The sequence below is a fragment of the Pipistrellus kuhlii genome, unplaced genomic scaffold (assembly GCF_014108245.1).
Source record: "Pipistrellus kuhlii isolate mPipKuh1 unplaced genomic scaffold, mPipKuh1.p scaffold_m20_p_14, whole genome shotgun sequence".
Classification (NCBI taxonomy): Eukaryota; Metazoa; Chordata; class Mammalia; order Chiroptera; family Vespertilionidae; genus Pipistrellus; species Pipistrellus kuhlii.
This window is the reverse complement of record NW_023425449.1, coordinates 4,133,792-4,205,880: the sequence shown is the minus strand read 5'-3', so window position 1 is coordinate 4,205,880 and position 72,089 is coordinate 4,133,792. Positions and strand designations below refer to the sequence as shown.

Genomic DNA, 72,089 nt, shown 5'->3' with positions numbered 1-72,089 from the left:
TCCACATACACCAGCCCAGAGTGTAGGACATCTGGGATTCAGGAAGTTTTGCTTTGGTTCAATGGATTTTATCATCATTGCATATTGGAAATCTGCTTCTTCTGTAACCTCCCTTCTCTCGATTCCTCTGCAGCTCCATTTGGGAGTGAATGGGCTCATGAAGGATTCCTTCTCCTTCGACACATATGTAAAAAGAGGAGATCCTCATGATATTTAGGCCTTAAAGGAATAGTACTATGTTCTTTCCCAGAATTTTGATTCCTATAAAGTTCTAGCAGAGAATCACAAAATGGAACATAAAAACTTCCTTTGTGGCTCTTGGAACCTATGTTCTTAGAAGATGTAGTCTGTAGCTCACTACAAAGGTATTTCCAAATGCATGATTCTAAGTAAAGGATCCTAGTGATGCTTTTGGATAAGCAGAAGTGCTCACAATACACTCAGCAGGATCTGTGCTGTACAGCCTCCTGATAGCTCTATGGGTGTAGACCGTGTTTCCCCAGTTACACCTTTAAAGACTTCAACAATGGACTGTGTTTAGACCAAAAGAAACCCTGCCACTCTGTGAGACTACGAAAAGCTCAGAAAATAGGCTCAGAGTGCTCTTAGGCACCATTCCCCAATGTGTGTTGAACCCCGTAAGTGGCTCCTTAAAGAAAGGATTCCACTGGTAGAATGTTTGGAACATCATCCTAGCATAGGTTCTTCCTGGATTATATAAAATCTCATCCTTGGCTCTAAGAAAACCTTAGTTAACTTTTATTCTGTGCTTTCCAAACTTCTTTGAACATAGAATTCTTGGGTTGTTAGGGGGTTCTTTCTGCAAAAGGAGTGTGTTTTATTGAACATCAGTTTGGCAAAGTATAATTAGTGCCTCACTTGGAAAGACTTGGGTTCAAATCCTGGCTCTGTAAGTCTCTAGGTTCCTCTCCTAGCCATGCAGAGTTATCTGAGCTTTGGGAGTCATTTTAACCTCCAAAGCTCACGGAAATAATAATGCATGCCTCAGCAATCAAGGCAAGGCCGCCTGAGATAACACTAGTGAAATGTCACACATAGTGCTTTGCACAGAGTAAAAGCCTACAAATATTAACTAAATCTGAACCTGAATCATTGCACTGAAGGAATGAAAATAAAAACAAACATAGGTACATTCCATAATGATGCAGACTCTAATGATAAGCTTTGTGAAACATCACACACACACACACACACACACACACACACACACACACCAAGATCACGTACCACTGTACACTTTGTAACAGGTGGATGCAGTAGAAATGCTTAAGTAACTTGGCACATGTCCTTGAACGCTTTCAGTCTTAATTGTAAAGCTAGATTAGTAAGGTAGATTGAAAGCCAGACATTTGCATTGAACTTCCTTCAGGAAAAGCATCCCGGAACTGGAGTGCTGGGAAAGCTAGTCAAATACTTCCCTGGGAGATGCAAATCATTTTCTAAATGCTGAATAGCAACATCCTGACACTCCATTACAACACTAATGCCGGGTCTGGTCATACAGCCAGCATTTAGTTTGTGTTGTGTGCTGCAGAGAAAAACACATTTTGCTAAGAAAGCACTTGTGGCCTGACAGGTTCAAGCTGAAAAGGAAGTCTGACTTCCAGATCTCTTTCACTTTTAAAATAAGTGAATACACTATTTTATTTTTTGATCAGGAAGAAATGAATTTTTCCACTGACTTCTAAACAGATTCTCCTTGTACTAGGGAAGTCCAAGTCAGCCCTGTATTTGAAAATTAGCATACATTTATCAGACTTTCGACCAGAGTGGAAATCCCTAACTTCTCTTTCAGCTGCACAGCACAATTCTGTCTTTGAAAAAATGTGAACCAGCTTTCTGGGAAGGGTTATCTTGTCCTTGCCTGAAACTGGAACACATTAGTCACCAGCAGACCTTATTAAAATCTAGCAAAGCAGTGGGTAAAAGAAAATCTCTCACCGGTCCACTTCATTTGACTAGAAATTGTCAGTTGGCTTCCTGAGAACGGTCTGAATCAAGAGGAAGAGAGGCTGGATTCGGTGGGTGAGAAACTTAACTGGGTAACAACTTACGCCTTCGGGCATTTCCAATAAAAAGGGGGTGACATTTTCTCCAGACAGGTCTGGAGTCTGGAGGAGATGACTCAGATTCACAAACTATCTCAGACACTTTACTTCAAGGCCGTAAATGTGAAATGTGAGAGGTGGTGGGGTCCTTCCAATCAGCCAAGCGCCATGTTAGGTCCATGAAACGCAGCTGGGCGTGAAGCTGAACTGCAGATGCTGTCTGAAGCCATCTGGGATGAAAATCTGTCCAGTCGGATGCAAAATCTAAGCTCTTAAAATAGGGGTTCATGAACTGGCTTTAGGGACAAATGATCTTGACCTGAAACTTCACTGAGAAATGTTGCTCAAGTCTCCCACTTAGCCAAATTATAAACGATGACCTCAGAGTCTGAGGAAAGAGCAAGAGGGTGCGGAGACTAATATTTATTTAGTAGTCTCTTTGTTCCTCAGAGGCTCTGTGCTAGTTAATTTGCATATATGTTCTCATTAGTCTATTACAGCATCTCCGGTAGGCATCATCACTGCTCTGTTACAGAGACATACATAGACAGAATCAACAGCTTGCTTAAGCTCACACAGGGAAAAATCCAGTCAGGCCTTCTGTTTGTAAAACCAGGGCTTTCTCCTCCTCTCAGGGATCTATCTCCACCATGTGCTTTACAGATCAGAGGTCTGGGGGCTATTCAAGTGGATGGATTTCTTGTCAATTTCCTTGAGTTACTTCAGCCTGAGGATCTTTGTTCTCTTAAGTTAAAGAAAATCTAGCACGATTAAATGACAGGAATGGTGCTAGAAACATTACATATATGATTTTTCATGTCTGTAAAGAGCCTAGGACAAGTTCTACCTCTCCTTTCACAGGTGGGAAAACCGGCTCCCTCCCAGCACCGTCTGCCCAGCATCAGGCAGTTCAGAACTGGTAGGACCAGGATCAGAACTCTACCACTTGGCTCCCTCAGCCATTCTGCTGAGGTTCAATACGCACGCACACTCTATGCATCTGTTTTCATACAATCCTCTGGCCTTGTTCATTCTGTTCAAAATGCAGCCATTCCGTCCCTGAAACTAAGACTGAACTTCATGTTTCCTTGTCCACACAGGTGCTGTGATTATCTGCTTCCCAAATGATGAGGTTTGATTCTGGGAATGCAGTGGCTTTGCAGTTCAGTGATTCATTTTTGGCTGATGGACTGTCATTAAGAAGTCAAAGCTAGTGGCCTGCAATTTATGTATTTTTATTGGCAGATAAATTATCAAAAATTTTCCAAACTGCTTGCCATAAAAGGAAGAGGCCAATGGGCAGTACGGGGTGACTAGGTTGCACATTCTGATACACCATACATTCACCACCAATGTGATCACCCCCACAGGAATGGAGTGTGAGTAGACAATCACCACAGGAAGAAGGAGCGTGGCTTTAGACTTTCCTTTTTTAAGAAAACAAAACATATATTTTTACTGATTTCAGAGAGGAAAGGTGGGGGAAAGAGAGAAACATCGATGAGAAAGAGTCATTAATTGCTCACCCCACACTAGGGATCAAGCCTGCAACCTAGGTATATGCCCTGACAAGGAATCGAACTATAACCTCCTGGTTCATAAATTGACCACTGAGCCACGCCAACTGGGCTAAGACTTTCCTTTCACAACAGGAAGTTTTATCAACATAACTATCATAAAACATATCTAGGCTTTATGATAAAGCATATCAATTTCAATTTTAAAGAATACACTCACTCATATACTTTACTGCATTTGTCATCATTCTCAGATATGATCAATAACAACTAAAGTGTTACTATAATTTTGTGAAAATATATCAACTTAATTCATTTGGAGACAGTAGACACACTGTAGTTGTCCCTAGCATTTGAATAAGAGCAAGGAAGGCTTACTGTTTCTTCTAGAAGAGATGTTACCACTCATCTTCCACCAAAGACCAAAAAGAAAATACAGTAGTACATTTGTATCTTTATACGGATAGTAAAACCTGTGTCTTAGTCAAACAAAGAGAGATTTTCAATACTTTAATAGAACAGAGAGAATATACTCATTCCAAAATGAGTCTAGCTAACAGAAGTTCTATTAGGTGTTTCTTATAGTTCAATTTTAAGTATTTTATCTTTTAACTAGAGGCCCAGTGCACAAAATTCCTGCACGGGTAGAAGTCCCTAGGCTTGGCCTGTGATCAGGGCCAATCATGACCTTCCACCCTGCCCCCTGGTGGTCAGTGCATGTCATATCAAGTGATAGAACTCCTGGTCTCCCAGTTTAACTCCCAGGGGAACTTTGCATAATAGCCTTATATATATATAGATATCTGAGTTTGCCTCCAAGAAAAAGTCTGTAGCTTTTCTAAGTCATTTTCTCTTCTCAAAGAATCTGAATGACTTTCTCAAAATGGCCACAGTGCTTTTATCCACATTTCCCTTCGTGGCCAGGAAAGATACCACAGCTCTGACCTGGGCAAGACACTCATGAGACAGGGCTAAGTGTGACAGGGCAGGGCTGGCCACTGGTTATGAGGTACATAGTTGAGGAGAAGCCAGAATTTGTTTGAGGTGAATGTAGGCCCAGATGGAGATCTGGGTCTTGGAAAGAGGACTGGATTCTAGGTTGGAGGTCTGGGTCCTGGCATGGAGGTCTGTGAACTACAGGGAGTCTGGGCCCTGCGATGGAGGTCTGGGCCCTATAATGGACGTGTGGGCCCCTAGATGGAGGTCTGGATTTTGGAAAGGATATCTGGGTCTCAGAATGGGGTTTGGGCCCTGGATGTGGAGTTTGTAAAAGTCTGTTCTAAGTGTATAGTCCTGAAGAAAGAAAAATACACATTGAAGGAAATGTTATAAGGTCTCTGCAAGGCTTGGGACTCAGAGCTTGGACAGACTCCTTGAGCAATGATAAGTAGCAGAATTGGAGTCATTCCAGCGAATCTAACATACTTGAAAAAGTCTTGTTGGTAGAATAACAGCTTGTTTAGACATTACAAAATCTCAACACTTCCAAAATACAATTAAACAGAAATGAGATGACATTTTATGCTAATATAAGCTGCTACTCTTAGTACTTGACTCTTTACCGAGCAATTTTCTGTTTAATCAGAATGCTCTTCCCTCCACTCACCCCCCACCCTCCAGCCCCTGCCCCATGTTTTCATGATAGAATGTGTGGTCTTTCCCTCCACACAGGAGCTCACTGCACCCTCTGGGCCTTCCCATAATGCTGACTCAAAGAGCTCAGAAGTGAAAAGGGTTATTAGTCAATGCTTATGTGGCATCATAAACATAATACAGAGTGTGGGGAGTTTTGTTTCTTAAATATAACAGTTTATTTTGCTGAAATTATTATAACTTTTCATCTCTTTCATTGTGTTCCAAAACCTGAGCAATTCTTTTAATTAACATAATTGTTTTTGTTGTTCAATTACATGTATGTGTTTCATAAGTAACATGGTCATTTTCTCTGCACTTGGATAGATGGAAGCTCCAAATAGGCAGGAATGAGTGTGCAGCTGATTCTAATGTACTTCTCTGCCTGCAGCATTGTGTGGAAATAGCTCGCTGGTTCAGCCTAAGAGAACACAAATATTCCTCAGAAAAATGAAATCCATAGAACAGAGTTGAACACCCTGGCAGCTCACAGTTTAGTGCCTTCCCAAAGACCTCATGCTTTTAATTCTTGTACAAGAACTTTGAAGATTCAGAAAAAGAATGATCAGGCTTAAGTTTCTTACTGAGATGAGATGGAGCATTTGAAATTGGGATCAAAATCCATTTTTCGAAATTCCTGGCTAGGTGAACATGGACAAGTCACATTACCTCTCTGCATCTTCATTTCCTAACTAATCAATTAGGGACACCAATCCCCTCTTTGTGCTCTCTCACAATATGGTTCCCCTCTATCAACTAAAATAGTATAAGGTATATTGGAAAGTACAAATCAAATATAAGGAATGCTTATTATATTTTCTCCTCTTGCTATTTTGTCAAAAATTATTAAATCCATTGGTCTTCAAGTAGCCAAAAGTAGTTGGTGGGTGAGTATCAGGTCTGCTTCCTACAGCTATGCAGATGGTACACTGCACAACTAAGACCATTAGGATAGGTGGAGAGGGCTGCAAATACAACCTTACGTCTCCTGACAAACCCATGGGGCTGTGTTACTGATTTATCTTTATTAATTAACATAAAATAACTATGTTAAGAGAGGTCTCGATGGTACAAGAGAAATCAGGGCTTTCTGGAATCAGTCCTGTATATCAAATTAAATATATTTATAATAGCACCTAATTACACACATCAAAAAGTAAAGGAATTAGAATTGGGAAACTTGGATTCTAGTCCTGGCTTTGCTGGAAATCAATAATTTTAAGCACTTTAAAGCTACTTTGGGCTTCTGATGACTCATTTGTACAGCGACAAGATAACCTTCCATTTAATCTGGACAGTTAAAGTAAATGCAAATATATTTCTTCAGTATTCTGAAAATGTAGACATGTTCATTATTCAATGAATGGTCTACCTCTTATTCAATTATTTCCATTATTTAAAAATTCCCGACAATCTGTAATTGGTCCCTACGAATAATATGCTCAAAATTTTAAATCCAGAAAGTTCATGTAGTCAGCCACTCCCTAGTACAAATGAGGTCTGGTGCTCTTCACCCATGGCCAGAGACCCACACCTACTCTCTAGCTTCCTTATTCATCATGTTTGGTCTTCAAATTCCCTTACTAATTTCACACACACACACACACACACACACACACACACATTACTTGCTGGATATTATGTAAAAGATAATTGATTTAATTACTTTAGCCTAAACAAACATTATGCAACGGGATTAGCCCCTGGCACTTCCAGAGTCTGAAGTACTAAGGCACCCAATTTAAGTTGCACCTTCAATAGTAGGTTCAGAGAACTGTGCAGAGTGTGGGGGAAGGGGCCTGATGGAGCATCTGTCCCAGTGTCTTTGTTCTGTAGAGAAGGTACTGAAGCTCTAAGCAAAGCAGGGACTGGCTATAGAATAGTATAGGTCACTCCGACCTAAGAGGCAGCATCCCTCTCTGGAACCAATGACATCATAGTTTGGCTTTGCCAATTACATCTCCTGCCATTCTCCTTCTTACTCACTAAACTCCTGGACCTCCCAGGGTTGCAACTAGTGTCTCTGGGAAAATTAGGAAAAGGCAACTGGGTGACCATACACCGGGGCACCCAGCCTTGTGAGAGACCCTAAGCTGGCATGCCCGCATTTCCTCATCTATGCCAAACTTGTTTCCAGCTCAGGGCTCTTGTACCATTTCCTCTTCTTAAAGTGTCTGCTTCCATATATTCCCCTGGACGTTTCCTCTTCTTCCTTCAAGTGTTCCTTTTCTGAGAAGCCAATGCCTGCCATTACGTCTGAAATCCTTGGCCCTGCTATTATCCTCTGTATTGTGACTGTGATTGAATTTTTTCATAGACCGTATGAGTCTTCAATATTACTAGTATATGGGCATTATTTTCTTTTACACTTGATAATTATATTTTCTTCTGTACTTAAAAAACACTTCCAAGAAAATAAGAACTTTTTTTCTTATATTTTTTACTTTATCACCAGTGCCTAGAGGAGAGTCTGGATATAAGAAGTCTTAATAGAAATGAACAAATGAGTTCATGAATGAGCTATTCTTAGTTTTCTCTGGGGATTTTCCTTTGCTCTCTTTTAGCAATGAGCTCATTGATTTGGGTGCTTCTAAGAAAATGGATTAGCATAATTCACCCTCAGTTTGACACATGTTAAATGTCAACTCCCTCTTTTTCTCTTAAACCTAAATCGTACTTTTTTAACTCTCATTTACAAGGCAGTACAGTACATGTAGTAGTAGACTCCACGGGATTTCTTGGAATATAACAGTAGGTTCAGAGGTCAACATGCTATTTGTACATTATATCTGTTTCAAACTGGATGACTTTGAAAAGAATCCTCACCTTGTTTTCATTAAGTATTTTAGTTGTTGATACTTGGTTCACATTATTCTGCTGACAAAGATGCTCTGAAGGTAGAATTGTGCTTTTTTATGTCCAAGAAGGTCTTAGCAAATGGTGTCATGCTAATTACATTGTCTGCTTTAATCCCAAAATATTGATGGTTCGTGGGCTAAGGCTCCCAGTGGAAAAATACTGGCAGGACTTCTTACCTATTAGGACACTTTTCTTTAGATCGGCCTTTATTTTCTAATCTTCTTTCTTTAGTCACTTCATTTAAGGGGTTATTATTCATACCAAGAACACTTTCCCCCCTGTGGCAGAGAAGAGTCTAAAGATTGCAGCTGATGCAAAGGCAAATTCAGAAGCAATCCAAGCCACTGTCCTGTGCAGAGCCAAATCCATCAAACAGAGGAGATGAAACAGAATGGCATACTCTTTAATTAGTTCTACCCACAAAGCGTGGTTTTCAAGAAGGAGGGAATACTTGGGTCCATACAAGTTTCTTCTTGTCCCTCAGGGATTTCCTGTAGCTTTGAGAGAAAATTTGTTTGCAGATGATGCTTTTCCTTATTTTAATTTGGTGTAAGTTTTACAATAGGTGCGTGTACATGGTTTTCAAAGATCCCACTTAGCCATTCACAGGCTGGACTGCAAGATCCTCAGAAGGGGAAAAAATGTATTCTTAATCAGTATTCAGAATTTACATACCACTTAGAGTAGATTTTGGCACACAGTAGAGGATTTCTAAGAGTTTGTGAATGAATGAATAAAAAATGAGCAAGTAAAGGAGATCAGTAAATTCACTCTTCCTCCCTAATTACCTATATTAAGAAATGAATAAAATAATTCCATTGGTATAGTTGTTTGGATTTCTCCCAGCCCCTTGTCTCAATCTGAAACAAGCTCAGAATCAATCGAGGTCTCTGGGTAACAGCATCAACCTGTCTATCCCTCTCCCATCTCTTCCTTACCAGTGTGACTTATATACTTCATTAATAGATTTTAGCACCATAGTAAATCTCTATGCCTCAGTTTCCCTCCCTATAGTGTGGAAGCAGATTCTATTTGGTGGTGAAACAGTAGATTATTGTGTTGAAATATGATGCAGACATATTCACTTGAACACCCATTCCATTTTCAATGGATTATAAATGCTAAGAAAAAATTGGTAAGAAGAGTTAGACCTACTATTTTTTGAGCATCTTTCTTGCGCCAGGGCCAAATATTTGGTATTAGCTGACTATTGTAAAAATGTGAAAACCTACCCAAACAAAATACTTAGGAACAACAAGCATTCATTTTCATAGTTTGTCATGTAATTTGACTACCATTTGGCTGATCTAGGCTGGGCTTGGCAAAGTGACCCCATTTTGGGCTGTGGATCTGCTGGGCTTGGCCCTGAAGCTGAACTTAGTATATATATCTTGTTTTCTGTGTGTTTATTCTGGGTCTGGGGTAAAGGAGATAGGGTACCTGAAACAACCCACCTCCAACAGGGAAATGCGACTCCATACTGTAATTCTCTGTAGTGTTCCCTGTTATTCTCCATCATAACCTCTCTGCAATTACAAAGCAGTCATCTGTTTACCTGAACTTTTGAAGGACAATAGGTCTTAATCATACCTTGAAAGTGGCTAACACACAAAAGGCTCTCAATAAATGATTAAGTGAGCAGATGCCTAAGTGAATATAATCTGCATAAAATCTATAGCAATACATTCTTAGGGTTGTGCTAAAATGATTAGTGGCTGAGTCACAATTTGTAATTAGGACAAGCTTGGCCTGCTTGGGCAGTTGCAAGTCTTTGAAGTTGACACCAGGGGGTACAAATGACAAGTGGTCCTTTTCTGTCAGCTTTAGTGCCATACACTGGGCAGAATGGACCACTGATCTGAGCCGGTATGTTTTCTTCTTGTATTCATTCATGAGAAGATGATTAAGTAACTGAGAGATTGTAACAAATGTCCAAGCATGGCTTTGAGCTCTTTAAAGCATTGCATTTGAAATTATTAGGAAAAAATTATCTATTATCTTCAAGCTATTAAACAAGAAACTATTCCAGTGACTCACCCAATTACTCCCTGGAGAGCAGTTCAAACTGACTCCATAAAGGCAAGCAGGAGGCATGCATGGGGAGTCTTCAGATCAGAGTACCCAGAGCTGGCTTTCAAAATCTCAGCCTCAGTGGGGGAAGCGGTGTTTAGAAAGGGTCTCAGAAGTTGTGAAGACTGAGGGTTTACTCTTTCCTACAACTTTTAGAAGTGGATAATGCTGGGCACATCATTTAAGTTCTTTAAATATCTATTTTCTCATTTGCAAAAGGGAGATAATATCTATGCATTTGGATGACTGAAGATAAAATGGAACAGGCACGTACAGAACCTGGTGATCTTTTCTTGTTTTTCTAAAATGTAAAACCATTTTCTTTTTAAATTTTAAAATTAGCTTTTTTTAAATGGAATATGGATGGAACTATCTTTCTCTTCATCTGAATTTTCTTTTGCTATTATTTCGGTTTGCTATAGAAGTATAACATCACGTTAGCATATTTAATACACCTGTTATTGGTATGATATGGGTAAGAGGCATTAAATTGTTTATTAGGTGATGTGAATTCCAATTCATTTATGTCCAGTTTTGATGGCTCAGATATGCAGTTCTAAGCCTCAGGTTCCTCACATGAGATTACATTTTTTAGTTTATTGAAGGTGTGAGAGTCTATAAATTATCTTCCTATCTACCTACTTATCACTACTTACTTTTTATTTATCCATCCATCTATCCACAATTCCATCAAAATCACCTTTCATGCCATCACAAAATGACTTGATCATTCATATTAACTTGAGGTTACAGGTACACAACTAAAATTAACAAAAACATTAAAACTGATTGCAATGAAGATAAGCACTGCTTTAGTGGATGAGAGACAACTACCTTTTGGTATACTAAGGTACATCATTTGACCAAACAAAATTGAATTGGCGGCAAAGGCATGCAAAACATGCATTGAGCTAACCCAAAAGATGAAAATTCAAATTAAGTAAATAAGTTGAAAGGTTATTACTATTAATACTCTAATCAGACAGAACAAGAGCATTTTAAATAACAAGCTCTTTTGACATATTCAAATGGGATTCACTTTATGAAAATCTCATCTACATAAAGGATTTTGTCAAGAACACCTTCGACATTTGGATTAAGCCAATGTGGTTTTTTACTAATTCCGTTAATATGAGCCTCTATTTAGATCTTTGTTAATTCTACTCAGCCATCCCTCTTCAATTCAATCATCATCCAATCTGCTGATTTTTAAAGGTATAAATTTGATTGTAAAATCCCATTAAATATTTTTTCATTTCCCTTAGACTAAAGAACCAACCTTCCAGCAAAGGATACATCACTGTTCTGGCCCCATTTATTGCCATTTCCCACAAGACTAATTCCTCCACTAACACAGTGGTGAACTGAGCTTGTGCTGTTCCCTGAGCTTCCTTATGCTTCTGTGCCTTTCTGTAAGCTCTTGGTTCGGTAGGAAACAGGTTTTCCCATTGACACAGTTAAATCCTATTTGATCAGTTGCTCAAATGTTCCTCCTCCAAGAGGCCACCTCTGGCCCCTCATGCATACCCTTATGAGTCTCTTTTAATGCTTCCTTTCCTTGCTTCAAAGGCGCCTTTGCTCACCTTGTTTGATGGCTAGCACACCACACTGTAATTATCTGGACAAACGTTTCCACCTTCCCCAGGACACGGTGAACAGCTGAGTGCAAAGGTCCATGAGCCTAGCACAGTGCCCGGTGTGTGTTACTACTTGGTAAATGTTCCGTGAATGAACAAAGTGAATTAACTTTCTCAAGCAGTGGTAATGTGGCTGCCACATACAAATTTTCTAATGAAACAAAAATTTTACCTCTCAGGATGATCTAAGTGTTTTGTTTTCCTGTCATAATTATGTCAGGGATCAAAGGATAGCAATTTTTCCTCTTCATATTGAAAAGAGCTTTGTTTTTACTGTGTTGTGTGTGTGTTTTTTCCCCCACTATAAGTCAGCAAGATCAAAATCTCCTCCTAATTATCTCCTCTACCTGCAGAAATACCTGCTGCTGGGAAGGTGACAGTTGCCCCAACAATTATGCTCATGGCAACGGCGCACATTCTCATGAGTGGGGTGGACTTCAAAGGGCCAATGCCAACTGGTGATGCACATCGTAGTTCAATTAGAGCATAATTAAGGTGGCATGCTATATTCTGACTTCTGCTGTGTCAACTCCAATCGTGCATGCTGCCACCTTTATGGCGGCTCAAAATTACACAGGGGATGGCAGGACATCACTCTTTAACTCCTCCAGTGCCCATCCACATGAACATGGCATGAGGCAGTTGGTGGGGCCAGATTTAGATCACCATCTGGGTAATGAGCACTGCTCTGTGCCTGGCCCAGAGAAAGTCTCATGCACACAATTTCACTGATTCATGTTTCAGAGGGGTTGGCCAACGCTAAGTAAGTTTCTATGACATGCCTCAAACCATGAGACTTGTTCCTCACTGAGTTTATATTGTTGAGTGAATTCCCTAACCTCTGAAATTCAGTCTTTTCTTCTGAAAGTAAATTAATGTCTTCATCCCTGATCAGTGTGGTTTGTTATCAAACATGTATGTCATGTATGTGTCTATCTATCTATCTATCTGTCTATCTATCTATCTATATCAATATCTACATCTATATCTAGCTATCTATGTATATGTACTAGTATATAAGTAGCTCAAGTAAAGTGATCAACATAATAGGTGCTCAGTAATTTTTTTGGAATCGTTGCCATTTTGTTTTCAATTTCCAACACCTCCAAGAAGGTGAGTCATCCAGCTTTCCAGTGTTTTTATGCCTATTAACACATTCAACTTCAAGAACTCTTCCCACATTCTAAGGAGTGAGTGGAAACACAACCAATATTTGGTAAGTCCTGAGTGGACCAAGGTTTTGTCACCCCAGAATATGACTTTGGGCATATTGATTTAAGCTGGTTATTACAAAACAAAAGCCTTAGAAAGAACCTTTGGCCCTCCCACCTTCCCTGCCTAATGGAATTCAGATAGAGGAACCTGCTTCAGAAAGGAATTCTTAGCATATTCACACTATATTATTCCCCTTAGCCTATTTGAATTAAGTGTGACAGATGGGAGGATACAAGGAAACAGCTGTGTGCTACATTTCCCTCTGTGTCCCATTGTTTTGGGGTTCCCAAGCAAGAATTGGTTTATCACATGTTGGCTCTTCCTCATCTATTGTAAATTACCTGCTTTCCCTTTGAAATCCCAGGCCCCGGAACCTCTTCTCCTTAGTCCAAAATGACATGTAAAACTCAACTGTCCAAAGTGTCTTTGGGTCTCATATCTTACGTCACTATCGAATGTACAAATGTAATAAATGAATTTGCTCCTGTTCACCTGTCCCATGCTAATCTGGTTACTAGCTAGAAGAACTTAGAAGGTGGGAGGAAAGTTGTTTGAGAAAAGTGTCCTCAAAGTGCATTAGGTGACTGAAAAAGACCACATGGTGACTTGGTTCCTCTGTGATGTCTTATTCTCACAGCAGTAGCAGCAGGGTGATGGACTTGAATGGGTGTTTGGAGGAGGGGTGGGTCTATCTGGAGCAGCTGATTTTCTGGTCCCCCAGTGGTGGCTGGTAAAAGGCCCCACGCTGGCTTATCATGGTTAAGAACACAGAATCAGGAATTGAAAAGATATGAATTTATTTTCATGCTCTGTCATTGAATAGTTGCATACATTTAATTGAACATGAATCTGAGCCTTAATTCTATCATCTATAAAATGGGAATGACAATAATACTTGCCACATAGAGCCATTGAAAGGATTGAATGAAATGATTCATACAAAACTCTTGGCATTATGTTTGTAGCATCCTTAGAATATAATAAATGTATACTGTTATGACTGTTGTTATCATTTTTACTATTACAACTCTAACTTCCTATCCTTTGCCTCCTCTAATTTCATCTCTTCTCACACATACTCACTGTCACTCAATCATCCTCAAGCTCATCTCAGATTTTTAATGATTCATATATATATATATATATATATATATGTATATATATATATATATATATATATATATATATATATATATATATATATTGATTTCAGAGAGGAAGGGAGAGGAGATAGAAGCATCAATAATGAGAAAAAATCATTGATTAGCTGCCTACTGCACACCCTCTATTGGGATGAAGCCTGCAACTGAGCATGTATCCTTGACCGGAATCGAACTCCAGGCCCTTCAGTCCCCAGGCCTAGGCTCTACCCACTGAGCCTAATGCATTTCCATAGAGTGGAACAAGTGAGTGAAAGTACAGGCTGTATGCAAATTACCTTAGGAATTCATTCTATCCTCACCACCACATTGCTTCACCTTTGCATTTCAATCAAAATCACATTTCAAAGGCCCAAGCTCTGCCAGATCATTGGCCTGTTAATAGCAACAGTGAACACTCTGAGCCCTTTTACACACAAGGGTTCCTAGTTATCACCATAAACCGGGTAGACTAAGTGTTATCAGTGAGCAGTATCAGACCTCCAGCATCATCAGCATAAAACGAGGTAGAATTGGATGGGAGTGTGGTGTGTATGTGAGTCTATCACTTCCAGTCTGAAAGTGAATCAAGGATGCCAGAGTGGTTCCTAGAGCCAGGCTTGAGTGAAACTGTATGTCAACAGACTCACAGCATAGAATTCTGTTAGCGTTTCAGCTATAAGGCAAGATGTAGTGGAATATGAATGTACTTCAATCTTGATATGCAAATTTAAATGCAGTTAGAGCCCTGACCTGGTAGCTCAGTTATTTAGTGTCATCCATCTCTGAGCAGAACACATACAAGAATTAACCAATGAACACATAAAATAAATGGAACAAAAAATTGATTTCTCTCTCTCAAGATTATAAAAAGTTAAATAAACAGGGAGCAGAAGACCAGGTAAGGGAGGATAAAAGAGAAATAAGGAGAAAGTAAGAGAGAAGAAGCAGGCAAATACTTAGATGGTTGTTGTGCAAATATGTGGTACAACAAGGCAATTTTCTAAGTATTAGCTATCTGCTAAGAACTTTCATTTCCTCCTGATGTCTCTTATACCCTTTCAGAAAAAAATATTTTTAAAGAATTCCACCACTCAATATGTTCTCATAAATGGTATTAAAATTCAGAGAAAAAGATTATCAGTTTTTAAAGAGTTATAGTAGCCAATTAGAAATTTAAATAGTTGGAAAGTTTTCAAATATTCCAAATTTACTGTAAAAACCTCATTTTCTGGAAATAAGTGATCCCATGGAGCCAAATCATGCTAATAATTTTGTATTCAGTCCCTTACATGCTAAAGATTGTGTTTTACTATTGGGTGTATTATTTCCCCTAATATATCTTGCCTACTCTCTGGCCTTATGCAGCTATAATGTAAACACCATCAAGTAAATTAAATCTTCCCTTGGTTTGTGAGCATGGTTCATCATCACCATCAATTAAACCAAACAGTGACTTAAGGGTCAACATAGGTCACTTATTTGTCCTACAATGGCTAACCCCAGACTGCTGTGTGTTAAGAATTTCTCTCTCTCTTTTTAAATGAATTTCTGTTCCACTCCTCTCTTCAATTACACATTGCTTTCGACAATGCATCCACCTAGAAAAGAGCCTTCTACTAGCAAAAAATAACAAAACTATCAAGCCTTAATTTCTTTTCTTATAAAACAACTGTGGTGACTATCTATAATAATATAATAATAATAATATCTATTATTAGATATTCCATGCCAAGTATGTGCTAGGACGTGGAGATACAGACATGATAAACTCCAGTAGCTTGTGGGCTAATGAAAGGAACAGGCAGCTATAAAGTTAGCCACAATGTAATAAGAACAAAGTATTCTGACAAAGGATCTCAAACTCAGATTCTAGCAGAGGCTGACAAGAGAAGATGGATTAGAGAGGCTCGTAGGCTACAAATGAATAGAGGGAACAGCCCAATGGTCATTTAAGCTGGTTCTCGGTAACAGTCCATTTTAGTCCTGAAATGGGGAGTAACAGGTGGAGAAAGGGGTGATTGCATTATATAGGCTCAATGCCATCTGACATACTATAAATATTATCCACGTGAGTGTCTGGTGGTCCTCTCCTTCTTCCAGGGTGAGGAACTGGGAACACTCAATACATAACTGTTGAATACATTTTCAAAACCTCAGAGAAAGACAGCATTTCATACATAATGTGGATATAAAAATGTACGGTGTGGCAGGTATAAGTGTTTGACCTTGCTTCCTTCCTCACTTTTTCTTTTTATTTCTTCAACAAATAAGTACTAAGAGACTATTATGCACCAGACACCATATTAGACATAAAAAATACAGCAGTGAACCAGCAAAAACCCTGTTTTCACGGTCCTCACATTCTACGCAGTAACACAAGGGCAATAAACAAAAAAGTACATTCATAATGAGTACATATTCTTAAGTGTATATTAATTTTCATACTTATTTGTTAGCATCTATACATGTCTAAGGATATATGTTTATAAATATATATGCTTATATATATATAAGGGCATATGCACTGAGTGGCCAGATTATTATGCTCTCTGAATGCATAATAATCTGGTCACTCAGTGTATATTCTATATAATAAAAGGCTAATATGCAAATTGTCCCCTCAACCAGCAGGCAGGTGGCCAACTGCCCATGTCCCCTCCTCTTGGCCAGGCTGGCCGGACCCCATCCATGCACGGATTCATGCACTGGGCCTCTAAAACACACACACACACACACACACACACACACACACACACACTGAGTGGCCAGATTATTATGCATTCAGAGATCATAATAATCTGGCCCCTCAGTGTATATAAACATAAATGCATTCATTCATTAATCCAATAATTATTTTTGAACCCTATTTTCAATCTCATTGTAGGAAAAGGAAATGTGGAGGTGAAGAGATCATTTAAGAGAAAGTAACCCAAGTTGGAATCCATAATGTCTATAAAGTGATGAAAAATCTACATGAAGAAAAAGATTTGGGATTGAAAATAAATATAAAATCACAACTGTAACTGTATGCTACTAAGAGAGCTATGAGCTGTCGAGAGAACATGAATGCATTCATTCATTCATTCATTCATTCATTTATTCATTAATGTGCTGAGCTCTGCTGTGTATTGTGTACTCTCTTCTATGCAAGAGGGATGTAGCAGTGAGCAAATTAGCCAAAGCTTCCTGCCATCATGGAGATGACATTCTCATGGGAGGAGATAAGTAATAAACAAGATAATTAACTGATAAGTAATTAATTGGTAAGCAGGGAAAGACACATGAGTATAAAAAAGGCCATGGCTTTAGATAAGATTGCCTGGAAGAAGACTCATTGGGAAGGTGACATTTGAATATGGACATGAAAGAAGAGATCTATTCAACATTTCGGCCTCCTCCATCTAAAAAATGAGCACAATATTGTACAGAAACCAGGGATAGTGTGATGATTAAATGAGATCGCATAAATGAAAGCTTCTGAGGTAGCACCTAGAGCTCAGAAAACGTGGTTCCTAACTGGCCGAATCTATTCCTGGTTTCAATGAGGTCCTCAATCTGGTGCCCATGTGTGTACACTTTCCCTGGAATGTTCCACCCAGCTTTTAAAACAAATAAATCAACCTCCACCACTCCCCCTTAATGTGTTAAGTAATATTTGCTTGCAACTAATATATTTTACACATAGATGTGCTTCTATTCATTCACCTCTGCTAGCTTCGTAGTCCTCAAGAAGCAACATAGTTTTGATTTGCTTGTTCGAGACCTTGCTTAAGCTGGATAGACAGGTAGCCAGAGTGAAATGTGGTGGCAGTTCCAGGCCAGCATGGAAAACATTCTGGACAAATTTCCCCGTGTGGGTTCCAGGAGTGTCGGTAGCTGGGAACAGTGGATTGGGCAGCACATGTGCTTGTGGGGTGACCTTGGTAGGACACATAACCTTCTCAGATCCCAGGTTTCTCACTCATAAAACAAAGGAAGTGCCACCCTTCTCTGACCCCTTAGCGGTGTTGGGAGGGGGAAATAAGTTAATGTTTGGAAAGGTCTGTGTGAACCCTTTGAGCCAGGACATTATCAAAGTACAAAGTAAATTACAGGAACTGTTTGCTATCCCATTAGTAACTCAAATAGTAAAAAGGTTCCTCCTGTCAAATCTTTGTAAGTCAAGTTTGTAACACACACTTGCTTTTTCGCCAGGACAAAAAGTGAGTTGGAAACTCTTTATCCTCAGTTTCAGTTTTGAAACATCCCATAATGGAAATTCTTATGGGCACTGGCAGGTTCCTTTCTATAAGAACACCTTGCCCAACCCCCTCAGCAAGCCCCAGGAGCCTGGAAACAAGATAAAGTTTGGAGCTTGGTAAGTAGACCCAAGGCTTCAGGATTTTTTTTTTTTACAACTTTAGCCAAGAAATATAGCATTCCTGACACTGTTTCTGGATATATACAATGAGATCACCATCACCATCATCGTCATCATACCTTCATGGTTATGTTTCCTTAATATAATTAAATAACGACTATAGTTCTTACTATGTTAAGCATTCAATTTATGCTATTTCTTTAAATGCTCACAAAACCTTACTAAGTATGGTTTATTATTATCCTTAATATTCATATGCAAAAATGAAGCTGTGAAGGTTAACTTACCCATAGCTAAAAAGCTCAAAGGCAGGAAGGATGGAATTCCCCACAGAACTGCCTGATTATGGGCTGGAATGTTGAACCTTAGCCTTCTGTGCTCTATTCATCTTCCTATACACTTGAACATGGCATCAAATAGGTCAGCACTCCCCACTTTTCATTTGCAGAGTGAAAATGCTCGCTGATTTCCAAGGCATTACTTAAATGACTAGAAGCCCAATGCATGAAATTTATGCAAGTGGCTCAGGCCTCGCAGCCCTGGCCAGCCCTCACAGCCCCTCAAAGCCCTGGTCAGTCCTTGCAGCCTCCTACAGCCCTCATAGTCTGGAAGGTCATCTGGAAGGACATCCAGAAGGTTGTTCGGCTGTTCGGTCTAATTAGCGTATTAGCTATTTATTATATTGGATAGTACTCAATTCAGACTCACATTTCCATAGACCAAATGTGCCTTCAGCCCTTTGTGCAGGACAGAAAACATTGAGACATCTAACATATCTACTTACTTATCACTAGGACTCAACAATAATAAATCCTTTCTAGCTAAACTGAAAAGAGTGAGGGTTAGCACATAGCTACTTCAGGCTGATACTTGGATCTTCAAAGGTTCATTCACTCTCTTTTCAACCTATTAGCCAATAGTGTTAAACCAAATTACAACTGTCATAATCTGCAATTTATTCCCCAGTGTCATTTTACATTAGTAAGGAATAGAAGTTTGGGCACTGCACAGTGGGAGGAGTGTTGGTAAAAGGCCGGTCAAAGTACAAACAGCAGTAGCTCCTGATAGACCATGTTCATGAAACTTCAAACGTCTTTTAGACACTCACCCTCATTTAGCACAGAGGTGTATCTGACACCCTAAACTACACAACAATATTTTGTAAGTTGGTTGGAATGAAAATCTAGTATGTCTACCTTCTTTAGTTGCTTAGCAGAAAATGCCAAAATTGATCACATATTTTTGAGAGAAAGGGAGAGGCTCTTATTTGAACCTGGAATTGCAGTGGATTACTTAATATTTTTCTCAACATTTATAAGACAATTGCTGAATCATAAACCTTGTTAATGTTCCCTCTAAGGACTGTGTGTTTTATTGGGCACAGGACAAGAGGAATATGAAGTGGAAACTCTAAACACCCAGATCATTAGAAATTGTAGACCCCTTAGCAGTCATGTTGCTCTTTTAATTTCAAAGCTTCTTTCAAAAATGATATACAAGCTGTGCCCGGGATAATGAAGGTAGATTCAAACCCAGTGAAAAGTAATTTTCAGTTGGCTGCAGGGCCATCTCAAATACATAAAATGGGGTAAGGGCTTTTCAGCAAATAGAACACTGCTTGATCAAACACTGACCAACTTTCCTATCCAGTCACTCAACACTTCTCTTTAAGTCTATCCTCTAGTTTTGCTGAATTGCTTGGGACACTGGCATGTATGCAGCAGGCTGCTCATGTCTCCATTTATTAGTCCACCCTGTTCTTCTGTCTAAAAGGTGCTTCTCTACTTTGTTATGTGGTGAATCGTACTCATCTTTCAAGATAAATCTTCCCTTCCATCCCTGTGGAATCACAGACCGGGAATGATTAACTGCCCAAATTATCTAGACCTCCATTGCTGTCAAAATAGGTGGTCACTTCTCTTAGAGCCTGTATTCTAATTGAGTATTTTTCTCTTTTGCTCTACCTACTTTGATCCATCATCAAAACTGGCATAGCATTTTAGGTTGTAGATTCCCCAAAACATGCACTTTTTCCTGTGACTAGTGCAGAAATAAAGGCCAGCATTTAATAAACAAATCAATCATTTTTATTTATCTGTTTCCCTTCCCTTCCTTTCCCTTCCATTTTAACTAAATTTAGGCATAATCCTTGATATCTCCTCTATCTCTTGCAGTCATATTATCAGAAAATCTAAAATCATATATTATCAGCCTCTGACCTGACAACACATGCTTCATCTATACACCATCTCCACCAGCAAACACCTGTTGTACCATCCTCCCCTCAGCAGATGTGATCCCTGCAGTCTAGTCTCCTTGTTCATTCTTATGTAACAGGACCTTTACATTGTTTCCTCTTCAGACCTCACAGAGAGATGTCCTAGACTACTCTATTTCCTGCAGCACACTTCCTCATACGCATGATCATATCATCATTTCCTTCAGACAGTTTATCAAAATATTAGATTATCTGCTTGTATACTAGTCTGTTGTTTATCCTCCCTTATTTTGAGGACAGAGACCTTGCATGCTTTACTCGCTTTTCTTCTTTCTTCTGTTCTTTTTTTTTTTTTTTAGAAATGTTGCTTAGTGCAGTGTGTTGGAACTCTGTGATAATGCCCTACAGCAAAGGTCATGGTTCTCATCTTGAAGGGAACTAGTTATCTGTGTCCTTAAAAGAGCCCCTAACATCAGGTACTTATTTTGCAGTCACCTGGGTTTGCTAATAAGATGGTGTGAATACGTTAGATCAAATATATCCCATAATTAGCATTCATCACAGGATATTGTGGTTAATGGCTTAAATACCCACCTTTCCTACTAGACTCTGAGACAGTGACAAGCATTTCATCTCCCCCCCCTCGCCCCCGCACCCTTCATCTAATCCCACTTGTAGGTGTACTCATTTTTTCCCCCCTAGAACAACAACCATAAATATGGCACCAATAGAATTGATTTTCAGAGCATGTGGGAAGTTGTAGAGATTATGTTGGCTATCTCCTAATATTTCCAATGAGAAAAATGATGGACAGGATTAAGTTCAAAGTCAATGGCAGAGACAGAGCTATGATTTGGGTCTATGACTCTAGGCTTGCCTACTTTTCAGGCACAAAGTTGTATGTTTATCTAAGAGAAAAACAACATTCTTGGGAATCATGTTGGGCTGATGAAAACCCCTGCTCTCACAGTGCAAGGCAGCAAGCAGATTAGAATGAGTGCTGAGTTGGCACCTCGAGCTGATGTTTCATCTATAAAAGACTCAAGCCATGTGCCAATCTGACAGCAATGAAATCCTCCATACTCTGAAACTGTCACTGGCAACAAGAATCCGAGAGCTGTCAGGTACTTAATCTATCAGGTAATTCTGGAGAAAGAAAATTCCCACCTGGAGGCTGGTCCACTTGTAGTGATGACAGAGGATTAGACCTGAGAGCAATTTAGAGGCAGCCAGCATAGCCATCTTTTCTCATACTTAAGTCCATAGGTTAATCATTTTCAAAGAATTAGCACATAGCACGTAAAGGTTAATTTTATGTGTTGATTTGAACCACTGGGCACCTACATCTGGCTAAACCTTATTTCTGGGTGTGTCTCTGATGGTATTTCAGGAAGAGGTTAGCATTTGAATTGATGGACTGGGTAAAGAAGATTGCCCACCAATTAGCTGACAGTCTGAATGGAACCAAAGGGCATAGGCAGGAAGAATTTTTCCTGCCTGAAGCTGCCGAGAGGAAACATGGATCTTCTCCTGCCCTCCGCCTGGGATTTATGTCTCCGATTCTCCTGGTTCTCGGGCCTTCAGATTGGAACTGGAGCAACCCCACTGGCTTTCCGGACTCTCCAAGTTACAGAAAGAAGATCATGGGATCTCTTAGCCTCCATCATTGTGTGAGACAATCCCTTATAATAAATCTTCTTATTGGTTCTTTTTCTCTGGACAACCCTAACTAATACTCAGCATTTCTAATTCTTGGATAAGCAATAAGATTTATCAGTGGTATATATTAACTGGAATGCTCCACTCACTGAAACACACCTATTTCCAGATTCTGGAGGAAATTATTATTTAATGGCCTAGATTTCCTTAAGATCAAAAAAGCCAAGATAAAAGAAGAAGAAGAAGAAGAAGAAGAAGAAGAAGAAGAAGAAGAAGAAGAAGGAGGAGGAGGAGGAGGAGGAGGAGGAGGAGGAGGAGGAGGAGGAGGAGGAGGAGAAAAAGAAGAAGAGGCCATCAATAGTAAAAAGCTCAGCATTTATGAAACATCTCTGTTGGAAAGGACTGCCTTCCAGCAGAGCTTGATGGCCATGGTGCTCTGAATTATTGATAAAGCATATTGGGTAATCAAGTTATCACCCAAACTTTAATGTCAGTTTCCTCTAGGTATCTTTGTATTTCATCAGTCAGATTTCCTCTGTGTCTTAAGGGCCCATATTTTTTAAAATATATATTTTATTGATTTTTTACAGAGAGGAAGAGAGATGGATAAGGGTTAGAAATATCAATGAGAGAGAATCATTGATCAGCTTCCTCTTGCACACCCCCTACTGGGGAGGTACCTGCAACCAAGGTACATGCCCTTGACCGGAATCGAACCTGGGACCTTTTAGTCCGCAGGCCGACGCTCTACCCACTGAGCCAAACCAGTTTTGGCAAGGGGCCCATATTCTTGACCTTTTCTCGTCTGATGGCTGCTGCTGGACTCTTGGGCCCTTCGTGAAGCCTTTTAGATGGTTTAACTATGATTTACACAGAAAGGTCAGGCAGCAGGACTGTGAAGAATTCCATCTGGTCTAGGCAATCCTGCCTTCTCAAAAGCTGTATGTTAGCCCAAACATTGGGCAGCAGAGCCAACATTCGGATGCAAAATACAAAAACAAATCAAATATCAACTTTGTTCTCTGTAACAGATTCTATCTTGTTCTGATCACCATTTCTGTTGATGACAGAGGGAAGTGGGGGTTGGCACTTAAATTTATCATTTTCTTCTCATTTAAAACAGTCTCTTCTGTTCTCTTGCTTTTCTCTTATTTGGACAAATACTCTGTAGATACAAAGCTCAAATTTCCTATTAAGTATATATTTCTCTTTTCAGAAGAAGTCTCTTTTGTCAAGAAATGTCTTTTGTCACATGCTGAGTTCTCTCTGTTATCTATAGTCATGTTTTGTGCTCAATTCTCCAAGATTTACTTTTGCTATAAAAAGGAAGATACCGGTACTTCAATTTGAAAATCTCCTTTTCTCACACAACAAAACCTGCTTGCATGATTTTTGTCTTCCTCTAATCTTTATGTCCTATTTTGGATGTTGAAGGTTGAGTACTGGCTATTGTCCTTCTCTTTTCTATTATCTCGATCTTTCTGAGGACAAATGCATGCCTTGAATTATGCACAGAAGAAGAAAAGACCAGGAGAAGAAAACTCGCAATGAGATCTTTAAAAACTGTTAAAATAGTCAAAATCATTTACAAAGTTTTCCCAAGTCAAAAGTTAACTCTGTCTCTTTTGTAATTTAGCCAATTCATTTGTCCATATCAGTTATATTACAGCCCTTCAAAGTAAAATGAATTTCCTTTATGAATCTGAACTCAGTGCAATTCAAATTGGTTCCATACAGTTGAATTCAACAAATATTATTGAGTGCCTGTCATGTGCCAGGGTCTGCTCTAGGTTGTGGGAAGAATGATTAAGGAAGTACTTCTGTCTTCTTTGAGTAGCTCATATCCTACTGAGCAAACACGACTTGAAAATCAATAAATGACTTAAAAGAAATTAGTGTGATCATTTCAAAGAATACAGACAAAGCCATAGAAGAAATCTCTGAATTCTGTAAAAAATACACTGTTGTGGCACCGAAAAGGGAAAATCTGCAGGGTGGAGGATAACGCTTCAGAGGAAGTGATGTCTGGGTTGGATTGCAAAGAATGACTCATGAAATGCCCAGAAAGGGGGACTCATTCAAGGCAGAGTGGGGAGATGTATATAAAAAAGGACCAATACACACCTTGGATGAAAAAGCATTTGAGTTGACTCACCATATGCACTCACAAAAGGCAAATAATTTTTCATGCAGTGGTTAAGTGCTGAGTACTGACCACTTAAAGAGCATCAAACTCAGTCCCTAGTCTCAGAACACCCACTCTGGGCACAGATTGGTATTATTATAATTAAGTTAATAATTAAAATGGAGACAACCAGAGGGTCTATGGGAAAATAAAGGCAGGCAGGCCAGGTTATGCATTGCATGTCCCAGGTAAACTGGAAGACTGCTCATACCTTTCCTAGACCATTGGGATGGAATGAAGTGACTGACCTCCTTTACAGGGAGCAGTTTAGTCAGACACTTCATGGAGAACAGTATAGTCAGAGACACTTAAACAGGCTCAAGTAGCACAACAGAAGGCTGAGTTGATACAGTCCCCATCTGTCCAGCTTTTTGAATAATCTGATTTTTGTAAGGCATCGTTTCCCATCACCATTTAATGACATGCTGGCTGTTTTTGTTGTTGTTTTTTTTTTTTAAGAGCAAAGACAACTCATGAAGATGAATGTGTGCTACTGAACTAAAGAATTAATCAACCATAGAGAGAAGAATCATTTATGTATATTTCATTCATTAGAAAGCCACTAATTTAACATCTGTGATGACTTAGACTTTTATATCTTTACTCTCTGTAAATATAGCATTCAAAAGTACATACATCACAGCCATAGATTTAGGAAAATATTTAACCTCAATAGAAAATTTACTACATTCAATAATAATTTAGTGATGGAACCAGAACTAGATTCTAGATTTCCTCTTTCCCAATCTAGTACTTTTTCCTAGTTGATATTTTAAGATTGTCAAAAATAAAAAATAAAAAAAACGCCTACATTTCTGTGTAAATGTTGCATATGGGCTACTTTTAATAGAGGAAATAAAATAATATTTTTATATAATGTCTATGTTACAAGTATTTATGTAAGTACTTCATATATAAAGACATTTAATCTTCAGAACAACATTAAAAGGTATAAACTACAATAATCTCCATTTTAAAGATGAATAAATTGAGGGCTAGAGAAATTAAGACTTTTAAGTAAAGTCATACAGCTACTAAATAGTCATGACTGGGCTACAGATTCAGGATATTCACCATCAAAGCCTTATGCTACCATTTTCATGCTCCTGTTGCAATTGAGCTTAGACATTTAGGAAATAATCATTAATAATGAGCTATTAGGAAGTGTCCTGGTTTATTTAGGGGTACAAAGGACTGAGATATTAAAGTGTCTAAAAGGACTGAGATATTAAAGTGTCTAGAATATGAATGAGAAGTGGCAAGCTGGAGTCCTGAAGTTCCTAAGGGATTATATAAATAAAAGCATTGCAGGTAGGAAGTGGAATTCTACCCCAAAACCTTATGGAGTTCAAGGGTTTAAACTAGGCCCTGGGTTCCTGGATGAGTAAAAAATTGGGGGTGGGGGGAGAGCAGAGGATGAACTTGGTGCCATAGGACTTTCAGAAGATTGGCTATTTGAGTGTCTTGACTTGAAACCTAATTGTGGGTTACAATAGAATGGAAATTGTGGTTTCACTGAGATGGAAAAAGAATTTGGGGGAAACAAGCAAGATTGTAAGTGTATAAACGTGGAGATAGGCTTTTTTCCTGGGACAGGAGGGTAAGATTACTCTACACTTTGAGTTCATGGGGAACATGCCAAGAGAAATGGGTTTTCAATAAATCCCAAATCCCAAGTATCAACTGAGGGAGGCCTTGCTTTTAGAGCCAGGGCCTGCCTTTGAGAGCCGGGTGAAAATTCAGAGCACTTAGGCAGGCTCATCCTAGGGCACATCTTCAAAAATACACTCGCTACCTATTTGTACAAAGTTCATCTTGAGAGACGGAGCCTCGGTCTTGTATACCCACTCACCAACACAAGTGCCTGAGCTTCCCCGCGTCCACACTCATTACAGAGCAGTTGAGACACTGCCTTTGTGATTGAACATGCCATCCGGTAAGTTCACAGTTCCTCCTGTGCCCCATGAAGCGTACTAAATTCCTCTTTCCAACCCTGTATAGCATTCTCAGGGAACAGCGACAATGGATACAATCTTCTTTCTTCAGTGACATTTCCAATGAGGTTGAAAGCCCCTTGAGATAGGAGCTCTGGGCAAGTGCCCAGCTAGTATTTTGCTAAATACAGCTCACACAAGGGCAGGTTCTAGTTGTGGCTTTTGTCCAGAAAAATCCATATGACTTAGGCAATTTGTGTCCTCTGCACAGGCCCAGCTACCTTATCCATGAAGTGAGGCCTCTGACAGAAGCCAGACACAAAAGGACACATACTCGATGGCACCATTTACATGAAAAATCAAGAAGGGCAAATCCATGCAAATAGAAAATTGATTTGTGCCCGCTAAAGGGTGGGGGGAGGGGAGAACAAGTGAGTGTTCATGGGAACAGGCTTACTTTTGGGGGGATGAAAATGTTCTGTGATTACTGGTGATGATCACACAATTGTGTGAATATATGAACAAGTGATTATATTTGTGAATGTTATGGTATATGCCCATTATAAGTCCCGTTTAAAAATAAAGGTACGGTGGCCTTTTCTAGTGCTGGCATTTTATAAATGTTCCCAAATGAGTTTTTAAAAACTTTTATATTTTATCATTATTATTATGTACTGAATTCAACCTGGAACATAGCAGTGAACGAAAACATTTTTTTTGCTGCTTCAGTCTTCTCTTTGCTCCCAGGCTGCCAGCCACAATTTGTGATGCTTCATCCAATCGCTGGCTTTCCTGCCAGTGAGAACTTGATAATTGTTGGCAAATTTGCCAGATGGACAAGTTCGGGAAGACGAGAAGACATTCCCCTGGAATTGGGCCTTAAGAAATGAAAGATAAGTATACTTATCTCAGGGGCTTTACTCCCCTTCCAGGGAGCAGTTTGAACTTGAATTGCAGTGATTTGGCTAAGTTACAAATAGCACACATTATATGCAAATCCCCCTAGCATATGAACACAATCACACTCACAGTTGGAAGAAAGTAAAACAAAATCTATATATAACCACGCAGTCACTACGATGCTAAAAATACCTCTTTTCAAGACACATCTTTCATTCCAGTTGTTGGAAAATAACTATGCACTATGCCCTCTGTGGCACTAATGATCAACTGCAAAGTTATGGCATAAAATTTTAATCTATTTCTCTCCCCCTTGAGCAAGTAATTGTGGAAAGCAGAGAAACAGAGTCTGTCTCCTGATCTCAAGCCTCTGAGCAAAAATGCTCATTTTAACACCTGTTTTGGTCTTTAAAATTCAAGCACGTGTGTGTATGACATGTGACTCCTGACTGTGTGGTACTTATCACACCTGTATCTGGAGACTCTGCCACTTCAATGGAGGATGAAGATTTGATTGGTCGTTTTGAACATTATCCATTACTGGAACTGGTACAGCTCAGAGAAGAGGCAGTGTTTTTCCCTCAGAGCCTGCCTCACAGCCCCTCGACACTAATAAGGTGCAGAAGGAGGAGGTACAGGAATGCTAGGCTTTTTATCTTCCTAACACCCCCCATGCCCATTTGCCTTTATATTCTTTCTCGGGTGTTGGAGGCAATCACAACAACTTTATGGCCTATAAAGAAGTTTTCCTGTGCTGTTTTTCAAGGAATGCTGGTGTATATGAGATTCTGGAAATGTGTATGTACTTGGAAGAGGATAATTTCCTTGTTCAAAAAGAAAGAAGGAAATACAGCCTGTACATGGGAGTCTGGAAGCTGGGGGGTCGGGGAGGGGCTATGCAGGCAGGGGCAGGTGGGCTGGCTGTGGTGGTGGGCTGGGGATTACCAGCGTACATTAGCATATTCAAGATCCTAAGAAGTCAGTTGGACACTGGTTTTCCAAGAAATCCTCCTTGGAAAGTGACCTGGAAGTGAAGAATCTTAAGTCTTATCCTGGCATTTAATGCCTAAAGAGATGCTAAAACTTAGCTTTCTTACTTTATCACACGCTTATGCACAAGACGCAGTTTCACACCCTGAATTGATCTTCTCACTTTCAATAGGATATTTTCCTTGAAATTGCAAAGGTTTTGTCTTTTGTCCCTTCTGTGTATTATGGGGGTACCTTCTTAACTTCAGGACCAAACACAAAGCCAGGTTTTCTGCACAATTTGGGTGAATTACTCCCACCTCTAGCTAACACATATCCCCCATCTCAGAGATTGAATTTGTTTCTCACATTACAACCAATGTGGGTTGGGTGCCTTGCCTCCAAAAAGTAAGTTAGGAATTCAAGCTCCTTTAGCATCTGGCTCCATCAACTTGGGGGTCTTTCACTTCCAGCAGGGGTGAGAGGCAGATGGAGGTTCTTATGGGAGACTTTTCAGGACAGAGATTGCAAATTTCTCCTAGTCCCGTGGTCGGCAAACTGTGGCTCACGAGCCACATGTTGCTCTTTGGCCCCTTGAGTGTCGCTCTTCCACAAAATACCACTGCCTAGGCGAGTCTGTGTTGAAGTGGCATTAGAAGAAATTTCAGTTTAAAAAAGTTGGCTCTCAAAAGAAATTTCAATCATCGTACTGTTGATATTTGGCTCTGTTGACGAATGAGATTGCTGACCACTGTCCTAGTCCAAGTAGATGCAGAGAATTGCTTTTTAGGCCCTAATTTGTTCTGTGCTGAAGGAACATCTGTTCTTTGTGGCCTGCAACCTGGATCTCCACCCTTGGGGGTCTTCTCTTCGTCCAGTAGCCTCTCCCGGGACATCTGAAGTGGGTATTAGAGATGCACTGCCTTAGGGGCTTTGAGATTTGCCTCCTGCTTGTGACTGGTTAGGTTGCCTCAAGTCTTAAAGTCAAAAGACTTTCTGAACGTGTTTACAAATTCACAACAGCTTACTAGGTCCTAATCTCTAACTTCCCAGTCACTTCCATGTCCAGTAATCACATTCTACATCCTTTCCTAGACTAATTCTCAGGCTGCATATTTCTGTCCCTTTTCACTCTCTCATTTTTTTTAAATAAAACTACTTGAGGCTATCAGGATTCAATGGGGTTGACTGAATCAGGATTTATCATTGATGGCCCTGAATCACTTCCTCCAAATGAGCAGTTTCCCTGAGACTTGGCATTTCAAAGTGTTTTAAAATGTCCTATCTTACTTCCCTGGGACTAGAACCTGTTAACTTTTCCAACTCTGTTAAAGGCCTCGAATTTCTACACTTATTTTATTCTCATTTATTTCTGTCTTCAAAGGTTCTAATTCTCCAGTGAGCTCATATTTTATAATATCTCGCCAACGGCAGCCTTCAGTAGTGAACACTCACTACTAAGGTTCTGCTTTCCAAGCTTTTTTGGTAGAGCTGCTGGTTGACTGGGCATGTGATCTGAATCCCAAGTAACCACTGGCAGGAATGAAACCAATCTTTTTGTAACCTCAGAATCTGGAGGGCTACCCTTCCAGCCTTCTGGATTCACTTTCCTGATGCCTATCTCTCAGTGCTTCACCAGCGCCAACTTATTTTAGCTTTTCCTTACAGCCGTGTCCCACTTCAAAGCAGAGATTTCTTATGAAGTTACATAACCAGCAATCACTCCTGGAATCTCATGACGTAGCACATACACAAAAGTTGAATTCTAGCTAATGTCAGAACTTGTTTCAGACTGGATGATTTTCCTAGCCTTTCCTCAAAGAGAGGAACCCAGGATTCTTTTGCCATGTGACTGCCATCTCTAGGTCTTTTTGTTTTGGCCATGTGGACAGAGAGAGGACTGTGTGGAGGCCTTGAGATAAATTTAAGGTCTAGGCTTGGAAGAGGTGCCTATCACTTCTGTTCATATCCCTGGGGCCAAAAAGGATTCTAGAAAATGTATTCATCCTCTAGTTTTGGGAAAAGAAAGAGGTTAGGGAACATCAAGGTACTTGCTTTTACACTTCCAAATTCATGTCTCTCTCTTATATTTTTCTCTGAATTAAAAATAGATATTAAGTAGCTAAGATTTGCATGACATTTCAGTTTACCAAGTGCTCTCCTGTGCATTTTGTTATTTGATCCTCAAAGCATCATTGTGTGATTTGTATTTTTATTTCTCCACTGAAGCTCACAAGACTAACCTTTTAACATTTATTAAACTTCCACTATATGATAAATGCTCCGTTAAGCATTAGTGACAAAAAAGGTGACCCAGAAACAGTCTGTTGTATTGCTGAAGTTCTAATATAAGAAACAGGTATTCATTGAACAATAACCATATTTACAAATGAGATCAGTGTCCTATAAGAAAGAAACATAATTGTTCAAGAAAAAAAAGTATTTTTAAATTTTTTGGAAATAACAAAAACATTAAAAAACTAGATTATGGTGATGGTTATACAACTCTGTAAATAGACTAAAAACTATTAAAATTTTTACTTTAGATGAGTAAATTTATAGCATGTAAATTATATCTTAGAATAGCTGTCAAAAAAGACATGCAGGAAAAAACAAGACCAATCCACCATGCCACTGAGTCATACAGACTGTAAACATTTAGACAATCATAAGAGCAAAGAAGTACCAGGCTTTCAAAAGGTCTCCATTTCCCTAGACCTGTTTTTCTTTACATAAACATGTAAAGTGATGATGTTTTAAAAGGAAAATGCATGACAACTCATTGACTCTTTATTTTTGTTTTGTCTTATTCTTGGAGAAAACTATGTCAATGATAAAGTAGAAGCCACATTTTCCCCTTGATGACTTCTTCTGAAGCAAAAACAAATATTGGTACAGTATAATGTCTATTATGTTTCTCTTAGTGATACAATAGATGCTGAAAATCAAAATAAAACCTAATATACGAAAACATAATCTATCTAAGGGGTACAAGGAAAGTGTCCTAGGAGAATTATAAACCCAGTATCTGAAAATGAATGGAAAAAAAATAAGGAAGAAAAGTATTCTAAATGGAGTGTGTGTGTGTGTGTGTATACATGTGCAAAGGAATAATGAGGATACCAAGAGGGGGCCTGGGAGGCAGGAGATCAGAGTATCAGAAAAAATCAGGCTGGAGGGACCAGGAAGGCCTAGACTGTGTTAATCCATAGGTTGAGTAAAAAATGTTCATTTCCTCAACTTCTCCCCTACAAAACAATAGGAAACTATTGCAGATTTTTTAAGCAGAAGCAAGGTTAATTTTGAAGAATATAGCTAGATAACAAATAGATGGATGGATGGATAAATAATTTGTCTTATTTTTCCTTTACAGCCCATCTCTATAATTTAAATGACTTGCCTAAGTTCAGATTCACGTGGTTGAGTTGACATGTTGAACTTAAGACATCTGACTATTGAAAGGCCACCAGATGATACAAAGAGTAGATGGGACAAACTGAGTCTGCTAATGGGAACTCATGGAAGGCCTTGGCCAGATCGCTCCTACCAGGATGCTGAGTATTCCTGGTAATGCAAGAACTATATTCAAAAGCATATACCCATAAAGCAGGTCAGGTTTTCTGATTGTATCAACAGTAAGGATCTTTGAGAATTGAGACTAATTTCAGAAGAGGTAGGGAGGGAAGGTTCTGAGACCCACTAATGAATGATCCCTCCCTCAGTGGGTGGTTACATCATGAACTTGTGGCACATCTCTGAGGAATCAGGGTAGCCTTGGAAACTGTGGGTCTGCCCACTGAGGCCTTCATTTCCAATATATCCCATTCACTGCTTATTTGCCATTTCAATCTGAAACCAAAGTGCAGGTTAAATTTCCAAATCTACATCTCTATTCTGATCATGAGGCAGATAACCTATTCAAAGGGGCATATTTTCATTTTCAGCTGGTACCAATCTGACTAATCCATGGCCATGCCATAGCCATCCTCTTTCACCCCTGACCGTTGCCAGGCTTTGACCTGTGTGGATCAGCCTAGCTCAGCCTGGCTGTGAAGCTGGAGCATAGACTTTTCAGTCAATATCAATCCTGCCTTCTTTCCCTCCGAAGACCCAAGTGCGGACAGGCAGAGGTCTCTGATATAGTTGGCATGATGAGTGGAACAATTGAAGATGTGTGCAAGGAAATAATGAAAATAATGTATTGTATTGGCCCAAAGCCCTGGGGAACTTCTCTGAATTGAGATCTGTGCTCAGACATGCGGCAGAGGGGGTTTCCCACGTCAATCCTGGGAAATTTTCCAAAGCTGCCCAGTTGCTTCGTATCTGCTTCGTGACTGAGGTCTGTGAGTGTGGGAACCATTTTTCCTTCAGAGCAGTCCAGGGAAGATGAAAAGTAGAGATGCCTTTTACTTATAAAGATCCTATAGTAGATACTGAGGTTGGAACATTATGGCATGTGATCATATGTAGTTCTCATAATAAAGCTGTGTGATTGTCTTCATTTTATAAATGAGACACATGGGTGCCAGGCAGTTAATGAACCTAGTGAAGATTATGCAAGCAAAAAGTGGCAGAATGGGGATTTAAGCCCAGATATTTTTAATACCCCAGCATTTGCTCCTTCTTAACTATTTAACACGGACTCTTCTTAAATATATTTTGAAGTGGAAAACCTAAAAAACAAATTGTATGTGTCTTGCCAAGAATATACTCTACACTAGAATCAGAGTCAGGCTTTAATAAATATATATTAAGTTGTCTCTTCTTGCATAAGCTCTTTCAAGTACTTTGGGAGCAGAAGAAAAAAATTCAAAGGGAAAGGGTAACTTCGTCATTCAAACTTGAAAAGTAAACACAAAACAGGGATAATCTGTGAGCAAACGTATCAGAACTTAATAACATCAATGAGCCAATTCTCATCAAACCAGTTCTCTTGGAACGATATCCACTTATCCCAGAGGTGCCAACAAAGTGTCAACAGAGAATAAGCATGGATATCAAAACTGAATGACCAACGTGGAACCCCAAGCTTACTGCTGTCCAACTGGTCAACCTTAGGCTAAAAATATGTGAATCTCAGTCTAGAGAAGGATATGAATGCCATACTCACTGGTGAACTTTATGGTAATGCCTCAGATGATTTTCTTTCTTCATTTTAGAAAATGAGGGTGGCCACACACATATGCACATTTGCCACCCAAGGACCAGGCTATTTCCAAGTCCATGTCTAGCCCTAAAAGTTTATGAATAAGATATAATCAAATCTGACCTCTTTTTAATGCTTCACACATTCATTATTCATTGGTCTACCTTATGAAGATCAGTGTCAGTGAAGTATTGATTAATGGAGTTTGCTGGGTGGTGGATGCTGTATAAACCAGCTTTGTCTGTTCTTATTCTTATGCTGTATCCACATTTAGAATAGGTTTATTAACTAGTTATCTCATGTCATCATTTCTTACGATGCATAATGAGATCCTATCTGCTTCATTTTGGTTTAATTTGAGAGACACAAAGTTCTGTTCGGTATGCAAAGTGCTAAGGACACCCTGATGAATAACACCGGTGCCTTTATTAAATGTGTTCTCCAGCATTTGCAGTAACACAGACATTGAAACTGATGAATAAAATATATAGGGTGAGCCAGGACCGGTTTGGCTCAGTGGATAGAGAGTCGGCCTGTGGACTGAAAGGTCCTGGGTTCGATTCTGGTCAAGGGCATGTACCTTGGTTGCGGGCACATCCTCAGTGTGGGATGTGCAAGAGGCAGCTGGTCAATGTTTCTCTCTCATTGACGTTTCTGACTCTGTCCCTCTCAATTCCTCTCTGTGTAAAATCAATAAAAAAAATATATATATATATAAGGTGAGACGTGCAATCACAGAAGTTCCCACCACTGTCTCTCAATCTTTTCCACCAAAATTTAAGAAAAATTATTACCTCTGTCAAAGAATCTGAAACCGGGATCCACAATTTTAAGAGTAAATATGTTTTAAGGACTCTTAATTGATATTTTAGGGGAAATTTTGAAAACATTCTGCACAATAGCATACCTATTTGTTTTGACTTATAGCTCTCCTCTTACTCCCCCCCCTCCCGCCTTAAAGTCATCAAGAATAACTGTGAACAAAACACTGCCAGTGTTCCCACATGGATTCCTGGGACATTCTTATGCCCACAGGGGTACAGAGACGTAGCTGAAGGAACAAAGATGAATCTGGAGGAGAGGGATTATAGTGCAAAAGAAAGACATTTTAGTCTGGTCTTGCAAATGACAATAAGAAAAAGCTTTATAGCTGAGATCAGACCTGAATGGACAGCAGAAAAGGTCATTCATTCAGAAAAAAAAAAAAAAAAAAGTTTGCTAAAGGCACAGAGGTATTAAATAGCACAGCTCACCCCGGAAACTGCCTACGTTATTCCATTGGATATGAAGTTTCTAGATTGAGCGTGGCATAAATAAGGCGAGACAGGAAGGGAGGGCCCAATAGGCACAATAAGCAACTGTTAGAAGTATTATATTCTTATTAAACATGCATTTTTCATTGACTTTATAATTGCTCTCTTTTGCTTCTTGCTTAACTTGCCACTCACAGACCAGAAAGGCAGATCAGGGGGAAGCATTTTTTACGGTCCTTCAGAACCAAGTCACTCATGGCAAAGCTCTGCTGGCCTTGGCAACCTATCAAAGGCCTCCTCTCACTGGCGATCAACGAATGGCTCTTCTGGCACCAGCACTGCGCCAGGAGGAAACGCGGCTGCTGAAAGACCATGAGACCGAAGCCTCCCAACCAGAGCACAGACTGAGTGAGTGCTTCCTCTTAACAACATGCCTTCTGGAGTGGAGGGGTCACTCAATGTCCTCCAAAAGTCATTCCTAAGCCACCTTCTCTGTTGAACCTCCGGATCCCTTTGAGGAAATATTTACAACGGAAAGCTAGGCTATGGTGCGGAAAACCAGCTCTACTCTGAGGGCGTGAGGACCAATGGATTATGAACATGACCTCTCAGCCCCCAGTGGCCACCTGCCATAAGGGCACCTTTCTCATTACCGTTCAGGTTCTCAGCAGAGGAATTTTCAGAGGTCTTCACCTGCACAGGATTAGAAGCAACACGATTTCTCTGAGACCCAAAGAGACTCTAAATAGTATTTACAAGATGCATTATTATTGAAGTCTTCTGAAATTTTCCTCAGATGAAAAACTGTGCTACATTTCCAAGTTCTTTTGGATTTGCTTATATCTTCCAAGATCTTGAGGCTGTCGTAGCGAAGATAGTGCTAGGAGTAGTGGGAATTGTTGGAGAGAGTGTTTCCACAGCAGTGATATCTCAAAATACTTTTCAGTAGTGAGAGCTGCTATGGATGGTTCCTTGATCTCTGCTTTCTAGCCTCCAGAAGGCAATGAATTTTGTAAGAAAATACATTTTTGTTCAAAGCATCCTATCTGTGATATTTTGTTATGGTCGCCCTAGAAAACTAATACAGATGTTGGTACTGGAAGTGGGGTGCTGCTATAAAAATACCCCCAAATGTGGACATGGCTTTGGTATTGGGAAAGGATAAAGGCTAAAAGAGTTTTGGGGAGCATATTACTAGACACTGGAGCAAAGGTGATTCTTGTTATAAAATGACAGAAATGAGAAGGCGTGTTTCTGAGGAGAGCACCAAGACAAGGTGGTCTCATTTGATAAAGAGATTATGGGATCCAATGAGGCATCTCAGAAGAAATATGGAATAATGCTGGGGTTATACCAGCAGAAATGCTGCCAGTTTTGCCTAAATGGGAGAGAGAACAGACAAAATGAAGGAAGCCTGCCAGATTCCTGAAATTCTACAGGACCGAAGTATCCCCACCAATTCAAAGGATGAATCTGAGACACAGACATAGCTGCATCCTCAAACCTTCCCCCGCCGTACTTAAATTACTAAGGCAGTGAAAAGCCTTCACCCATTTTAGTTTGATTTTAATAATGAGGAAAAAAATCATTTACATGATGAAACTAATTAGGAAGCTAACCAAATCCTATGCCCATGGTTTGATCCATATGATGGCACCTGCTCCACCTACAATTACCAGGGGGAGATTTCCCTGTAGCTCAGTCAAGTTCCAAATGGAGGTATGGTCAGAAGTGCAAGGTGGGAGAAGCCTGGGGAAAGTGAGGGACACCCTGACCTGAGGATTTCCTAGGAAGGTGAAATAAACCATGAGAGTCCAAAGAAGCTTGTATTTTCTTTCTAAAGATGCTGCCTGGAGAACACATCCCTCAGTCCTGTGTGTGTGTGTGTGTGTGTGTGTGTGTGTGTGTGTGTGCATGTGTTTGGTAGCACACACACACTTTAATTTTTTTAAAGCAATAAACCATACTATGTTTGGATCTAGAAATTTTCTTCCAGTGTTTTTAAATTATAATGGGCCATTCACTTATTCACATGAGCAAAAATTATGATGACCTATTTGTGTATCAGAAACTCCACGGGGATGAACAATAAATGAAGCAGACACTATCCTTGAACTCTGGGGACTTCACTCATTAGAAAATATTTTATAAAGGTATTGTTTTATGTATTCTTCAAAATACCCCAGTAAACAGATGCTGAAACTGAAGCTAAGACAATGCAAGCCTCTTGTGATATGTGATTGAAGGAGCTAGGCATCACATCAAGTTCTTCTGACCCAGCTCCTGTGTTCTTTCCATTGCTCGGTGCCTCCAAGTAAGTGAACTTGACACTTTCCAGGGATGCAGTGATTCCTATTCGTTCTGACAGCCAGGGGAGAGGAACAATCTCTGACTAAAGATGATTGAGGATGAATTTCAGTCAGGCATTTAATGGGGTAGAGATAACTAGATGAGATAACTAGAGCTGGTGTATCCAATTTCCTTTTAATTCCTGGAAACTTGAGAAAAATTTCTAGCCATTATGTTTGGAACAGAAGACTAGCTCTGTCCAATGGCTGTAAGAGAAAGTGAAAAGAGTAAATGACTTTAAGAAGAACCTTTAGGGAAGAGATACTTTAAAACCAGAGTATCAGACAAGAAAAAAATTATGGGCTCACCAAATCTGTGAAGAACTTAAAAACAGCAACACATAACTGAGTTTAGGATCCAGGCCCTTGAAATGTTCTATTCAAGTAATCATGCTGGGCTGGACTTAGTGCCCAGTGAGGTTGTGACTATGGTGGAAATATTTCCAATTTCTTAAAACTTGCTTATTTAAATGCATGCTTATCTTATAATTCCAAGTATAGAATCAAAACAGAGAATTTGGAAGGACCCTTGTTACACAGAATAACTGGGAAACATAGGCTTTGAGGAAGGAACTAGTTAAATGCTCTATCTGTGGATGCCTACTGATTCTGTGATCAAACTATGCTTGCCCTGCTCTGCCTTGTTCTCTCCTCTTCCTTCTCTTCTAGATTTTCCAAGTGTGTTCTTTATTTTGCATTTTACATTTGCTCTCTGCATTCATCTCTAACTTTACCTAAATGACTCATTTTATTTAAATGCCCATTTTATAGCAAAGATAAGACAGAGAATGTGCTAGCTCTTCTTCTTTGCCTCAATATGTATAAGACTGAGTTGTTGCTTGGGAGGACACAATCTAAATACCTTTGTTTGCAGTCACAACATCTCATTTTTCCAGAATCCTAAAATAATTCTGCAGAAGCTTCCAGCAATATGTGGGGGTTGTTTTTTTTTTTTGTTTGTTTGTTTTTGTTTTGATACACTAGAAAAAGAATGGATTTTAGATTTATACTGAGCTGGATTTGAATTCTGAAAAAATAAAAAGTACGTTATATAATGTGGTCAAGTTATTTAACTTCTCTGGTTAGATTTCTTCTTAATAAATATGATATTCAATGAGAGGATGTTTGCAAATTATTAAATTCAATTCCTGGTACATAGCTGGCGCTGCATAAATATTAGTTAAGGCTAGAGTTATTAGTTCTTAGTGATCTTCAGTCTCCTTGGGACACTTTATCCAGTTTGGCCATCACTTTATTTCTGTAGTTAGTACCTATCTATCATTAGTTTTTGTTGTTGTTGTGATTGTATTATTACTAGATACCCTTCCTGGTCTGTGTGCTGAATGAAGAGTTTTCTGAAACCATTGAAAGAATTAATTGGCCATCGTTATAGTGATCATCTTCTCCCAACTCAAGCTCCCACTGGACCACAACTAAGTCTCTCAATAAATATTCGCTTGACTAATAAAGGGATAGTTCCTGAGCACAGTGCTTAAACCCTCATTTATGATGATTTGACTCGCATTAGATCCAGTGTTAAATACATATTTTTGTTCTCATGGCTGCTTTGCTCTGCATTTGCTTATGATGGAAAGACTGTTCACAGAAAGTCTAGACAATGATTGGTAATGGTTGATTTGAGACAAAATCACTTAGACCATTATCATTTCATTAGAAAAGCAACTCAACTAGGGATTATTTCAGAAAATTAGTTCCTGTGGTTGTTTGATTGTGATATCGGTTTATTCTGTATTTGATGAGTGAAGTGCAAAACAAAAGCAGACAAATGTCATTTTCAAATTGAAAATACACAGAGTAAAGGTTTCATTATTTAAAATTGAGTCGCAGTCAGCAAGAACCAAACTCATTTCAGTTAGAAAAGTTCTCAGCTATCTTTCCCAATGTTTTTCATAAATTACTTTTATATTTGTAATTATCTAAAACATTTTGCATGTTTAATAAAATGTATCCATGATATAAGGTTATAATTTTAAAAATATTTTTATCTGTTGTATCCCTTCTCTGCTAAGTCCCTGTAATCAAAAGCAACTATTTCAATTTTTTCTTCTAGTTTAACTTAAATTAAATAGTCTGCATACAAAACCATTTCTTGATTTTGTATATTAGTGATAAAGATTTATTACAATTATCTAATTCCTTTTTTATGGCTACATCACAATATCATAATGTAATAGTTTATAATTAAATTATTATATATTATTTTATATTTTCTAAATATATAGTATTATTCATTACTAGTTCAAAATTATGAGCACTTTTAAATTTTAAGTAAGTTTTCTCTTGTAGTTATTTTTTGATTGCTTATTTTTTTTAAATATATTTTTATTGATTTCAGAGTGGGAGAGAGTGATAGAAACATCAATAATGAAAGAGAATTATTGATCTGCTGCCTCTTCCATGCCCACATTAGGGAGCAAACCTGCAACTCAGGCATGTGACTGGGAATCAAACTGTGACTTCCTTGTTTATAGATTAACACTCAACCACTGAGCCACACTGGCTGTGCTTGATTGCTTGGTTTTTATGTGTGTGTTTTTCTATTTGTATTTCTTCTCAAACCCTTTAAAAGAATGTAAAGCCTTTTTGTTTATTATTTACCTCATGATCAATCACAGCATATATTCCATAATTTCCATTTTATTTAGACATATTTTTCAGAATACAACCTTCTACTATCTCATTTGGAATGGTTGTTTTCAGGTGATCCTGGGATTTCTCTAAATCTTTATCCTGGATTATGTCTTCTACTTTTGATAATTTTTTGAACTTGCATATAGTACAGATAGTTTTGTAACTGTGTGTTTTACTCATTGTTCATCTTTTGATTTATCCTTTTACTGAGAAAATAAATACAAATAAAATTATTTTTAAATAGTTTTTGAAGACATTCACTTATGAAGTTCTGGCTTCTAGGGTTACTTTTGAGATGCTAATGCTATCCTATTTCTCATCTAAATATGGAGCCTACTATATTCTCCTGAAAATGTTAGAATTTTTCTTTTCTCACTATTATTTTGAACATTCATAATGGTATGCTTTGGTATTCATATCTCCTCATTTATTAGTGTTAACACTCCAGAGACATTAAATCTTCAATTTTAACATATTTTCTTGGTTTATTTTTTTCTATAATTTCCTTTCTTCTGATTTGTTTCTTTTCTTCTGATATTCCAGTTACTTCATATTGGATAATTTGAATTTATTAACCAGCTTTAATGTTCCCATTTTTTTTTTTTTTTTTACCTTTTTGTTTACTTTCTTGGGAGAATGAACCAAGTTTAATTTCTAAATACAATAGATTCTTTTTAGTCATCAAAATTTTAATAGAAAGGAGTTCTTATTAGCTGATTGTTCCTTTTATATAGTTTCCTGTTCTAATTCCATGGTTATATTTTCTTGATTCACCTATCTGAGAATAATAATTATAATATTTATGTTTCCTCAAGTTTCTTTTTTCCTATTTCTTTTGATCTTTGTTTCAAATGGAAAGGTTTTCTTCATTTATTGATAATCCTTGTTTGTCCATTGGTATTTGAGAATGAAGTGCTACAAAGCTTATGAGATGCTCTTTTTTGGCAGGGGGGGGGAGGGGTTGGATTTACCAACTGGTGCATTTTTTAATGAGGTGGCATGTAGGGGTAATTATTTGATTGAGATATACCCAACTAATTGTAGTTTCAAGTCCATTGTCAGGGGCTATTTAATTTTTCCAGAGAACACTAAAAAGTTCCTACTTGAGAAAGACATTGTTGAGAGTGTAAAGAAAGGGGTGGGTGGTGGTGGTAAATTTCACCCATGTTCCTGGAATCTAGAAAAGGGAAGATGTGGAGAGTCTCTTCATTATACTTAATCTTCTTGATTTCCTCTTAGCCTAGCATCCTTCAGTCTAAGATCTCTCTGGCTCAATTTATCTACAGAACAAATTTCTTACCAGAGTAGGCAGAAATTTTGCCTGATGTTGTGAATTAAAACATGGTTATATTGGTGTTTAAGAGCCCCAGTTCAGGTCCTAAGAATCCCCTTGTGTTGGGCCTCTTATTTACTCTCACATTTAGTGTCATATGTTACTGCCAAGTTTTGAGACTTGCTGTATTCTGTAACATAAATTATAAAGTTATGATCTACTCCTCAATGAGGTTCCTCTTTATAAGTACTTCCTGTTCAATTTCTTAACAGTGTTATTTCCTTCATTTATTTTCAATCTTTCTCACATTCATTGATAGTTCTTCAGTTCTCTTCTATTTTTTATTGTCTTTACAGTTCATAGGTTTGATTCAACAAAAGAGCAGATAACTACATGCATTCATTCAGATGTGTGTAGCTAGCAGACTTTCTAAATTGTTAGAACAGAATCACTTTTAATTTTATTCTAATTTTAATATTACCAGGTTAGATATTTGGGTAAAAGAAATAAACATGTATGTTCTCTACAGAGATTTAGCAAAGTTCACTGATATTTTGAGAAATTTTCTGATTAGATTGGCTAATTGAAAATTTCTGGATTAGAATCCTTTAGTGTGATATCCTCTTTTAAATGACCTAAAAGCTGAAAAAAATTGAGTTTAAATTTTAAAAAATCATAAAAAATTCTGATATCTTCTAGATTTTTTTGTCAGAATCCTGACATCATGGTTGATATCCTCAATTTACCCCATCGAATCAATTAGCACATCATATTGATTTTTCTTATGTCTTGACTCTGTCTGCTTTTTACTTCTTTCTCCACATCCAATAGTGAAGTCCAAATCACTACAATTTTTGTTTAGATCTCTGTTAAAGCCATTTAACTAATGACTTTACCTCTTTTTAGCCATTCCCCACTTGGTAGTCAGAGACATCATCTTAAATCATGGACAAGCTCTTGTAATAATTTTAGAGAAAACCATTATAGATGACCATATCTCTTAGTATAACGATCAATACCCTTACCGCTGTCCATAGGGTCTTGTGTGTCCTGAAATCAGTGGAATTCTTGACTCCATTTGTCCCCTCTGCCTTGGTGACCTTCTTTTAGTAACTCCTATGTTGCAAGCTTCTCCCAGGTCAGGATCTTCACTCAGTTATTTTGCCTAGAACCATTGAATTCTCAGAAACTCTATCCCTTGCATACTTAGCATTCAGGGTCATTACTTGGTAGAACAAGAGGTCAGGTCCAGGGGAAATCTTGAAATATTTTCAAAAGTTGGTCAAATCTCATCTTTATCTTTTTTCAAGCTATGTGTCACTTACAAGCTCTTGGAGATGGGGGTACATTTGCTCATCATGAGTAGTTTGATCAAATAATGCTTGTAAATTTTTCTCATGATGCCTTGCAAATAATAATATTTAATACATAATATTTCCCTTTTTTTCTGTTAAGTTATCAATAACTGTTTGGTGAAGCCAAGAAAGATTGAAGAAAGTTTTATGCATAGTCAGAAACATCATCTTAATACAAATAGACTAGCAAACCTTTTTTCTCAAAGTTTAAAATGAAAAAAATTTAAAAATAATTTCAATAAAAGCAATAAGCTCTGAGGTAAGTTGCAGAAAGATATATTTCTAAAATTCTTTGGGGGATTTTTCTTATAATTTTTTCTCCATAGAAATTCCTAACCAAATGTAATTTGTTAACAACAAACCATTAAGATTTCTGAAGGAAAGTTATCCATGAACATGAGGTCTTATGTAAAAGGCAAACTGAAAAATGTTAATGCTGATGGCAATGCTAGTGTTGACTTTTACACTTATAGAGCACATTGATTTTCAAAGCACTACCCAGCCTTTCTGTGGAGGCAAGAAAAAAATTAATGTGAAGATTTCTCAGATATGGTTGACTGCAAATTTATATCATAGAGAAATAATGCCTAAATATGGATAGCTCAAGGTGGGGAGGCCATTATTTCAGAGATGCTTTTGTTGTACTCATTTATCCTGAGCCTATCTCAGGGCGAATATCACTGAGGACTTTCTTCGGGCAACCCCCAAGCTGGTGGCAACTCATTAAACACTCACATGAGGTTATATGTACAGAATTCTCAGCCAAATAATAACTCCTGCCCAGAAAAATCTTTCATATCCCCAAATCACATGATATCATATTCCCAGCTGCAAACATTCACCAAGGTTTTGTCTTTCCTCCACTTCCCTTTCAAGGTGTCATGGTACCATCTGTTTCCCTGAACACTATGCTGACCACAGCTGCCAATCAATGGAACCCAATGTGGACATGGATCATTACTTTAGATGTGGTTTACCAACTTCCAAGCTTTACAACAATCTTTATTTGATTATACAATCCAAGTACAAAAATGCTAATCCCATTGTGGCACATATATAAACAGTGGGGTATTACTCAACCACAAAAAATAACAATATTTTACTATTGTGATAGCATGGAGGGATCTAGAGGGTATTATGTTAAGTGAAATTAATTAGTCAGTGAAAGGCAAATACTATGTTATTTGATTTATGTAGACTCTAAAGAACAAAATAAACCAATAAACAAAATGGAAAATGGAAACAGACTAATAGATACAGAGAACAGACTTATGTTTGCCAGAGAGGAGGGTGGTGAGGGCTGGATGAAAATGGTGAAGGGATTAAAAAATACAAAATGGTAGCTACAAAATAGTAACAGGGATGTAAGATACAGCATAGGAAATATAGTCAATAATATTGTAATAACTATGCAGGGTACTAAGTGGGTATTGAAAATATTGGGGGGAATACGATGATTAACCACTATGCTGTATACCTGAAATTAATAAAAATAATACTGAATGTAAAGTGTAATTGATGCATAAAATAAGAAAACAATGCTGATCCCAGAATTTTCCTTTTCACTCCTCACATGAGGACATACTTTTATTTATTTTAGAGAGAGAAAGGGGAAAGGACAAGGGAAGAGAGAGAGAAAAAACATTGATGTGAGAAACATTGATTGGTTGCCTCCTGTATGCAACCCTACTGTCCCTTGAAGAAATCAAACCCACAACCTGGGTATGTGCCCTGACTGAGAATCGAACACTCAATCTTTCAGAACAATGCTCCAACCCATTGAGCCATATTAGGCAGGGTCTGATCCCAGAATTTTATTCTAGCTCTTTTTCAAAATACCTATGATGTATAATATGCATATTTTATTATATATTTTCCAAATCCTCCCTCCCTAGTTATCTCTTTTAGAGCATATGTTTCCAGATTTTTGCAAGCTATAAAATGACACAGGTACACCAGACATATTAAACTGTTTTTAGCAGAAACCAGATATAGACTTTATTAGCCAATACATTTTTGCTTTTTTATTTTAAATACACTGTACTATTTTTAATAGCATTTATTTGTATTACATATACTTTTGTCTGAGTTTGAATTTAAGATTTTCAACATTACTCGCCGCCAGGAAAAAAATGGAATTTCCCAGAAAAGTTTAAGAATTTTGTTCCATTAGTATCTTGGGTAATTTCCCATCACTGGTCGTTGAGTATGCAGAAAACATAAACTAATTTTCAAACTGGCTTTAAATGCAGTGCAATAAAAGCATCAGTAGCAAAAGAATAAGATATATCCCAAGTTCAAATTGTGCTTTATTGTTGATCTTTTAAAAAACATTTGGTGTCTTCTCCATTTGTAATTTAAAAGTTTAAAACCCCATTATGTGAAACTGGCAGGAGAAGGAAACGGAAGTGCACAGAGATGAAAGATACAGGATGCCCTCAGGACCCCTGGGAGGGCCTCACACCACCCTCCCCCCCTCAGCAGAGAGAGGAAGACCTGGAGACCAGAGAGAGGCCACTTTGCTATTTAAGGTCTACAGTTCTCTTAGCTTAGGGCTCGATACATTTTTCTCTTCTGACTACACATTTTCTCCCAGAGCCTCTTACAAGTCATATGACCATTATTGTGTTCAACTTTTAAAAAAATCTACTACCAGCAACAAGGATGGGAAGGAACCTGATCACAGCATTTCTCATTTCTCATGCTTTCTTTTGAACAGGCCTGAAGATGCAATTCAGCAGAACAGAGAGACTGGGGAAAAACCCTCCTTGAAGTTAGAGCGGTGTAAAGCTGTGGCTAAATTCAACTGAAATGAACAAATTCGGAGTGACAGAAAATACTACACACTCTGGGAAGATCCCCCGCCATTAACTGGAGTTAGATTCCATTAAACAATCTAATTGCATTCCATGGTATTTTACAGGCCATGGGTCCAGCCAGGAAGACAGACAGTTAAGGTGCGGGTCTATAGACAGTGAGGAGCGGTGAACAGATACGTTCTATCTAAGCACCAGGATCCTGCATTTCCAGAGGTTCCAACCAGCTCTCATCTCAGATATTAAAAATATATATATATATATATTTTACTGATTTTTTTACAGAGTAAGGGAGAGGGATAGTTAGAAACATTGATCAGCTGCCTCCTGCACACCCCCTACTGGGGATGTGGCTGCATCCAATGTACATGCCCCTGACCAGAATCGAACCTGGGACCCAACACTCTATCCATTGGACCAAACCGGTTAACACTCCCATTTCACATCTTAAAGTCATCTTGAAGTGGATTTCTTAAGCCAGGTTTTAATAAAGAAGCAGAAATAAAAAAATTTGTTGGTCATGATAACCAATAACATTTGGTAAACATTTTAGTGGGAAAACATTTTTCTAGGCACGCCTCTAGGCATAGTTACAGAAATTCAGAGCTAGTTGTAATCATGTAGTTAGAAAAAAGAACTTTCCTGGATAAGATAATCATTTGTCTTATGATTCTAAAGCCACATTCCCAAGGCTGTGCCCATGCCCGCACAGCCTACATTTGCAAACACACAGTAGTAGTGCCCAGTCCATCTAGCAGAAGGTCCGAGTTGACTGCAATTCCGTATCACTAGGGAACACCAGGAAAGAGCAGCTTTGCTTCAGTTTAACAAAAATTCACTCAGTACATTCTGACCTTTGAATGGGGGGGGGGGGGGGGGGAAGAGATGGGTTACAGAAGACCTTGATGTTGAGTTGTTCGTAGGGTCATCTTAAAGACGGATGTGAACATGTCTAATGTCATTCTTGTGAGAGATTGCCTTGCTTTCTTCATCATGACTCCTGGGCCATCAGTCTTGGCCATTGCTGTGTTGCAGGTTGTTAGTCAACAGACTACCTCCTCTGAGTGAGTGATGGTGGGAGACATGAGAGGTACAGAAACGACCCAGCTGTAGACTGGTCTGGAACTCAGGGTCTAGAGATGGGAAGATTTGCTAGACTTAGGGGATCCACACCAGACTGGTTATTTCCTTCATAGAGATTTTTATGCCCCGATATGTTCAATTAGCTTAGTTTACTCCACTGTTAAAGTTGCTTCCATGAATTATTTCCATAGTTGCTTTGATTCCTTTTTTTGCTATTAAAATGCTGAAAATCCATACAAATACTGGAGGTGGGTACTTTCCTTGGTTCCACCCCCATTCTGAGAAACACCTGCACATGTTCCTGTCTTCTACAAGGGGAGTATTCTGCAAACTTCTTTGCTTTCTGCCAGAGAGGATCACTGTTACCTGAAACAGGCTTCCTCCATTCTCCCAGAAGCCCCCATCTGCTACCAAATGCCTCCTGGGGCAGTAGCTCAAGTGAAGAATGATATTCCTGCAGCTTCTCTGAAATCTTGCTAATTTATGGGTTCAGGTCAATTTATCTCTGAAATTTAGGAGCAGGACTGTGCTCTTGCTTTATTGTCTTTGCCAAACATGGTTCATCTGGTTAATAATAAAAAAAAGGCAAGTGTGTTCCATATTTACTAAGTAAACAGAGCAGCGTGGGAGAAGAGAGTATTCATATTCATGTCAGTGTTCTTTTTAGAAAGGGGGTTTCCTCAAAGTATTCCTTAAAGAGGTTATGTATGTATCTTATCTCTCATTTAAAATGTTGAGCTCTGACTGGCTGACAATTTGTTATGGGGTCCTTAGAAGGTCATTGAACTCTCCTGGCTTCATGTTTAGCCTGCACATTTTTTACAGTGACTGTTCAATGAGGGGTGCTCAAAGTTTTTTCACCTAGAGCATCTGGTTATTCTATTGTTTGACACCAAGGATCATTTCTTAGGAAGTTTTCTGAAAGCTCAGCCCTGCACCCGCTCACAGCCAGCACAGACTAGATACAAACAAGTATGAATCTGTAGGCTTACAAAATCTCAGAGTTCAAAGACTGTCAAGGTCATGAAACCCAACCCCCTCTGGCTATACCTGCATACCTTCTACAACATCTCCACCCTGTGGCCAACACCCACCTATGGGTGAGCACTTCTACTGGCCCTCACTACCTCCCAAATCAACCCCCTTTTTTCTGGGGGCTTTTATGGAGTTTTCTCCAGTTGTTACAAATATGTTGCCCTGCATTATCCACTGGTTGGTATGAATTCTAGAACTACGACTTCATTAAAAAGTGTAATTCCTTTTTCACGTAGTAATCCTTTTAATAGCTGAAAATGATGACACAAAAATCCTTGTTTCTAGGGAAAACAATCAGATTTTAAAAACATTCCTGCTGTTGTATGGTTTCAAGTGTGTTCCTAATTTTGACCACTTTCCTCTAAATTTGACCCAGATTGTCAATGGGCCTTGCAGAACCCGATCAAATGTCCGAAGTAATCTTTGATGACAAAATTTGAAAATTGACTTTTAGAGTGAAAGAAAAGATTAATTGAGAAAGATACTATCACAGTAATCTGAGCAAAAATAAAATATGGCAGGACCTCTGCAAAGGGGAAAGGAGCTTACCGATATATTATGGACATTTTGTGTTTAATGTTAAACGCATAATCATACATTACATGCTCACCAAGCCCTTCCCATTTTAGAGTTTAAGTACCTTGTACAAGTCTATTATGTAATAGTCCTGGAATTCAAAATATTTTCTATGGCTCAAATACCTAGCAGCATCTCCCAAGTGAGAGGAAGACTTCAAACATACCGTCTGAGAAGCAATCACTTGCGCAAGTCAAGGAATAGGATAGACAAACTGACTCCCAGGTTGATTTTTAAGAGGAATTGCTTTTAAGAATTCTATAGGGAAAGGATGCCCAGATTAGGACCATCACACAGAAACGCCAACAAAGTAACAGAGGGTTTCATCCCCACCCCCTTGCAGATATGGAATGAGTTCTGGGTGTCTGTGTGGCCATATTGCTCCTAGAACAGCTCTGCCCTTGTGCAGAGGCCTAAAAAGGACTGTCTTCAGCCCCCGGAGCAGAGAGCACAGGCTGCCGGAGGTGCTAGGAATGTCCTCAGCAGCTCCAGTTTCAGGATAAACAGACTTTGCATGTATCTTTTCAGTTAGCAAACATCCATACCTGGGCCCAGACCTCCATCCCAGGACCCTGACTTCCTTCCAGGGCTCAGACCTAAATCTGGGTCCCAGACCTCCATACTGTGGCACAGGCATCCATCCCAGGACCCAGACCTCACTCTGGGGCCCAGAACTCCATCCTGTACACAGATCTCCTTCCCAGATCCAGACCTCCTTTCCCAACCCAGACCTCCTTCTCTGACCCAAACCTCCATCTGGGGCCAGACCTCCATGCCAGGGACCAGACCACCAACCCAGAATCCAGTCTTCTATCTAGGAACCAGATCTCCATCTGAGGCCCAGACCTTCATTCTGGGACCAAGATCTCCACCCAGGTCTCAGACCTATATCCGGGTCCTAACTCACCATGCCAGGTACTGGACCTCAATCCCAGGCCCAACTTCCAACCCAGAATTCAGTCCTCTATCCGGGGCCCATACCTCTATCCCAGGAATCAGACCTCCATTCAGGTCACAGACCAACATTAGGGGCCCAGACCTTCATCCCTGAAACCTGTCCTCTATCTGGGGCTCAGGTATCCATCCCAGGGGCCAGGCCTCCATCCGGGGCCTAGACCTCCATTCTAGGACCCAGAATTCTCTCTAAGGCCCAGAACTCCATCCCGGACCCAGCCTCCTTCCCGGACCCAGACTTCCATCCCAGAATTGTCTATTACGCTGCAATCAACTTCAAAAGAACAAGGTGGATTGTCAGAAATATATTCTTGAGTTGAGAAGCAAAAAGAACAGGGTATAAAATGCCTATGTGATGCCATCCAGAACAAGGTGGAAACATGCTTCTAAACATACCAGATGCAGAATTTGTGACAAAATTGGACCATATCTGTGAGTGGCTTCAAGGGGTATTAACAGCTGGGTATGTGTAAAGAACTAAGATGTTAAATTAAAGCAGAGTAAATGTTCAATGAATGGTAGTGATCCCCTAAATCATGGTTGGTTCAGAAATTTTATTTGTGAAAAAAAATAAAACTATCTTTGTTATTTGTCAGAGTGATGTGGGTTTGTTGTTGCCTCTTGCACTTTCTAGACCCTGTCCTGTGTTGAAATTTGAGGTCTGACACGGTGATAAACCCTGAGATCCACTTGATCCTTTGCAGTAAAAAACAAGTAAAAGAAATAGGACTGTTCCTTTGTTTCAAACCTTCATCGACTCTTCCTCTTCTGTGGTATACAATCTAAATCCCTGTGAGGGCGAACACACAGCACAATGTGTTGCCACCTCTTCCCATACCTTCAGCTGCTCCTGGCTTCTCACTTTTTGCCCTTGGAATACGGCCTTGGACACAGAGCTCCCTTACTACTTGGTGTTCCTTCCTCCTGGAAAGGACATTATACACCACATGGAAGAGCTGAGTTACACCATTTAATTCTTGTGTTACTTGGAACTGATTCACTGATGGCTTGTGAGGTAACCAATGATTTTTGTCTCCTTGATAGATGGCCACATTATTTATTTCAGAACCATTTATCAATGTGCCCAGCAACGTGATGAGATGGAGAGGGAAGACAGCTCACTGTCTGCAGGCAGCTTATGGGAAGAGACTAAATAAGCTCAGTGTTCAACAGCAAGGTCAGGATAGAAGGAAAGACCAGTTGGGCAGTTAGGTTAAACCTGGATGTTTCAGGGAGATGGAAGGGGCTGGCCTTTGCAGAAAGAGCAACTCACTCTGCCAAGGAATGATTGGGTGAATGGCCCAACACAGAGAGAAGTGCGCTCGGGCTTGGTCTGTGCTAGGTCTACAGTTTTAAAAGCACGAAGCTTGCCTGGGAGAAGATTTGCTCGGTACACTCAATGATGTGGCCACACTTTATCATGATCACTTAAAACACTTCAAAAGAGGGAAGTGGCAGTGGCAAGCCTGTCTTCAGAGCAAGTTGTGAGGAGGCTAAGAGGAATGAGAGAACAGCTGAATTGAGAATGCTTTGTTGACTGTACACTCCTGCTTTTTCAAACACCTTGGGACCTAAAGGAAACTAACAAACGCTAAAGGGACACCCTGCAAACGTGTCCTGGCAGTGACCCCTTTTTGGGCATTCTCCTCCCTCCCTGTGTTCCCTTCCCTAATCCCAAACCATCTACTGGACAGATCCCTGTGATCATGGGCACCATGGAGGGAATTGCAGAGGGGGGCTTCGGAGTAAGGAGGCACTGGATTCAAAGCCACTTCTGAGCCTTAGAATGTTATTCAGCTTCTCTGAGCTTGGCTTTCTTCATAACACCTACCTTGAAGGGTTGCTGAGGTTTATATATTACCTGCACATAGCAAACAATCAACAGACAACTGATAGCTCTGACGACTATTACTTCCATGACTATTATTTCTGTTTCTGTGGCAGGAGCAGGCAATGTGGTCGAGACTTCAGGCACAACTGGGGAGTATTTTAGAGTCTCTGGTTCAGACATATTTATTTCATTAACAATCATCTGACCTATCAACACATTCAAGGTCACAGGCCTCATCGGTTTGCATCATGCCCAGTAGTATGACCTTCTCTCTGCTCCAGTCCCCATGTAACCTGGAATGCCACCTATTCATGTTTGCCCTGCTGGCCTCAGAACTTGCAATCACTCCTTTGGTTAAAGATAGCGGCCTTCAAAAATCCCTCTAAAAATGCATACAGACATGATCATGTTAGCATCCACCCTCAAATCAGTACAAAAGAATTTGTATGAGCAGAATGAGGCAGTTTTGTCAGAAGGTGGAGGTGGGGGAGGAGGAAGGGAAGACCCGAGGGAGGTGTAAGTGACAAGGAGAAAGATGTGGTCACCGACTGTCAGGGTAGTTTTCATCAAGAAGGGCATGAAGGAAGGGGTACAGGTCCTCCTTCCTGAGGAAACAGTATAGTTCTCTGCAGTGAGTCACCGGTCTGGGGTTCCCCCGATTCATAAACACCCCATGAAGTCTCCGAGCTCTTCAACACAGAAGCTGGGTGGGAATGTGGACCGGAAGACTTGACACCTGGTCCTCCTCTGGTTTTCGTCACTTGTCCACCTGCTGTGAGATCCCGGAAGAGGGGCATTCCCTCTTGGAGCCCGTTTCCCCATTGGAGAGGATGTGTTCAGCGTGTAGAGTATGATTTACATCCACGAGTGTGTTCTAATGAGAATCTGAACTGAAGAAGAGGAACAGAAAGTGAGACTGACACAGGTGATGAGAAGGAGGGGCCCTGACCGAGCTCCTTCCTTCTGCAGTGCCGGTGCTTGGGCTGAGGAGCACGGGGCTGAGTAGAACATGCCCCCCCTTGTAGAGGTGCCCGTGTACTAACCAGGGAGGCAGAGCAGAAGACAGGCCCCAGCAGTAGAGCACGCAATGAACACGGTGTGGTTGGTGCCAAGACAGAGAGGAGCCCAAGTGCTGAACCAGCTACCTGGGGCCCAGGGCCAAGGGGAACTGAGAGCCTCTGGCAGCCCCTCCCTGCCCTATTTGCTTCAGGTCCTCACCTCGTCTCAGCTTTGCCAGGTGTTGGGGGTGAAAGCAAGCAGAGACCTTTTCCTTCTCCTTACCGCTTCCTCCATGTAAATTTGCATCCTCTCTTGACAAAAAAAAAAAAAAAAAAAAAAAAAAAAAAAAAAAAAAAAAAAAGCATTTCTAGCAAGGGGAAATGGGGACCAGGATGTATTCCCAAAGAAAAATCACAGTGAGAAGTCAGTAAGATTCTCAACTTGGTAGAGATTTCCAAACCCGTGCTTTCTATTTCTTGTCTAATTCTTCACACTGATTAAAGGAGGCAATGATGATGAAGATGAGGATGGCAGCAAGATGATGATGGTACCAACTAATACCTAAAGTGTATTAAGTCCTTGCTCTGGTGGAGAGCTTTGCATGCATTATGTGGGACATGAATCATGTTACACATTATCTGCCAGTTTTTCAGATGAGGAAACTGACACACAGGCTTGGCTAGCATCACCGAACTTTGTAACAGGAGGGACCCTGCTGAAGGCCGCTGTGTCTGACTTCAGGGCCTGCCCTGGTGCTGCTCCCTGGTCTTACACTCTTGTCTTCAAGGGAAAGAAGAAATGGGTAGCTGGAGAGGATGGGCTCTACTCTCCCAAATGGATGCCCAAATAAAGAAATTGGGGGTGGCAGCTATATATATATAGAAGGAGAGCAAAGCAGGCTACCTTTCCAGAGTCAGCAAGGATAAAGGAATGCATCCCTTGAGAAGAGAGCTGTGACAAAGTGGCCCAAGCAGTAGATTTAGCTCACTGCTGCCAGACAGAGCATGTGACAGCTGCTAATAAAAAGAAAGTGATCTGGCTAGCTTAGCGCTTTGCAGCAGCTCACCCATCCCCCCACCCCAGGGCAAAGAGGGAGAAGGAAGGAACCCTGTGGGATGGTCCCTGCTAGTGATGCAGCCTACTGTTTAAGGACCCCACTCTCTCTCCAGTGCTTGCGGTTCCTTTCTGGAGGAATCTTCTAGCCCCTCCAACCTTTGTAGAACTCAGATGGCTACTTCCCCAAAAGTCAATTAGTTCCTTCGTCCCTCTCGGTGGCTGCACATGTTGAAAACAGCAAACCATCTTTCCCTTCTCGCGGGCTTTAATGTAGCGGTGAGTTTGCACGGTAGACTCCTCGTGGAAGAAGCAGAGTGTCTTCTACCCAGCTCAGGAGAGAAGGCAGACAGCTCTGCCACCTCCTTCCCTCGGCCTGATCCTGTTCCACGTCTCTCACAGATTCCATGGGTAACATGACATCCATCCCACATCTCTTCCACATGTCTGCTTCATGAGATTCCCACCCATAGATGAGGTTTATCTAGAACTTGAAGATGACTGAAACCAAGAGTTTGAGCTCTTGAGAGGATTTAGGGGCTTTCTAAGCCAGAGTGCTCTACAGAGTGGCTGCTTTTAAATTCCTGTCTACTGGGAAACACGGGGCTGCCTGCTTTCTCTAAAAGGGTGCTTGAGTCACCAGTGGGGGCTCAGTTACTCAGACATACCTACATCCAGAGTAGCATGGGTTGCTTTGTAAGGCCAGAGAGCACTGCTGGTCTCCAGTGGAGGAAAATGGAGCCTTTTAGCTTCCCTTACCTGCCCTCACCTCCACAGCTTTCTTCTGCATCCTTTCTCTGATTACTACTTTAATGAGGAAGTCACAGGAAGTGCCATCTGGTAGTTTGAAAACTGAATTAGCATCCGGCCTTCCCTATAGCTCCTACCGAGCCCTCTCCTAATGGAGAATGCCCACCTGTGTCCTGGTTGTGTGTACGTATGTGCAGAGGGAAGAACACGGGCTTGCAAGGACACAAATACACACTCACACGACTTGAGCTTTGTGACTGTGGCCAAGTTACTCTTGTTTCCTCTTTGGTACATGAGATCATTGGAAGATTAAAAAAAGATTTGTGGGTGTGTTGATGGTAACGTATTATTAAAGACTTGGAATTCATTGAATATTACTAATATTATTCCAGATCTTATGCACTGGGTGGTAAGTAAATATTGCAACAAGTGACAACATCACTTTTTTCATGCATTTTTCTTTTTAAAATCAGAATGTGTAATTTGCATGAGTGGCAAATCAGTTCTCAAAAACAGCTGAATCTTTTATTGAGGTAGCTTTTAAAAAAACAGCTATTGGCAATGTCAACTTTGATCACCTGATTAAGGTGCATTTAGCAGGTTTATCTATGGTAGAGTTACTATCTTTCCATTTGCAAATATTAAGTAGTTGGTGAAGAATACATCCTCAAAAATGGATGAACCAACACCAGGAGACTCCTAATAATATGCATGGACATCCTGCCCAAAATGTTTAAAGTGAATCAAATCATTAGAAATTATGAGACAAACCCAAAGAGCTGTCTGCATAATCAGTGGCTGGTCTTCTTCAAAAGCTTCAATGTTATGCAAGACAGTAAGGCTGACAAACCAACTACAAATAAGGAGGCCAACTGACATGGCATCTACATGCAATATATGGTCCTGAATTAGATGCTGGACGAGGAAAAATTGCTATAAAAGAGATCACTGGTGGAATTTCACTGTCATCCACAGCCTAATTTATAATACTGTGCCAATGTTAAATTTCCCGATTTTCACAATTATGCCATGGTTATGGAGATGAATGTCCTCGCTCTGAGGAACTATGTACTGAAGTATTTACCAATAAAAGGGAAGGTGTCTGCAGCTCACTATCACTCATTTAAGGGAAAACTATGTATGTGAGAGAAAGGGAAAACGATAAATGTGTCACATTTTAGCAACTGCTGAGTCTGAATGAGGGTATATAGGTGTTTTTGTTGTTGTTGTTTTCTTACAAACTTTCTTTAAGCTTGAAGTTAGTTCCAAACTAAAAATAAAAACAATCAAATTAGAAACCAATCAGTAGCCCTGCACACGAATCCGTGCGCCAGTAGCTCTCTGCAGAGGCTCTCCTCGGCCCAGAGGCCTATCCACGGCTGGGCGCAGAACGCCTGCCTCATCACCAGGGTGGCAGGGAAAGTGTCCTCCCCACCCCCCTGGCTGCTCCACGCCCACTGCCCAGAAGACCTCTGCAGTTGGGGTGGAAAGCTTGCCTCATCGTTGACAAAGCAAGCATTCCGCCAGGCCGCTCACACTGCCCGCTCTCAGTGGCTGCCCGCCCAGGACTGGAGGACTCCGGCAGGACTGAGAAGACTGGGCACCACCATCTTGTGGCTATGGGCACCGCCATCTTTATAATGGAGTCACGGTTAATTCGCATATTACCCTTTTATCAGACAGGATACTTCAGAAGAGACAAGAAACTGAACTGTAAATTCAAGAACTCAAAGGAGCTGCGTCTGGTTTCCTTGAGTTCTGTTGGCTGAGACTGATTTTATCGACATGACAATCCTCAAAGAGAGTAAATAATTACTGCTTTTCTGTCGCAGATGGTGACTGATGTGGGGTAAGAATCTAGAGAAAGTTCAAGCATCTTATTTGAGCTTTCCCCACAAAGTTGAAACCAAGTTGCCTAAGAAGACACCATTTAAGCATTCCTTTATGGAATTAAGATGAAGTAAACATCTCTATTCCAGCCCTGTGCTAGGTTTCTGAAATGACGACTTCAGGAATGTCTTTTCCTCTCACCCAAGGAGTTTACACTTTAGATGGGGAGACAGGGTGGCAGGCAGTATACTTGAAATATGCTATCGAGGAAGAAGGAACCAGGAGAGTGCAGAGTCTTAATAAGAAAATGGCATTGATGTCTAAGAAGAATCCTTGTAGATAGAAAAAGATGGTCTGAACAATCACAGCATATTTGCACAGGGCAAGTCACTTGATGTTGATGGAATCTAGGGTGTGTGGTGGCATGAAAGTAAAAAAAAATTCTGGAAAGAACTCTGGGCAAATAGCTTTTTTCTTTCTTGATAATTTGTATGATTTTGCTATTCTCTTGATGATCTTGGATGTACTAGACATGTGAATGTCTCACAAATCCTAGAGTTGATGGTGTCTGACCACCATTTTCTTTTTTGTTTTAATTCTTACCTGAGGTTATGGGCTTTTTAAAATTAAAATTAATTCTTATAGAGGGAGGGAGGGAGGAAGAGAGAGAGAGAGAGAGAGAGAGAGACAGACATCAATCTGTTGCCTCCCATATACACCCCCACCTGGGACTAAACCCACAACCTAGGGATGTGCCCTGAGCAGGAATCAAACCAGCAACCATTTTGGTGTACAGAACAATATTCCAACCAACTGAGCCATCCAGCTAGGGCTCCTTTGACATTAAAATAAATAAGCTCAAGTTGCTAGTTACATGCACCAAAAATAAATCCCAGTGGTAACACACCCTCCTATTAACTCTGCTTGGATTCCTGTTGGGGAGGATCACACATTTGCCCTAGTCTTCCCGGGACACGTGATCTCATTAATGTCTTGTGACTTGTGTCTCTTCTGTTTCTAGTTTGAATCAACTCAAATGTGGAACCTACCGTAGTCTTCTTTTCTTGTTTTGATTCAATGTTTAGAGAGAGAAAAAAAAAAAACACAAAAAAAACACAAGACGTTATTTTGGTGGTACTATAGAGAAGACCAAGGAAAATTACTAGTAAGTTCTCAACTTCCCACAGTGCTAGACTCATTCCTTACAGGGTTTCTCAATGGTTAGAGTTTTCTTTATGGATTTCCTGGCTTCCATATTAGCCAGCCCCTCACTTTCTTCAGATCTTCTCCCCTGTCTCCCATTTCCTAGACTTCTTTCTACCGCCAATTCTGAGTTTTCCATTTAATACATAGAATAAATTATGTTTGTCTAAACTCCCAGGACTGCCAGTCTTTGAAAATATAAAAAAGTTATTATGGTTTTCTCCTAAACAAAGGGCCATCTCTCTGGGGTTTTCACCTTCTGACAGCCAAAGAATTGGTGGAAGCTTTGACTTTACAATTGTTCCTTTTATATGATTCAATATCTGGATGTGTTTATAAGGATGGGAGCAGTATAAAACTATTCCCTCCAACCACTGTGTATTATTTTACCCCATGGAAAACAAATGTGGTTATAATTAATTACTTTTAAAAGGAGAGATTATTTTTATTTTACCGTATTTTCTTTCTGGAGCGAAGGTCTTTTGTGAGAGAAAGGACATGGGCCTCAGAGGCAGACAGATTTGAGTTGTTATCCTGACCTGCTCTAATGAGTTGTTTGACCTCAGGCCACATATTCATCCACTCGAAGGCCCAGTTTTGTTATCTTTAAAATAGGAACAGAAATATCTAGAAGAGTGACAACAGCAAAATGACTGTTTATAAATTTCTAATGCTTGTCTTTTCTCAGAAACATCAAATTGCACAACTATCTGTGCACAAAAAATAACTTTGCAAGAACCTAAAATTCCAGGTGAGGGATCATAAGCACAGAAATAAGAAAAGACACATTGAAGATGGAAGGAAAGACATTTGCAGTACCTGCTCACCCCTTCCCCAATCCTGGGCAGCTCATCATGAAGAGAGAGACTTTCTATGTGGAAATAGGGGAGTAAAGCGAGTGCCAGACTTCACTGTGAGCCGCAGCTCAGGTCTGCCCGGCTCCAGGACCACTCCCACAGTCCTAGGTAGCCCCTGGCAGGCTCCCATCAACCCAGGACTCGAGCCCACTCCAGTGTTTGTCAGTTTACAAGGCTCCAGTAAGTTCCAGGCTCCCAGTCAACACTCACAAGCCAGACAGACATCCATAAACCCGGCTCCCAGTTGGGCTGAGTGCCAGGATGATTACTAGGAACCAAGGTTTTTGACTCACTCCAGCACTGGGCCAACCCTGTGACCCCAGACAAATTCTATGGATGCAGGCTCTGAGCCCACCCCAACATCAGGCTGTCCCCACAGATTCAAACTTCAGGTTGGCCTCAGAAATCTCAGGTTAAATAAAGGCTTACCCTAGTACCAGACTAGCTCCCATGGGGAAAATGGGCAGAAAGCTTATTTTAAAAATAATTATTGAGAAACTCCTAAATCTATGGAGAGATTTAGACATCCAAGTTCATCAAGCTAGTATGTCAACACAAAATTTCAACTCAAAAAGATCTTCTCTAAGACATGATAATAAAACTGTCTACAACTCAAACCAAAGAGAAAATTTTAAAAGCAGCAAGTATAAAAATCCTCATATATAGGGGAACTCCATAAGTATATTAGTGGATTTCTCAGCAGAAACATTGCAGTCTAGGAAAGAATGGGATGATGTATTCAAAGTGCTAAATGAAAAAACAAACAAACAATGCTAACCAAGAATACTTGGCAAAGTTTTCTTTCAGAAATAAAGGCGAGATAGATTTTTCCAAACAAAAGCTGAAGAAGTTTTCCACCACCCCTTCTACCTTACAAGAAATGCAGAAATAAGTTTTTCAAGCTGAAATAAAGGGATATTAATCAATAAAATGAAAATATAAAATACATAAAACATATTGGTAGAGGTAAATAGTCAAATTCAGAATAATCTAATACTATAATATAATTTTGTGTTAATCAGTTATAGAACAAAAAGTGTAAAAATAACTATAGCTATAATGATTTGTTTAAAATATAAAAAGAGATAAATTGTGACATACACAAAAAGGTATAGAGGGCAGGGAGTAGAAAGATAAGGTTTTGTATGTGATCAAACTTAAGTTGTCCTCAGCTTAAAATAGACCATTATATCTGTAAGGGATTTTATGTAAACCTCCTAATAATAAAAAGGCAAAAACCTACATTACATACACAAAAGATAAAAAGAAGGGAATCAAAGCATACACTATGAAAAATCCAAATTTCACACAGAAAGTCAGGAAAAAGGGGGAAGGGCGAAGAAAGAAAAAACAAACAAGAAACAAGGGAACTGAAAAATAGCCAGATCAATTGATAAGATGGTATTAGAAAGTCCTTACCTGTCAATAATTACATTAAATATAAATGGACTAAATTCACCAATTAAAATGTATAATGGATCAAAAATGAAGACCCAACAACATGCTGCTTACAAGAGACTCATTTTAGTTTTGAGGACACACACGTAAGCTCAGAGTAAAGGCTATTTATTTTGTGGTCAGTTTTTTCTTCTGTAAAATGGAGATTATTTTGAGGATTTGATAATATATGTTCAGTGTTTGGCATATATTAAGCACCAAATAAATGTTGACTTTTATTATTATTATCTTATTGTTATTCTTATTTTTGAAATAGGATACTGGGCAGGAGGGAAAAGCAAATTTAGGGGAACAGTGAACAAAACTACATATTAGCTATTATTGTTAAAACTTGTTTAGACTGTAGGTCTTCTAGTCCCAATGTTGGTGTCAAACACACTAGGCTGAGTGACTTTGCATATTTCCAAATATTAAGCATCAGCTTAAGAACATTCTCATGCTTTTCTCAAATCAGATTTTAAAAGCAGTAACCAGGCAGTTGTTGATAATTGATCAAGCTGATATATTTTGAGAAACCCAAGAAGGAAAGCACTTTCATCTTTACTCTGTTCAGCATTCAAGTGTGAGAAAGATCATTCCAATACCAACTGTTAAAAAAGCCTACAGGGGCTACTGGCTGCTGGGCCATTATACTTTCTAAATTAATAATTCCAGTGTGTTATATCTGTTTTGGTGGTTTCATTGGCTAATAAGTATATATTCACTTAGCAGGAGCTCTGTAGCCTTCCGCTCACTTAGTCATTCTGCTCACAATGATACCACATTGGGGTTTTTAAAAAGATCTAGGCCTTTATTCTGATTAGACCTCTTAGTCAAACAGTTCTTTCATTTCCTTGTGGGTACCTTATGTGCTCTGACAGGTTATTCACCAGTAACAACTTTGATCTCTCAACTAATATTGAGTATTTGAGTAGTATCTACAATGTGATAGGCATTGTGTCATGAGTTGAGAAGGCATAAAATTAAGAAAAACAATTTTAAATACTTGCCTTGACTACTGGGGGAATAGCCAATTGTGAATACTGGTGGAGTTTAGAAGTTGAAAGAGTCCTTGGAGGTCGTTGGTGGAAAAAGATATCCCCCGTCCAGTTACTGTCCTAGTTTTTTTTCTCACCACACTGAAAGAACTTCCTATGCATATATGTTTCTCTATTTTTCTACTACCCACTTAATTCTGGCTTTTGCTCCCAGCACTTCTTAGCAGTTATTGTCCAAAAGACCTCAGTGATATCCAAATCCCTATCCCATGAAATCTTTGCATTCACCACCTTTACTTGACTTTGAGCAATGTTGACCACTAGGCTCTTAAGACAGTGCTCCTTCAATTTGCCTGTTCCAATATTCTCCTGTTTTCATCTTCACCTTTCGTCACTCCTAAAAGCCTTTTCTAATTATTGTTCTTTAACTAAACAAATATCAAGCCCAGCTGGTGTGACTCAATGGTTGAGCGTTGACCTATGAACTAGAATGTCATGGTTTGATTCCCTGTCAGGGCACATGCCCAGGTTATGGGCTCCATCTATAGCAGTGGGTGTGTGGGAGGTAGCCAATCAATGATTCTTTCTCATCTTTGATTTTCATATCTCTTTCCCTCTTCCTTCCTCTATGAAATCAATAAAAATATAATAAAATAAAATAAAAAAAACCCTCTGGGTTCCCCATTTCTATCTGCTGTCCCAACCTAGATCTTTTATGTTATATTTTCATTGCCCATGGCTTCATTGCACACCAAGGCTATGACTTTCAAATCAATAATTACAAGGTGAATATTTTTTTCCAGGCTCTAGTTTTCTACCTCTTAGCCAATCTCTAATTTGACATTTCTGCCTAGATGTTTTATATGAAAAGCAACCCCATATATCGCAAAGTGACCTCATAATCTTTCCCCAGAAAATATGCCTTATCTCTAGTGTTTTCTATCTCAGTGATTGTAACCTCCAACTTCCCATTTGCTTCTGGCTGTTACCTCAGTCATCTTGGGCATCTTACTTTCAGATGTGTATCTAATAATCTTCAAATCCAGGGAAGATGCTTTCTAAATAAATTTTTTTTTAATCCAAGCACTTTATATCATCACTAGCATCCTGGTGCATGAAATTCGTGTATTTGGGGGGTCCCTCAGCCCAGCCTGTGCCCTTTCACAGTCCAGGAGCTCTCAGGGGATGTCCAACTAATGGCTTAAGCACACTTCCCAGGGGAAGCAGGACTAAGCTGGCAGTCAGACATCCTCAGCACTTCTGGGGAGGCGGAAGAGGCTCTTACCACCGCTACTGCATTCACCAGCTGTGAGCCCGGCTTCTGGCTGAGCGATGCTCCCCGCATGGGAGCACACTGACCACTTGAGGCAGTTTCTTCATTGAGCATCTGCCCCCTGGTGATCAGTGCACGTCATAGTGATCAGCTGTTCTGCCATCAGGTGGAAACATGCTCTCCAACATACCCTGAGTGGTTCCAGATTCCGACGGCATAAACCAGGCCAAGGGACCCTGCATGATCAGGAGGGATGCGGGAAGTTGGCCAGCCAGCGAGGGGCTGCAGGAGTGCTCCAGGACTTGTCCAGTCTGATTGGCTGGACCCCAGCAGCAAGGTAACCTACTGGTTGAAGTGTCTGACCCCTGGTGGTCAGTGCATATCATAGCGAGCAGTTGAGCAGTCTTAGCATATCATTAGTATTTTTTGCTTTGATTGGTTGAATGGCTAACTGGATGCCTGGTTACTTAGCATATTAGGCTTTTATTATATAGGATTGTCATATTACTAATTTAAGCTCCCAAATGTTTCCCACTGAAACTTTCCAGAAACTTCTAAGAGGTCTTTACCTTTCTTTTGTCCCTCTTCTTCCTAGTCTCCTGAAAAGAGTGATCTTTCAAATGCCTTTCTGAACCTATAACTATAATCCTTAGATAAAGCTGTTCAAAGACTTCCTGTTATTCCTAGAATATAGATCAACTATAGTATGACTTGGTATTAGTTGCGTGTTCTGGTTCCTCCCTAATTCCACAGCCTCATGTCACCTTTGTTCTCCTTTGTGTCTTCTCAACCATTTGGATCCTCTGTCACTCACAACATATGAGATTCCTTCCCATCTGATTATTTCATCTGCCATTTCTCCTTTCTACCTAATTCTTACACAACTATCATGTCTCAGGTTAAATATATCTTCTTATGGAGGCTTCTCCTAATACTCAGATCAGATTGCATCTCTCATTTATATGCTCTCATTACACAATTTATTTATTGCATTTATATTAATTTGTATGATAAAATGTTTTATTCTGTTTCATTGGCAGATTATAAAAACTATGAAAGTAGGAAGAAGCTATCTCTATTAGAAATATGTACATCTTTATCCCTAGCACAATCTTAAGTTATTTGTTGAATGAATGAATGAACGAGTTAGCCATACAGTCCATACTTAAATGCTTTAACCCTTTAATGGGAAACTTTGCATCCCCCCCCCACAAATTACTTAGCCTTTTTTTGTTTGCTCACTAATGTAAGAGTGAAGAATGCCTAACTGATAGCTTCCTTGTAATGAGTAAATGTACTTCACTTCTATTAAGATGTGAAAATTTCCAGGAGCAGGTATACAGGTATGTCAGACAAATGAACGGAATAGGCAAATTGGCATGAGGAAAACTTAGTTCTGGCACTTTGGAATCCCCCACATGTCATTTTCTAAAAGGAAAATATGGCTACAAAGTGGGTAACCCCTACATCAAGACTGGAAAAAGAAATGGAGAGAATTCATTAATTTCAACACGTCTGTACTGGGAGAGTAGTCCATTTACTAGTGATGTGCTCCAAGAAGAAGCATGCCTGCTTTCTGAACCCTCTCATTTGAGTTGGCTGAGCCAGGCTCCCAGAACCATTTTTCTGAAGTCCAGAAACCGAATGGACTATTGGGCCTGTGAGCTCAGCACGTCTATTGACTGTCACAGCATAAGAGACAAAGACCCAACTTCAACACCACCTTCGTTAAATTAATTCACCAAAATGATTTCCTTTTTAGGAACTGTGGTGAGTGCCCACGGAAGAATGCTAAATCAGGCAAACCTCAGCACATCTGGTGCTCTTCCTCACTCCCCCGCAGAAGGGAGGGCCAGGTGCCTTCTAGGAAATAGAATTTTCTGAATCGTTCTCTTGCTGTGTATCACTAATGGTGGCAAGAGACAAAAGTGATCTGAAGAAGGCAGGTTATAAATAGCCACCCACCCACCTACCTGCCTAAAGCATGTCCTGGTAAGAATTATCTCTTCCTTCTACAAATTCTCTTTCCTCCCCCCCCCCCCCCCCCCGCTTTTCTCTTTAAAATGCATTAGTTTTATACATGGATGCAAGAAGAAACATCATCCTCTCCACTCTCCACCCTCCCTCTGAGTCACTAAGCACATGATTTCATTTGGATTTTATTGTGAAGAAAAATAAGAGTTGAGAAAAGTCAGAGCAGGACAGGACTTGTGAGAAGAGACTTTCCCATCAGATGGGACTCCTTTGCGGTGTCCTGCACGCAGTGTGATCTTGGGCAAATTGCATGAGAACTTCAGAACTCAGTTCCCCTCTTTACAATGGGTATGCACAGTAACTCTTCCACAAGGATGAGTTGTTTTCATCCAATCATAGAAACCACTTAGTACAGAATCTGACACATAATAAGTGCTCAGCAAATATTACCTATTTACTTTCTAAAGATTTTTGCTTTTGATAGTTCAACAACTGTCATAAATAACATCCTAGCGAGCAAAGGGGTTCAAATTCTTTAAGCAATCATTTATTATTTTAGGATCCTCTTTCCTCAGCTTTCCCCAGCCTGCCTACACTCATCAAACCTTGGAGATAAATCAATGAAACAAATTCTAACACTTACAGGCATCGCTGGAAGAATCTAAAGAAAGCCTGCAGTACAGAGGGTATCCAGGCATAGGAGAGATGGAGCTCATTCCATCAACTTACTTATTTCTAATTCTGAGACTTGGTCACTGATTTCAGCTCCACTTGTACAGAAAGCATTACTAAGCATATACCACATGTAAAGTCCCGTTTGGGGTTGTGTCCCTTCAAAATTCATAGATAGAAGTCCTAACCCCAGTACCTCAGAATGTGACCATACTTGGAAATGGGGTCACTGCATAGGTAATTAAACAGAGGTCCTTAGGTTGGGCCCTATCCCAATATAACTGCATGCTTAGAGAAAGGGGCCATTTACAGCCAGAGACACACACAGTGGAGAACACTGGGAAGATGAATGTGGAGGGCAGGGTGATGCTTCCACAGGACAAAGAGTGCCCCAGATGATCAGCAATCCAACAGCACCTAAGGGATAAGCATGGCACGTAATCTCTCTCCCAGTCCCCCGAGGGAACCAACCTCATCAACACCTTGATTTTGAACTTCAAGCCTCTGAACTTACTGAGGCAATACATTTTTGTTGTTTAAGCCACCAAACTTGTGACACTTGTGACAGCAGCCCTAGCAAATGACAGAGGCCAAATGCATAGCATGTAAAAAATATTGCATATGTGATAAAGATGCTGAAGTTACTCTTTCTACTTCAGGGGGAGTGAAGCCTAGTGAGCAATGCTCACATTACATGTCCCCAGGAGGGCAACACCTTTTTGTTTTTCTTTTTTTCTGGATGGCTAGTGGCAGATTTTCATTCGCTCTCCTGCTCACTGTCTTCCCCAACACACTTTTTGAATATTTTATACAGCACTGACTTGTAACATCATGCCTCTTTAGCATAAGGAGATGTATTAATCACTTTATTCTTACACAATTCACTTGGAACAAGAAATAACCAGAAATATAAAGGAAAGGCAAGGAGAATAAAAGGGTGGAGGTGAAAGGGGCGCCTCCCTTATCGTTCAAAGAGATGGTGCCTCTACCTTTTTCCATGAGTCTTCTGTGTAGAACTTCACTCCGGATTTTCCCAACTCTTCAGTGCTTTGGGTTCAAGAAAGTTGCTTCGAATTTGAACTACAAGGTATTATTATCCTGCAACTACTAGAACTTTGGTCTTATTTCTTCCCTCTGGAATAAAACACAGTCATGTCTAATTCCCTCTCTCCTTCTAGTCCCTTAGATAATTGAAGATGGATAACAAGAACCTCAGGGGGATGTCTTCTGGAAATTAAACCACGCCCCAGGCTATGGTGGCTTCTGGACCAATTCATACTCACTGACGGTCCAATGCGTGCCAGGCTCTGTCAGACACACTCATGCCATCTTCCCAACACAACTACGGTACAGATGCTACTGCCACTGCAGCGCAGGGACCTGTAGGCTGAGCTAGGTGAGGCGAGGTGACTGTCTGAGGTCACACAGTTGAGCAGGGGTAAATGTGGGGTGCACTCACTGCTCCATCTCACATTAATGCAGGCCCTGGTTCCACAAAACCAGAATCAACATTTTTTTCGAAGGTGAGTTTGGTTTACTCTCTGGCTCTGACCTTCACTCTTGCATTCGGAAGGGTACTGAGGCTCATGGCTGCACTAACAGCAACTGGGGCTTTCGCCTACCCAAACAAGACCTATTCAACCAGAGCCGGCACCAGCTGGCATGTGGTGTGGAATGCCAACAGATCTGATAGTGCCAGGCAAAACAGCCTTGACTGGCAGCTGTTCCCTTGTCCAGCTGTCCAACAGATGGGAGATGAGCAGCAAAGTGGCCTCGCTGGCACCAACATCTCTGCTTTCTTAAGACTATTTGGATGTCAGGGCAGTGAAACCGGCGAGTGATGTTGTCTCTATGACAGGGGCAGGCCTACACCACTCTCCAAAATCCCCCAGCTTCTACAGTAAGAAGACTGGTTTCAGGGCGAGGTGTCTGGGTTTCACCCTAGACCCGTCATTGTCATTTACATGCCCTGTAAACCGGAACTACTCATTTGGATTCTAAGTACTCAGTTTCCTTCTTTATAAAAACCTTTCACCCTTGTGTTTGATGATCCTATTTGAGAGTATGTTTGAAAGTTATTTAAAACATAAAAAGTGCAATAAAGCATAAGCACGTAAGAATTTTTAGATACTTGAATGATGAGAACAATGATCTGAATAATAGAAAAAAAGTAGAGCATTTGGGTAAATTTTGCGAAAGAAGACCCCCCCACCAAGTTTAACAGAGCAGGTGGGAGGATTCCTTGTCCTATGTAGAGATCTGTATACAACTCATCTACACTGAACAGCAGAGTACTGCACTTCTATAAAACTGACATACCATTTGTTCTGCTGGTATGCTAAGAATTCCAAAAAAAATTTTTTTTTTCATTTTGACTGTGGTTTGTTTTCCCCATTTTGCATCCCTTGACTTTACTGTAAAGTTAGAGCCCCTCTTTATAAACTTCACTGGGTGCATGTGGTATCCTAATTAAGGAATAGATAAGATATACATGTATTGCAATTCAGCAATTATTTTTCATGGAACTGTGGATTATTTCTGAATATGGGGAATCGCTTTGACTCACTAGGATTGGACATTGTTATGCCAATTAGATGCCTATGCTATAAGCATAAACTGTTAGACCTTGAAGGGACCCAGGAAATGACTTAATCCAAAACTTTGATTAAAAGGAGAAACTCATATTCAGAGATGGAAAAAGAGAACAGACATTTATGAAGCATCTCAGAACCTCTCTATCTTCCTACACCTAAATGTGATTTGTTCATTTTTTAATTTCCCATTGAAATGGTTCATTTCCCTTTTATAGTTGTATATGTGTGTGCACATGCATGTGCCTCTATTTGGACATAGTAGAACATATTTATATTTAAAGAATGAATTTGGGGTTCTTCAGGCTGGGACTAACAGTTTTCTCATCAAGCCATCAGAGGCCACACAGACTGGTCTCCCATGAGCCAATGTGAGCCAGAATAGCTGGGTACCTCACAGGACGGCTCTCTAATGCGATACTTATTCTCATGTGTGTGCCAATCTCTTCCTTTAGGTGGAAATTTCTTTGGAAGTAGCCATAGTGTTTGCTCTGTATTGCCAGACTTAATTCTCATATCACTTCTATGGATATGATTAATACTGTCTGATCTTATCATGCAACATTTAACCAGAAGTTTCACTTCTTACAAAAAATGAGACATATGGAAATAAACCCTCTCACTGTGGAGGACAAAATTTGGGGGAGAAGGGCATTAATGGGGAGGTAATTTAAAATTTACCCTCTTTGCTGGAGAAGAATCATTACCATGTGAAGTTTATGCATGGCACAGATTCGGGAGATAATGGACAAAGAAATAGTCAAAGTAGAGGATATTTAACAAATGAGTCTTTATGTTTTCAAAGTTTCTACAGTTAAAGACTGAATTTTGTGTAATGCAAACTGAAACTTTAGAATGTTCTTGTTTTGTAGTGACCTATTTAGCTTGAGTATTGACTGATCTAAAATTAGTCATTATGAGGCATATAGGGTCAAGTCTGTCAAAGGACAACGAAGCAAGATTTTAAAAAATATTATAGAAAGAGGGAGAGAGACAAGGGGGGAAGGAGTAGCAGAAGGAGAGAGTGAGAGAGAACAAACAGTGTCAACATTTGGTACATAGTTTGCAAACATGGCCTTGATAATTTCCCACATCCTGGTATCTGCTTCCCATTGCAGTGTGACTTTGCTACTTCCATCACATTGTGGAACTATCTTTGTCTCCCCAGGAATCCGGACTGGCCCTATAACTTGCTTCTGCCAGTTGAACGTATCAGAAGTGACAATGTGCAACTAGCTAACCTCAGTTTCAAGAGGCTTTCAGTTTGTACTCTTGTTCTTTTGGAATTCTTTCACCATTTGGAAGAGAAGATGCTACATGGAGTAGAGATGAATCCTCCAGCCCCTGGGCCAATCAGACAACACGCAGCATCATTTGCTAGGAATGTGAGTAAGGCCATCGTGGACCACTCAGCCTCTGTTGGGCCATCAAACACAGGAATGACCTCAGGTAAGACCAGCAGAAAAAGCACTCAGCCTAGACCAGTCCAGGTTGTTAGATAATAGAATCAAGTAGATATTCAAGAAATGGAAACTATTTTTGTGTGCAGTACCAACAGTGCTGACTTTCAAGGCATGGAGCTCAGCAAATTTCTAATCCACTCTAAAAGTATTTGAGGCATTGACATGCTGGCATTAATCTTTACCTACTCAAGACAATTTTAATAAAATATTTCTGTTTGACTCTATTCTTTAAGTATCGGCGTTCAGAAAGATATTGTCTAGGATTCATAAAACACATCACGTAATTCACAAGGCATATCTGCAATCATGCACAACAAGTGTCTCTACTGATTTGTTCCAATTGGTTGCCAACCTCAAATTAATATCTCCCCTCCCACCCCCGAAGGGAATCATGCATAGAAAGAAATCACCAGAATGAAGATTATACAGTTTGTTTCCCCAGGGATTATTGCTACTGCTTGTCTCCAGGTCTCTCTTCTCTATTCCTGCCTTCAAAAACTTCCTGCCAAAGACACTGGGTATGTCTCCGGGAACGTTCATCATGTTTGGAGCCCCGATATTTCATCATCATGCTCTCACCCGGTGGTCTTTTCTATATCCATCTGCTCTAATTGCTCTGCTCGCATCTGATGAGGTACCATCCCTTTCCCTCTCGCCCATGGCTGGGAATGCAGTGCTGCTCTACCAAGACAAATGAGCCTTTCCTGCGAAGCTTGATGATGCCTCTCTGCGTGAGGACCAGAGTAGAGTCCACAGACAGGAATCCATTTCCTTTTAATTTATGTCATATTTAGATTTGAGGGAAGCTAGCAGAGCATCTCCACCCCCTCTCTCAGGGTTACCATTGAATACTGAAAACTGGACCCTACCCAAGCCAGTATGAGTTTGAGGGAGCACTAAACCCTGGGAAAGGAAGGATGCGATCTGTCAGTGAAACTGGTGGGATGAAACGTGTGAAGCCCTTGTGGCTTCATGACTTGGTTATTAAAGAGTGGTTTTAACATCAAAAGGTGGCTTTTAACTCACATTTGGCAAAATGCCTTTACCACAAGTGTTAGTGGCAATTAAAGAGTTCAGAGCCCATTGTAAATTCTTCCAGGAAAGGAAAGGACACTTTATTACCAAGGACAATTTATTTATTTAACAAATATTTGAGAAGCCCTTACCCTGTGCTAAGTACTAGAGTTACATATATGAATACCTACAGTGTAGTTTATTCTTCAAGAAATGTATAAACTAGTGGGGACATGGACATGTATACCAGCGATTAAAAAAGTAGAAGAAAAAGGGAAATTCATTCAGATATTTTCCTTCTTATAGGTCTAATAACAAATAAATATATAGGAAAAAATGACAGTGTCAGGGAGACAAGTTGGCAAGGATCATTTCAGGTACCTGGCAAACAATAAATATTATCTATTATTATTATTGGGAGTGGATCTATGATTAGTTTTGAAGGTTGAACTAAGATCAAGGAAGGAAAAGAAAGTAATTACAGGGAGGAGAATTATAGGCAGGAACTACACGCCATCATTCCATCTATACTAATAAAAGGGTAATATGCTAATTAGACTGAATGTCTTCAGGGGACATCCTCTGGACTAAGTCCCAGTGGCTGCAAGGGCTGAGGGTCCGGCAGCGCAGCCCCTTTCACAGAGGGAGCGTGGGAAAGGTCTTGGCACAGGCCTGGTCTGGTGGCTGTGGCTCCTCCTTCACAGAGGTCTCCGCACCTCAGTCCCAAAGCCTCCACAAAGGGTGGATGAGGTGCAACCATAGTGCCTCAGCCTCCCACAGCCCCTTCCCGAGCCAGCCTGGCCCCAGATCGCACCCCCCACAACCAGTGGGAGGGGGTGGGCAGGACCAGAGCTAAGAAGCTAGGGGCGAGGGCCGAGCACCAGCAGCCTTGGGGGCCAGCAGTGGCAGCAGCAGCAAGTGATGGGAGGAGCACCTTCCCCCAATTGGTCCAGTCGCCTACTGCAGAGGGAGGCCAGACTGTGGTCAGTAGGACATCCTCTAAGGGCTCCCGGACTATGAGAGGGGGAAGGCCGGCTGAGGGACCCTCCACCACCCAGTGCACATATTTTTGTGCACCAGGCCTCTAGTTACAAAATAAGAAGTAATTGAATAATACTGGGAGATCAAATGTGTGTGGGATAGCCTGGATGGGTCAGCAGGACATGTCATAAAGGATCTTGTTGGTCTAAGGCACATGTGTCAAACACAAGGCCCGCGGGCCAAATCCGTCCCGCCAGGCCTTGCAATGTGGCCCGCACCACGCTGTCATCACTGCATTCCGCTGCGTTTCCATCACAATGACAGTTTATGACTGTTCAGTAAACCATTCGGCCCGCGATTTAGGCTGGATTTTAGATTTTGGCCCCTTCTCTGATTGAGTTCGACACCCCTAGTCTAAGGAGTTGATAGTATATCCTACTGAGTATGGGAAGTCACTAATAGGTTTAAATATGTTAGGGGCACAATCAAGCTTGCATTTTAACATAATCTCTTAGGTAAAAGGAAACAAGAAGTAGTGTGGAAGAGAGGTAAGAGGCAGAGAAAGTACAGGACTATCTGGAAAGTGAAAATAACCAGGACCCTAACAATTTTGCTTTTAAGTTTCTATTCTAGGGAAACCCAAACAGAGTACAGTATTTATTGATTTGTTGCGACTGTGAAAAAGTTGGCCCAATCCAAATTATCTATCAGTAAAAATAAATACATGAATGATATAGTCTAGTAAAAGAATTATTAGAATATTATGGACTAAAATAATTCTGTTAAATCTACTTGCAATTAACACAAGTGGAAGAATGTTAAATTTAATCTGATGCCTCTACAAACACTTAAGGAATAATACGTTTATGGACACATATATACAAGTGTATAGATAAGGACTCAAAGGAAATTAACTAAGTTCCTTATAGTTATGTCATGGGAGAGAGGACAGGCATGAGATTGGAGAGAAAATTAAGAAGATTTGAAGTTTATCTTAGAAGTTCTGTTTTATGATAAGTAAGATGTTAAAGTAAAAATGACAATATACTAACACATGATTTTCAGTGTGTGAGGGCATGATTTTTAATAGCTTCTGTGCTTGTAACATTTTTAAAAATATGGTACGCATTTAATTTTGTTTAGTGTGTGTGTGTGTGTGTGTGTGTGTGTGTGTGTAGGCACACAAGGTCCAAGGTGTCAAACTGTTATGGAGAATGTCTGAGTGTATTTAGGCTCACCCTCCATCAACTCCCAAAGGCAGGAAATGACTGAGAGTAAGAACAATAACTTAACTTCAACTTGAGCCCAAGAACAGAGTGGGGAGAGGGGGGCATACAGGAGCTGCCAAGTCTTTGAAATAACACTGAGGCACCTCATTGTTTTCAAATAAGGAAATCAATGAACACTAAGTATTGCTACTACCGTAGTTCAGGAGACAGAGGAGAGTTTCGAAGGGAGGTTAATGGCTGGAGGGCTGGTATGGGGTGGGTACAGCGGCCCAAAGATTTGGAGTAGGAGTGAGTCAGTCCTGTGGTTTCGGGGAAATGGGACAGCACCTTTGTCACTATGGGCAAACAGTTTAGCTTCACCTCCTACCTTCTCTCACAAATGGCCTTGAGACTGTTTTTGAGAGAGGGATGGAAAATGCGACCTTCATAGTCATAGTTTTTTGTTGTTATTAAAAATAGAAAGACCCTTATGGAGCCAGAAAGCAGGGTAAACAAGATTGGTTTCAAAAACATGAAAATCCCCATGTGGATAATTTGAATTTTCAATTCTAGTCAGCAAATAGCAAACATATTTTTCCTTTGCCAAGTGTGTTTTTGAACACTCTTCTTGGTACTAAAGGTGCAAAATAAAAGGAAACACAATCATTGCATTTAAGAGAGCTTATAGTCTAACTATTGTGCAGGAAATATATTCACAGAGCTATATAGTTAGTGTAAAGCATGCCATAAAACTCCAAAGAGAAAACCACAAAAGTATTACAAAACAAGCTAAAAGAATGTGCATGGGGTTTGTATTTTGGCTAGGTCTTAGAAAGGTGGCAAACTTTCAGCAAGAGGATGTCAAAGGAAAGAATATTAACCCTTTGCACTCCGAACCATTCTGGACATTGGCTACTAGCTACTCGACGCTAACGGTGGAAACGTGCGTTGAATTAACTCAATTCCCCATAAACTGCAATGTCCCCTGAGAGGGGACATCCGAGTGATATGCTAGAATTCCGATGTCCCCTGAGAGGGGACAGCGGAGTGCAAAGGGTTAAGACAGAGGGAAGGGCTGAGAAAACCCAAAGTGACAGG

The 72,089-nt window shown here is 40.0% G+C and overlaps 1 long non-coding RNA gene across 1 annotated transcript; it reads right to left on the bottom strand.

The window, feature by feature from the left end:
- Window positions 1-43,697: 43,697 nt before the first annotated feature.
- Window positions 43,698-60,531, bottom strand: LOC118718534. The gene is made up of 5 exons (XR_004987852.1): window positions 60,520-60,531; window positions 52,911-52,921; window positions 49,238-49,240; window positions 43,859-43,862; window positions 43,698-43,812 (listed from the first exon to the last, which is right to left on the bottom strand). It is a non-coding gene; the product is annotated as an uncharacterized LOC118718534 (long non-coding RNA).
- Window positions 60,532-72,089: the final 11,558 nt, after the last annotated feature.